Source organism: Carassius carassius, chromosome 21 (assembly GCF_963082965.1).
Source record: "Carassius carassius chromosome 21, fCarCar2.1, whole genome shotgun sequence".
In the NCBI taxonomy this organism is placed as follows: domain Eukaryota; kingdom Metazoa; phylum Chordata; class Actinopteri; order Cypriniformes; family Cyprinidae; genus Carassius; species Carassius carassius.
In genome coordinates, this window is record NC_081775.1 from 10,940,688 (window position 1) to 11,001,635 (window position 60,948).

General features: G+C 38.9%; 2 protein-coding genes across 5 annotated transcripts in view; both read right to left on the reverse strand.

Moving 5' to 3' along the window:
- The window catches only part of LOC132098253 (IQ motif and SEC7 domain-containing protein 1-like), a 73,718-nt gene extending 71,940 nt beyond the window's left edge, over nucleotides 1-1,778 (reverse strand). The window contains exons 1-2 of the mRNA XM_059504427.1: nucleotides 1,407-1,778; nucleotides 117-1,166 (exon numbers count right to left, since the gene is read on the reverse strand). Of these exons, the coding sequence (XP_059360410.1) occupies nucleotides 117-559 (443 nt within the window). The 5' untranslated portion in view covers nucleotides 560-1,166; nucleotides 1,407-1,778. The remainder of the gene's footprint in view (nucleotides 1-116; nucleotides 1,167-1,406) is intronic.
- A 4,350-nt stretch (nucleotides 1,779-6,128) lies between these two features.
- On the reverse strand, nucleotides 6,129-57,141 carry LOC132097522 (membrane-associated guanylate kinase, WW and PDZ domain-containing protein 3). Of its 4 annotated transcripts, none has more exons than XM_059503295.1 (17): nucleotides 56,856-57,141; nucleotides 52,753-52,869; nucleotides 39,632-39,751; nucleotides 37,087-37,260; nucleotides 32,017-32,188; nucleotides 31,195-31,265; nucleotides 26,026-26,193; nucleotides 24,555-25,089; nucleotides 22,496-23,066; nucleotides 22,339-22,402; nucleotides 21,078-21,458; nucleotides 10,122-10,322; nucleotides 9,601-9,668; nucleotides 9,342-9,491; nucleotides 8,542-8,680; nucleotides 7,603-7,706; nucleotides 6,129-6,322 (listed from the first exon to the last, which is right to left on the reverse strand). In XM_059503295.1, the coding sequence occupies exons 1-17, from the start codon at nucleotides 57,133-57,135 to the stop codon at nucleotides 6,257-6,259; spliced, it is 3,381 nt and encodes a 1,126-aa protein (XP_059359278.1). In that variant the 5' UTR covers nucleotides 57,136-57,141; the 3' UTR covers nucleotides 6,129-6,256. The 4 variants fall into 4 exon arrangements, with proteins under 4 accessions (XP_059359278.1, XP_059359277.1, XP_059359281.1 ...); XM_059503294.1 differs by having other exon boundaries at nucleotides 8,530-8,680; XM_059503298.1 differs by having other exon boundaries at nucleotides 6,182-6,322; nucleotides 7,619-7,706.
- Nucleotides 57,142-60,948: the final 3,807 nt, after the last annotated feature.

Below are 60,948 nucleotides of genomic sequence, written 5' to 3' on the forward strand. Positions count from 1 at the left end.
TCTCCAAATACAAAAAAAAATATAGCACAAATACTATATATTGCAAAAAAAGGCCTGAACATCCAGTAACCTGGATCCACCCTGATGAGGTTTAACTAAGGGAATGAGGCACTTACTGTTTCCGTAGAGTGGAGGTGTTGTTGGTCCCAGAGCTGTCATTACGCTCCAGTCGGCCTCTTTCCTCGACAGGGGCTGACCCACATGACAGGCCTCGGGTCAGTCTGGTCTGAGTCCGTCGAGCCGGGCCAGGCACCGTGGAAGAGGGTATATTACTGCTGCTGTTCTGATGGACCCCTCCAGCACTGTGGTTTGGTAGAGATGACGGCTGGCTGGGCTTAGAGCTCTGGCTGTAGTTGTGGTTCTGCGTCGAGTTCTCGGTTCTCGGGTTGCGATCATGCCGCAGGTCCTTGTTCTCCTGGTTGACCCGGTCTAGCTGTGTTTGGAGCTCCTCGATGTGTTTACGCTGCGTCTCTAGAAGTTTGGCCTGGTTCTCGATGATGTTATTGAGCTCCAGAAGATACTCCACAGCCCGACTCGGGCTGTCTGGGTTGGACTCCATGGTTTGGGCCTTACCCCCCCCCCACCCGATAAGTTCAGTGGGGGGGAGATAAAACAAAAGAGCCTGAAGGTAGAAACTTGGTGGAAATGGCTTTTATCCTATATATTGCAACTTGAGTCTCAACAACTGAAAAACACCAGCAAAGAACATTTAAAGCACCAATGTTATATGCATCGACTGCATCTTAATGTTCATCCATGAATCCTTGGTGGTAACCGCAGCTCTCAGTAAAGGAGTTTAAAAGTCAATAATTTGCATCCACCCAGCTGCAGTGATTGTACTTCAACAAGTTAGTGAAGAAAGATGATGTATAAAGAATAAAAGACATTAGCTAATAGCTTTTACTGACAAAAAGATCAACGTGACGACATGAAATCATAAGTGATGTAAATAAATGGCTATATTACAGTCAGAAATAACATCTACAGAGCACTGCTTCCACAAACCCAGTGATTATAGAATCCAGTCATCTTGAGATCTGCTGTGCTACACACAACTCCCACATGCTGAGGTAGCACAGTTAAAAAAATTGGGAACAGCAGCAAAAAGATATAAATCTAATCCCTGAAATCCACTAAGATCTGTATAGCTTGAGATAGACATCATACTGTAAAAATAAGAAACAGCTTTCTTCATTAACAGAAAAGTTACATTTCGTAAAACTGAACAAAAAAATGTCATGTCCAATCTTCCTTTATACAGGCAGCATGATAAATTAAAAGTCTATGAGACATGTGGACGCGCTGAGCGCGCGCTCCTCTTCTTCTACAATATATAGTGTCAGTAATTTATATATTCAAAATAAAATGTACAAATATGGCTCCACATCCACAAAAATCCTACTTACTCTCTTTATCGGCGATTTCTTTTCGTCAACCCATTTTCATGGGTAGCTTTCAGTTAATCTCGAGCTCTCCGATTTCTTCGTACAATTTGCTCGTGTTTTGTTTGTTTTAATCTCGACGTAAGTCGAGTTTGCATAACTACGTCGCTTAAGACCGCATTTGTCTTTTCTCTCATACAACAGACTTTTCCCAGGCGTAAATCTAAGAGCTGGAGCACCTGCTGTAAAGTTGGCGCTCTTCTGTATTTCCCGAAGTAAGCTGCTGCTGCTCGCTGGAGGCGCGCGGAGGGTTTGGAGAGACAGGATCTCGCGCGGCTCAGGCTCGTGAGAGCGGTTTACACCTGACAGATCCGACAGACAGACACTGGCGGTCGGAGAAGCTCGCCACTCAGTCAACCCACGCAAGATCTCTTCAGTACACGAGAGAGAGATTTCAACAAATGAAGCTCGAATCACACAAACATAGGCTACTACATATGCAAATTATTTCAGTAGCCTTACAAAATTACCATGGTTACAACATCTCTGCCAAAACACCAGTTACAACGAGTATTGCCAAATAATTAATATTAGCAAAGTGATTTTACGTTATTTTCAATGGTACAGAATACATTGTTGGAAAAACCTGTTCAAACAGGCAGCTGGTTTTGGATCATAGCAGGTTTGGTTTAAGATCATCAGGCCAGTCATTAGTTGGTTTAGCGAACAGTTTCTCAGAAGACAGTTTGTCCACATGATCTACCAGACCAGCTAAAACAAAGCTACCATTTTAAACTGGATTTTCCAGCAGGAATTTATAAATAATAATAATAATTGTTATGGTGTTCTGGGAAATGTAGAATGTAAAAGATTATAAACCTCTAAAATTGAAAACTTAATATTCGTTGCCTGCAGTTTAAGTACAAAGTGATGCCAACATGCAGCAATTAGTTTGCACTTTTCACAGACCATTTAGAATCTAATCATGAAGCAAATTTAGTTGATAATGAACAGAACTTGTAATAATCATAGCAGTATTGTACAGTAGAGTTTTATTACAGTATTAACTTAAGACATACTGGAATTTCAAAACTCACATTAAAACTATGAGAATCTAATATTTTATTATTTATTCATAATATACATAAAATAATAATCATTTTCAGCATTAATAGTAGCTGTTGTTTTTGGTTCTCAAATACTAAAGTCAAGTTAATACCATTCTGTTATTTCTATAGTCTTGATATGAAGTACTTTTCAATATGCTTTGCTGTCATCTACTGCTCAGGGCAGAAATTACATCCACATGTAGCACTGCACACACACACACACACACACACACACAAATCTCAAGTAAGAAAAAGTACTCCAGGGACCAACTGATCTCAGGTAGATACATTAATCTTTATTATAACTCTTATATAATTTGTTACCTGCATTTGGGTTACAATGGATAATAACAATATAATCATAACAGAAACATATTATATGTATATATATAATTATAATATATTTATATTTCTATTTACAATTAGTACATATGGACATATATATTAGTATGGACATAAAGACAGTGTTAGACTCTAAAATGGACCTTTCAGATTGAACATGTAATAAATATAGAGGCGTTAAACTTCTTAGTGTAAGACTTGTTATGTGGCGTTGGCTAATGAACATTATGATATGTTTAAAGATGTGTGGACCACCGACACCAGACTGACTTCAACAAACTGATCCCAGACCTGCTGGGGCTGCACAGATTACACTGCTGTCCGTATTAACTGCTGTGGGTTAAAATGGCAACATCTTATGCATAGTATAAATGTGCGTTTATTCTGGTAGAGAGCATGACACACAGATTTAACAATTTGGGTGGTGTTTTGGTTTGATGAGAGATTAGGAACTTAATGATCAGCAAAAAATGAATCAAGGAAAATAAGTATTAGGCACAGTTTTTAGGTTAAATGCTAAAATATCATCAGTGTATCTGCAATTAACAAGCTACAGTGAACAAGAGCATAATAGAGTCTACCTCTCTCATGTTTACTAGCAAGCTTTCGTCAGTAAAGATAAAAACCCTGGGTGCATAAAAATAAAGAGGTTATGCAGGCTCGGCACAACGCCACTCAATGCATACTCCAGTTTATATCTTCAGTACAAACATTCAGTCCTTTTTGGTTGACGAGGTCAAACCTGCCAAGAGCAGTACGAGAACCATTTAATTAAGTATTACTTTGTTCTTTCTATAAATCACACTTCATGTTTCATAGTTGAATCTCATTTAAGGTTTTCACAGATATTTCATCAAAAATTTCAAATATACTGTAATTTCGCTTTGCAGAAGAAGAAATAGTTAATATTTGTATCTGTGTTAATCAAACTTTGATAGCTGCAAGAAATGTGTTATGGGTCAATCTATTACATTCCCTTTAAATAGCATACAACCATGTCTGATGGAAAACCTTTAAAAATATGAATCATTTGAAATTTAATTTAATCTTAATTGAGATTTCTGAGGTCACAGAGGCCAAGGTCAGCAGACAGGAGGAGTCTTTTGTTACGAAAGCAGCAGTAAGGGTCACTTTGAGGGTGTAAAGGGGGCGTACAAAAAAAAAATTCTTATAGTTTATATATCTGCTCCCTGAGATGTCAGAGACCTAGAGGGCACAAAATGAATATTTAAATTATGAGCAAATACATAAAAATAAAGCATATTTCTCTGGGGCAACTCTTGGGAGTGTGACAAATATATCTCCTCTTAAGTTTTTAGAAACTGTTCACATTCAAAAGAATGCTAAATAACGCAATCATCATTCAAAAACAGTTTAGCAGAGATCTGGATAATACTTATTTTATAATGTTGCACAAATGATTCAAAGTTAATGTTACAAACATTAAACCTTGGGCTAAACTATCATTCAAAAGTTTGAGGTCGGTAAGATTGAAAAAAATGTTTGTTTGTTTTTTCAGAGAACACTCAAACTCAGTAAAAACAGCAATATCGTGAAATATTATTGCAATTTAAAATAACCTACTTTTATTTGAGTTTATTTTAAAATGTAATTTATTCCTGTGATGCAAAGCTGATTTTTCAGCAGCTTCAGTGTCACATGATCCTTCAGAAATCATTCTGATATGCTGATTTGAAGCTCAACTAACATTTCTTATTATTAATAATGCTAAAAACACTTGTGCTGAGTAATATTTTTGTGGAAACTGTAATACAATTATTTTTTCGGTATGCTTTGATGAATAGAAATATCCAAAATAACAAAGTACTGCCCCCAAACTTTTGAATGTTAATATATAATTTCATGGCTAATGAAATGTACACCATTTAGTCTTTCACTGGTTTACATGGAGCATTGTATAAGATTAAATAGTTCATACAGAAGAACTGAAGAGAAAAATAGCTGTGCTAAAAAGGGTTAAACCTGGACTCAAGCTAACATGACAGATAAATAGAATATTTGGCCCTTCACATGATAGTTTTGTTGCATACAAAGTCAATATACTATACAAACAGTCTGGCACAAAAGTAAAAGATGTTGCGTTGATAACTGCAGACTTTCATTATGGAGGACAAAGTGGAAGAGAAGAAGAGAGAAAGACTTGAGAGAGCAAGCTGGAGTGGGAGTGTTCAAAAACTGATTAAATGTGCAGAAAAAAAAAATATATATAATAATGTCCTCTAAGTGATGTTTCCCTGTGTAAAACTCACCACCATGATCCATTGCTGTGGATGGTTGCAGTGGTGTTTCCAAGCATGTTCTTGGATGGTTCTGCAGTAAACTACTTCACACTTTAAACTCGGCATTGTGTACTATGAATATTGTTGGCACAAATTGTTTGTTCTTTTCTTCATTTTTAGGTCACCTTGGATAAAAGTGCCTGCTAAATGTACATTTATGTAAACCTCTGTGAGTTGGGTTTGAGCCAGGCGCCTGGAAGTGGAGGCCCCTGGGCCCTTCGTGTGGTTTTTAAGGTAAGGTTTTCATTCAGATACATTGAGAGACCCGAGATACTGGCTGCAGAAACGCTACACTCAGACACACTAGCTCCTGATTCGGACTCTGCGTATTCAGGCGGCGCAGATGTGAGGAAAGCAAATGGGGTTTGATCGAATTCAGAGCCTACGACTGGCTGTCCAAATAAGGGTTGAAGTGGGCGGGGCTGAATTTCCGAAGGCAGCACACGGACGCCCAAATAAGGCAGACGATCACGGAAACTCATTTCTGCTACGTTTTCACTTTGTCTCTTTACATTCAATTCGTCCAGAATCCCTCGTTCAGTTTTTTTGTTCAGCTCCCACTCAAGCACTTCTTTATTCACCTCCTTTTCTGTTTCCCATTCCTTGTCGCTCTCCGAAGTAAGTGACAAGACTTTGTCTTTCAGCCTTTCTCTCTCTCTCATCCACTCTTGTTCTGTCTCTCTTTCCCACTCGTCCTCCTCGTTGTCTTCCTCCCACTGCAGTTTAGGCTCAGGAAGTCTCTGGTTATTGATAGTTTGTGTGTTCTTGCTTTCGTCTTTTTGCCTCTTTCTCTCCACCCGTCTTACCCTCTCCTCGCTCTTGCTCCGTCTTGACCTGTCTTCTCTTCTCTCATTGCCTTTTTCCTTCTCTTTCCTGACTCTTTCAACTCTTCCCTCCATGTTTTCATCACTTTGTCCTGTGTTTCTAGACAAGCTCTGTGTCCTTCGTCTCCTCCTTTCGTCTCTCGACCTTCCCCCCCTGCCCTGACTGCCGCCCTCGAGACTGTCAGGGCTCTCGCGGTCTCCTCCGTCACTTCCCTTCTCCTTCTGTTCTCTCTGCTCTCGGTTGGTCTTCCCTGGTTTTTGAACGCTGGATGTGGCACCCTGTTGAGCTCGGCCATGGCTCACTGTAGCCAAACCCGACTGCAGGGCCTGGGGTGAGGAGGAGACGGCTGTGATGTGATCACGGTCTGAGAGTGAAATGTTTGAGACAGATGATGGTGGAGAGAAAAGAGAGAATATTAAAGGGATAGTTCATCCAAAAATGAACAGCCATCATTTGCTCACCCAATCACATTTCAAGTGAAATGTAAAGTAAATTATGCTTTAGAGAGTTTTGAAAACCAAACACAGCCAATATCCCAGAGTATTTCAAGTGTTTCACTCTGGTCTTTTGCCACGCTCTTTAGTGAGGACTTTGAGGTCATTCTGAATGTGTGTGTGTTTCACATTTAAAGCTGTGGCTGACTCATTAAAACTAAAAGCTAAGAAGCTTTGAAATGCAAAAGTGTCTGTTTGATATGCTAATAATGAACCACTTATATATATATGAAATAAAGTATGAAAACTCTACAATAAAAAAAGAAAACATACAAACATACAAAAATGTAATGTTTACAATTACAGTAAAAGGAAATAAAATAATTAGGGCTACCAAAGTTAACATATTTCATATTTTAAGTATGTTTAACACTGTTGATACAGTATTTATATAGTTAAACACTTCCTAAACCCTTGGAATAGTCAGAATCTTAGCAGGACAATTTAATAGTCAAATGACTAATATAATTGATTAATATAATTAAGAACTAACGGATTGTTAATTGTTCCAAATCAGATGATTTACATGATTTACATTTACAATAGTGATATATATATAGAGAGAGAGAGAGAGAGAGAGAGAGAGAGAGTGAGAGAGATTTTTTTTAACAAGGAGCTAAATGCACTGAACACTAATAGACATTTTGAAAGAAATAAGAGATTGCAATCAAAAAGTTAACAAAATTAATCATGTCCCCTTATCATCATTCTGTTCTGTAAGGAATTCTCCTCTCATAACGGAGCAACTGAAGCCTGACGTCCCCTCAAAATGCAAAGCATGTTTGGCATGATTTAATTGTCTGTCAAAATAACATACTGTCTCTTAATTATGTTCATTTGCTTGGTTTATAATCAGATCATTAATTTGATTACATTTTTAAATCAACTGTCAGTCCCATACACAGTATATACACTCACTTTTTCTAAACAAATAATTTAATCAATGACAATTTTGATCTAATAACATCTGGAATTACCAACAAACATTACCAGCTGTTTTTGACCCATTACCTGTCCTGTTCAACTGCATCACAAACAGGTTGACATCACAGTGACTCTTGGTGTATTATCGACATACGACAGTCAAAGACATTTAGACGACAGAGAAATATGAGAGAGATGTAGAGAAACAGTAAAGTGAAGAACTAACAGGAACAGCTACCAACCGCGTATTTTCTGTCCTTCCAATCACATAGAAACACGGTTCGCCCAGCTTGGAGTTGGTCATACAGAGAGAGAGACTGGAGAGCTCCACTAAAGGAGGAGAAGGAGGAGGAAGAGAAAGAGGGAAGGCCGAAAGAATGAAAATAAACCGTTACAAGAGGTGAAGAGGCAAAAAGTTTCCCTCATGGAAGTTAGGAGGAGAGTGAAATGGTTCATAGGAAGTAAAGGCAATGAAAGATCAAAGAAGATGAAAATCAAAAGAAAACAATGAGATGAAAATATGGATGAAGGACAAACCAAACGAGATGACCCAAAATCAAAAACAAATTAGCAGAAGTGAACATAAAATAGTTTGTTAATGAAAGTGGATAAGGAATATAAAAAACATGAAATCAAAGAGAAGAGAAAAAGGAAAAAGCCCAAATAAGAAAGCAGAGAAACAGCTGTTAGTAAGCTTATACTATATCAAGAGAAATACATTTTCATAAGTAGCCAAAGACTGATGACATATTCAATATCTGTACAGCGGCAGTGATAAAACAAACATTATAAACATTAAAAGCTGACTCAATTTGACTGGATAAGCCACATTAGAAGCCATAAATAGATAATCACTTTTAACCAAAACATTCATTCAATTCGTTCACATTCTATATTAAAGGCTACATCTACAAAGATGAAGCAATCAAGAAGCCGCATTACGACGCATGGTTAAACCACTATTGCATAAAACTTTACATGGCTTATTGCCTTGTACATAAAAATATTATGCGATTTGATATCTGATGACCCATAATAGTATTCATCATAGCAAACTGATCCTAAAAGCAATGTGATTATGCCCTCTATTATTAGATTATTATCTCATGTTTTAGATGATGTTTAATAATGTGATGTTCAGCTGATCTCTGACCTGTTGTCTTACCGTAGTCAGGCACGTATCCATTTCCTTTTTTGAACACGAGGTGTATCCTGCTTCCTCCGGTCCTGATCTGCTCCACAGCCTGACTGTGACTCATTCCTGCTGTACTGTCTCCATTGATCTCCACCAACTGATCACTCACCTGCAACATACACAGTTACCACAGAAATCAGCCACAACCGTCTTATTGACCTGATTTTAACAGGGAACAAATCATATTATATCAGTAGCAGCACAACTGTTTTTAACATTGATATCAATAAAAAATGCTTCTTGAGCATCAAATCAGCATAAATACTGTAGAATCATTTCTGAAGGATGATGGGACACTGAAATAATGATGCTGAACATTACTGTTTTACTGTATTTAAGTATGCAGCCTTGGTAGGCATAAAAGACCTCTTTCAAGCATTAAAGAATCTTATAAATCCCAAACTTTTCAACAGTAACTTATGATAATATAGCTTAGAAATCTCAAAATTGTGAAGGTGAGGCTTGAATCACTCACTATTTCTGAAGAGAAAATAAAAATCTGGTAATATATATATATATATATATATATATATATATATATAATGTATATATGTATAATGTGAAGCACTTGAGGTCCCAAAGAAGCAACATTTTGTAGCCTCTAAAACACCTGCTAATATCTATAAGAGGGCGTCCTCTTGACTTCTATTGTTCTTGAGCTAACTATAATCACTACAGACAAGCCCTAACCTAAAAACCCTTTACATTTGTCTAAAAGGGTTATTTCAGGGGGTTTTGTATCGATCTAGATCAAAGCCACCCGTGTACACCTGTATTTTGTGGCTGCGTGAGGCCGGTCCTCCCTCCATCAGTCCCAGCACATAGAGGCCCATGTTATATTCACTCCCTCCTCTCAGACTGAAGCCGAATCCAGTGGGCCCCCTCTCCAGTTCCACGCTGTAGTACCTCGTGGCGTCCTGCTTTGTGTTTTACAGTGGGGAAAAAAGTAAAGAAAAGAGGAAAAGAGTTATTCTTTAACATTATTTTGCCACAAAGCTATAAGCATTATAGGGTGAAGGTATTGCTCACCTTTGGTTTTGACCTGTGAGCTTTTCTGTTCTTATAATCAGTGTCATTTTCTGCTCGCTCTGAGGAATCTGATGAGAGAAACATATTAGGATGCTTTTTCCTATATTATTTATATGGCTCATTTAAAAAAAAAAAAAAAAAAAAAATATATATATATATATATATATATATATTTCTTTAAACAAGTAAAAAGGATCAGCCCATTCTGATGTATCTTTTTTATATTTAGTGCCACTAAACAGCATGTTGGCTGTTACTAAAAATCTTAAAATTGCTTATGTGTACATTAAAAATAGATCTCAACTTTAGTTATCAAAAGAGGAGAATGTTGGCGAAATGATATTGTATTTAACAATGGATTAATCAGACACACAAAACAACAATTTGGAAACACTAGCTTATTTTTTCTATTGCTATTTATTTTATTATAATAGTAAAAGTCATTATATAAACGATGAACCTGCACAAATGCAGGTCTGGAGATTATGTAGTTTAGATAGATAGACGGATAATCTACTTACGAGCACTGGCGCGGGGCACGATGGTCAAGCGGAGTGTGTTTCCAGCTCTCCTCAGTATCTGTGCCAGGTCTCTGTGAGGTAAATTCACCACCGATCTCCCATCCACGGCCTCCAGACGATCTCCAGGCCTGATCTGACCGCTGCGTGCCGCCGGGCTGCCTCTGCGTACCGTCACAAACCTGTGAGGCAGCAGAGACGCTGCTGCAGAACAGAGAGAGATAAATAGCCTTCAATTAACATTGTTGATTGTACAAAACTTGCCACAGCAATACTATGTTGTGATGCATGACTGAGCGGTTGGCAATGTGTTGTTACATGTTGCTAGGGTACTGCTTGGTAGTTTTTATCTGTCAATAATTATATCTCAGATACACTGTCCTTTCACTGAGTACATATGAGACAGATTAAAAGAAAAAAGAAAGCGCAGAAAAACCACATTGAATCCTTTAAAACGAAACAACCCCTAAGCGTACAACGAATACGTTACTTGCACAAAAACACACAGCTAGGAATAAAGATGGATTATCTAAGGCAAAGCAGATAAAGAAACCTCTTTGGAGATTTCTCCCTCTGGAGAGCAACGGGAGAGATGATGGATGGAGGGAGGGTGGAAAGAGTAAAGTGGGAGGGATTCAAATGGGACAGAGAGAAAAATTGCGAGAGTAAGATAGAGGGAAATTATTCATCAGTGTGATGGAAAAAAGTTTATCTCTCTCTCGCTCAATGTCAAACTCTTTCCAGGGTGGCTTTTAAAGGCATGTATCATTAATACATGGCTGAATCAGAGATTCTGTAGCTGCTGCAGATCCTCCCACTGAGTGTCACCGACAGAAACCTGTGACACAGCTCGCAGGCAGAATATCAATGCAGATTTAGCACAGATCCTTACAGTCATTAAAATCACAGTCATCAGTCCATTAAAGGTGCTGATATGATGTCAGGGATTACAGACATCTGAACTGGAGCTGAAATACAGAAACGAGACATTCTTCAGAAAAATGCCATCGTAACTGTTTACTTGAAATGTCTTCATTACGGTTCCCAGAAATCTGATTAGCTTCCAATTCACATAAATAAAAAAATACTATGAATATTTGACCAATCCTGATAACTAGTAACTGTTTTTATGTTTTAAGCTGGTAAAAAGTATTTTGGCTGTTATTTTACTGTTTTCAAAGCTCTAAATCTCCGACATGCTTCAAGTGAAATCTTAAAGAATTTTACATGGTTTGGGTCCATTATGATGTACATTAGAAAATAATGATGATTTCAGATTTCAGCATGAAAAAGAGGAGAACGTTTGGAAAATGATCCTTGATTTTATCTCTTTACCAAACACAAAAAAACTAAACCAACACAAACAAAAAAACAAACAAAATAAAAACCAGACAAAACAGAATACAGAAACATTGACTTATTATTATTTTATTTTATATATATATATACTTCTTTGTAATAGTAATTTTAACAATGAAACCGGACAAATGCATATGGGACAAAAAAAAATAAATAAAAATCAGTCCAACCCAACAACAGCAAAAAGCAGACACAATAAAATCCAAACAACAAATACTTTGTTTGGATTTTATTTTGTTTGCTTTTTTTCTATTTCTACATTTTATAATAGTAATTAACAGTGAAACAACACAAATGCCAGTAGGTCTATGGGGAGTATGTAGCAAAAAGGGACAAACAGACAGTCTTTATCCGTCTTAGCTTTGAGTTTTTCTTTAAGTAGTTGTTTCTTGTCTAGCTCAGGACATATAAATAACCGAACAACCTTCATGAGGTGTCAACCTTAACAGTATCGAATCATCCAATTAAAAATGATTTCCAACCATCCGAGACTAGTACAGTCTGTGTCTGAACAGATGCATCTACATTTGTTACCGTTATAGTTTGCAAAATATGGCCTCCATTAAAACTGAGCCAGCTGTTGAGTTTAAACATTAAGTGGTAAGGAGTAATGTTGTGTGAACACATAGAGCAATAATAATCCAAGAGTCACGTGGAGACACTATAGGGAAGTGACCTTGTGAGTCCAGATTTTTGTCCCTGAAGTCAATCTGCCTGTCTCCATTAGTGTGCGCCATTACTGAGAACAGAAACTTGTCCTGTGCCGACCTACTTAGAAACAAACTCACGAGTCACGCACACTCTGTTGGAGACACGAATGTTCACATGCCCACATACATCTCTCTTTCTTTTCTTGTGGATGAACCTCTGTAAGCAGCGTGTGGAGACACAGAAATCTTCATTGATGTTTAATACTGACTCGATTGAGCTCAAAGGGGAAAATTCATGCTAAACCTTTAGATTTCCCTCCATGCTCCCGGCCTGAGGGGATATCATTCTGCAAACAACTAGCATTAGCGTCTTGGTTTAACATGACATTCAATTACTCGGCTGGGCTGATGCCAGTGTAAGATCTGCCTAGGAGGTGTTATACATTACAGATCCGGCTCTTACTCAAAACATGATTTGACTGAGACCATAATGTTAATAACTATCCAAGTACCATTTGACTTTTAATGTTGCCGGATTAACATAATGGATTTCATGTTAAGTGTCCATGTTCTACACATTATAATGTGTACCTTTAAGACCTATACGTTAATGATATGGGTTATAATAAATAGAATAATTGTGATCATGGTTGCTCATGTTTATTAAGTATTTTGATTTAGAGTTTAAATGTCCAGGCTGGTAAACCCAAAGGCTCAAATCCCATCATGGTCAATATAAGAAGAGAAAAGAGCTTGGACTTCCCATCTCAAATCTGCCCGTGAGTGAAGCACTTACTCCTGTTTCCTCTGGAGGGACTGTTCCTCTAATAAAAATAAGTCACTCTGGATTAGAAGGATGCAGTAGCTCTTTATGTAAAGCCTAAAAGTATAATGCATTCATATGATATAACAGCTTATAAATACAATCAGATGTTTGGATATACAATACTTTTCTAAAGTGCACAAAAACATGGTAAGCAGTAAGCAACCAATTCCATGTGTTGTGTAATTATAGTTATATACTATTTCATCATTTACAATGTGTGAGCCACATTAAACTAAGAACCAGTCTGAAATACTTCTAATTGGTATTGAAACTGGTTTGAGTTAGTTTTTTTTTTTTCATCGACAAATATATGTAAATATATTTCCAAATCAGCTTTTCTGAAGAATCATGTGATACTAAAGACTGGAGTAATGATGCTGAAAATTCAGCTTTGTCATCTCAGAAATAAAAAAAACTTTTTGAAATGTATTAAAATAGAAAAACATTATTTTAAATTGTAAAATAATATTTTACAATATTGCTGTTTTTACTGTATTTTTTTATTTTAAAAATGCAGTCTTGGTTAACACAAGAGAGCTTCTTTTTTTATATAAAAAATACACATTTTACCACCCCAGATTTTGAACAGTATATATATTTTTATATTATTGCTATGATTATGATTATTATTATAATTGAAGTGTGTGTGTGTGTGTCATATATATATATATATATATATATATATATATATATATATATATATATATATATATATATATATATATATATATATATATATATATATATATATATATACATCTAAATTAAAATGTTTTTTTTTTTTGGAAGAGAAGATAAAAATCTGAAGTGGTCTGACCAGTCAGAAGAAAACATGTTTATTGTTGGATGTGACAAACCTAAATGAATAAATAACAAAGAATAAAAGTCCTTTCAATATGAGAAGGTGTGAAGCTGAGAAAAACAGACGAGTTGAGTTACAAAAATGAGCAGAGGACAGTCGTAATCACAGCTGTCACTGAAAATCATTACAGTAGTTTCACACAATGCTGCATCCAGTGTGAGTCATACAGATTCAGCCTCCGGAAACACTTGAGTGCTGAATGAGACAGCTGACGTACTGTATGTGTGTGTGTGTGAGTGTGAGTGTGTATAAAGAGCAGACCACATTTACATTTGTTCTGAACCACTGCTGCTAAGACAATGTACATGAATTATTAACAAACTTTATCCTCTTAAAACTTTTATCTTTCAGCTGTTTAGCCTCCCTTCTTATTGCCCACACTCTTGCCCTTCACTTTCCTTCCTGTCATCTCATGTCACCTATATTTTTCTCTTATTTCTTTAAATTAACTCTCTCTTCAATCCCTCCATTGCGCATACTTTGCTACTCTTTCAGTTGAAACTTGAAAAGTTTTATTGAGTCAGTCATTATATAGGCCATCAGACCCAGAAAACCCAACCTGCATGCAAAGCACAAATCATTCAACTATAACCACACTTGCATTACAGTCAATGTACTTTTTGATCTTACTGCCAATGGTGAGTGAAATGGGAAAATGTACCAACTATACATACTTATTACCAGACAATAAACTATATTTTTTGTATTCCATATTTACTCACCCTCAAGTTGTTCCAAACCTGTATTTTTCTTTCTTCTTTTAAACACACATAAGATATTTTAAAGAATATTGGTAACAAAAAGAAAGCCTACGGAGACATATATAGACTATAGCTCATGTAAGTAATATTTCAAGCCATGTGACTCTTCATCAGAATGCTGGTAACCACTGACCATAGTATTTTATTTCTCCATACTATGGAAGTCAATGGCTACAGAAAACTATTTGGTTACCAACATTCTTCAAAATATCTTCTCTTGTGCTCAGCAGAAGAAAGAAACTCACACATGTTTGAAAGAATATGATGGTGAGAGAACTTTCATTTTGGGTGAACTATCCCTTTAAGAAAGATGATCTGTTGAGATCTGCTTTGATGAAAATTATAACTATATCAAAAAATGTTTTTCACCAAATAAAGCCAAACATAATATATCCTCATAGATTAGGTTTGAAGTATTGTCGGCATATGCTTTCCTCACACTAATGCCGACAAATGAGCCACAATTTAAGACACAGGCACATGCAGTTAGTCTTGATATCCTGGAAAACACTGGAGCACTTTTATACAGGCATGCAAGTTATGGAGTTAAGCTGAACCATGTGAACAGCACAAGATACTTCTTATTCACATAAGAGACCTGACTTTTAGACCATGCATGTTAGGCCATCTTTATGTTCTAACACTCCAAAGCATTGATAAAATTCACTTTTAGCAGATATACATATGTGCACAATTTAGATTGTTCCAAGTAAATGGAGCAAAAATATTGATTAATCTTTCTGCTCAATACAGATTTCTGCCAGTCAAATGTTTGATTTGGCTGTAGGCACGAGGCATGAGGTAATTCACAGCTTTGCTGATATTCCAACCAATTTTCAAAAAATACAAAAAAGTTAACAGTCAGCAACTGTAGAGTTGCCAAGCACGACAAAATAGTGGCATTTCATTCCGGAGTGAACTAGTCTTCTTGAAAAAAAAAGAACAACTGAGGGAATGATTCAATGACTCGTAATACAGCGACTTACTGATTTCCTGAATAAACCAGTGTTTTCAAACAAATCAGTTGAATGAATAAGTGACTCATACACTCATACACACAGTCACTTGTCGCCACCTACTGTCTTACTATATGATCTGCAGAAAGTGTCGCTGTAAAATAACCACTATACAAACTGACAAGTCTATATGAAACACAGACTAGCGGGTGATGCAAACAGGGTGGCCTTTGACACAGATGAAAGATTCTAATATAGTAGCAGTCTTTGTACATCTTCATCTCAATAAAAAAGTGCTCCACAGCTGCTGAAATGCACTGGCTGGCACTGTAACACCATTCACTTCAGAAGACCAGCGCTGCATACTAAAATACAAGAGAGAGACTGAGAGGGACAAGAGAAAGACATAGAGAGTGTGTCTGATGCTCATTAGGAACCCATGTTGCATTGCAGCAGCAATTTTTCCCAGTACCACCAACAGACTGGATCTAACAATATATTTGAAAAAGCTATGGCTGTAAAAATACTGACCGCTGTTAATAACTGACTAACAATGCTGTTGTAGATAACTACAGGTTTATATTGGCATTACTGCCACTTTAGTCAACATAAAATGTTGTTTGCAATTCATATTACCGGCATAATTTGCTGTATTTCAGTGAAATAAGATATTCAATACACATTTAACAACCACTAAAGCACTAAAAATCCAATCACTCATGACATGTTGAACATGTGCATAACTTGTAAGAAACATATGCAAAACATTTCTGATGGAGCCAGCAAACTTGGAACTGTAACCGAATGGGTAAAAAGGCTTTCGAAGAAATACATTACTCATCAAATGCTTATGAGGCAAAACATAATTAAAGATTACAATCCTCAGAATTCAGTTACTGCAATGATTGTCTAAAACATATAACTTTGTCACAACTGAAGAAGAAGTAGGCATAAGAACTGCCATGAATGAGACAAGGATCTCACTTATCTTGCTAGTTAATGAACAGTAGATGGTCTGCAGATGTGCTATTGATTTAGCCACAATGCAGTAGAGCTATACCTGAAGCTGAGAGCAGAAAATGCAGTGGATGATAATATGTGCATGAGTGTGTATTTTGTGGTCTAGTGCTGTCTGTTTCAGTCACACTTTGGGCCTTAGGAACAAATTTCTGACAGCAAAAGCCAACCAAACCAATATTGACAAGCCTATAAAGCAACTATAAAATCATACAAATATATTTCTGTTGTGTAATTAGTTTCTATACATAAGGATCAGATTTTCACAAACAAAAAATACACATAAATTAGTTTTTCTGTTATGGTGGGGGTCTTTCCGATAACTTTACTTGTTTTTATACTGACTGGGCAAATGGTCTTCCTATCCCCTAATAAACTGAGTAAATTATTCCTTAGTATATGAACACATATCTATACCCAAACATATATAAACACACTGCAGATATCATGTCAACAGTTAAAATTAACAGGCCATAGAGCCTATTAAATCAAACAATAATCATATACCATAAAATGCTACATATCTCTGCCTTTAAAAACATCTGCATCACTACATTCTCCTAACAGAAATATGACAGCAAGCTGGATATCAATAAAAAAAAAAAGGATTGAAAAATCAAGAAAAAGAAATACATATTTACGTTTAGAGTCCTTCACACTTTTCAAGGCAGACTGCAGTCTCTCCAGCATGGCTTGATGTGTGTGTATTAGTGTGTGTGTGTGTGTGTGGAGGCAGGGTCCCAATCCCGGATCACACTCCGCTTTAATCGTAACACATGTGAGAGCGATCACGCGGAAGGGTCATAATGAGAAAACGAATGGAGGGCATAAACAAGCAAATAAAATAAAAAAACAGATCGAGTCGTAGTCTTGCCGTACGTGTGAGTCGCTTACTGTAACGGTTTCATTTTCCTTTGGCATCTGGAGTCGCTGAATGAGAGGGAGGGAGAGAGGGGGGTGGACAAGCAGAGAAAAGGAGGGAATAAAGACAGAGCGATGGAGATAAGAGGAGGGGCGATAAGAGAGCAAACGAGATGAACGATTTAATCCATGGACCACTGCAGAGCGGGGGTGTGCCAATCAGCAAAAGACAGCGAGAGAGAGAGAGAGAGAGAGAGAGAGAGAGAGAGAGACCTACATGCACATATGTGTGTAATCTGACTGTGGCACTGCTGATGTATGCTGTTCATGCCAATAAAAAAAGCATTTGAGTGATTGCAATTAATGCTGTATCAGCACAGTGCATACAATGGCTCTGGTGCACCATGAGACTAGTTTATGTAATAATAGGGATATTAAAAAAATTCAAATAAAAAAATTAAATATGTTAGTATTTATCCTTATCCTTACCCTATCCTTATGTCATTTCAAACCTTCATGACTTTTTTTCTTCTGTGGAACACAAAAGGTGAATTCTGCCTGTTCGTAATGTATATGGCTTCACAACACATGAACTTCAGGCTGTCCCAGTCCTCATTCACTTCCATTATATGAAAATGAGTAACTGAGGCTAAACGTGAGAACCTACGTTTGGAAAAACATGAGAGTAAATCATACTGAATTTATATTTTAGGTGAACTGTACGTTTCAGGGATCGACTGGCAGTGACACAACTAGGATAATCACTCTTATTGATTCATTGATCTTGTAACTCATGTTTTGCTTGCTGACATAATTTTCTCTCTTTTTATCAGGCTCCCAGTGTCTCCCTTGACATTTTTAAACCAACATCATTTCTGATATTTATATAGCTCTACAGTCATCATACAGCATGCTTTGATGGTATTTCATGCTCCTCTCCACAGCTGTACACACACACACACACACACACACACACACTGTGTTTCATCACATATCACACTCTCAAGTCTCAAAAAAGACAGATTGAGCCTTTAACATCCAGTCATGTATGTACAATAGGCCACAGCTCAGGCCAAAACAATATAGGCTTTCTATATTAATGGCACTAAAATATAATACAAGATTAATTTCTATTTATTACATATATATATATATATATATATATATATATATATATAATCTCAAATGTTAACTCTCATAGTAACTTAGACTCTGAGGGTCTGTAAAACATCAAGACAGCACACCACTCCCAAAAAAATTATGAAATCAAGTCATACAGAAGCGAAGCATCTGAGATATCGATATGCATGGAAACAGCTGTGACATTGGGGACAGGCACTTTTTTAGATGCTCAAGCTCTTAGTGATGCCATGGCCTCAATAAAAACCAAACGAACACTTGAGCAAAATGAGGTCATTGTGGGCTTAGGTAGAGGAGCGTAGGAGGGGGAAGGAGGGCTGTGTGTATCCGGGCCTGTTGGCAGGCCTCAGTGTTGGCAGGCCTCTGTCTCAACCTAATACAGCTGCCACTGAATAAGCCCAATTATGCATATAACAGTCTACATCCACTTTAAAGTCCCCATGAAATCAAACATGTCATGAGATATCTTTAAGCTAGTGTGCTCCAAAACATTTAGCATTGAAGACTTATAGTCTCTCACTTCAACAATTTTTATGATAGCTTTCTGCACTTCAGCTTCTCATCAGAATTACTGACCAATCAAAAGGAGGATCTGAAGCATCCAACCTCTTACGGGGCGTTCACACCAGACGCGACTTGAGCTGAGTTGGATGCTTGAAAATTTTGAGTTTACTCACTTCATTCGCACGTGGAACTCACTTCACAACAGATGTGAATCCTCGTAATTGGAGGGGCTTCTGCCAGTTGAGTTCATGCAGCATTGTGATTTCAACCACCAATTATTTGGATAATTTTCAAAATATTACTATTATCGTGTCATGAAATGTAGTTTTAAAAGTATTTCAGGTGAGAATGTAGTTGTTTAAAACTCTAATATTCGGTTTATTTATAAAGAACGCCGATTTCGGAGACAGTCAGCTCCACGCGATCAGTAGCGGGAGTCTAGACTTGGCTAGTCATTCTGACATTTGCCGCTGGCTCTGATGTCTCTTTTGTGGTTAAACATAGAATATAATTCCTCCATTGTTGTTTCGAGTTTTGCCTCCTCTTGCTACGTCGTAATCACGTCACTACTAGAGCAAACTCCTGATTGGTTAACGCACCGTGATTTTTTTTTGCCAAAGTGCAGATTTTTCAAAACATGATTAGCACGAATCACACGTTACGCTTGTCCCAAAATGCTCAATTTGCGCCACGTCATTCGTACGAATCGCGCTGCAGGATGTCTATTCGCGTCTTTGCATTGACTTAACATGTAAATCACTCGTGCTTAATGCTTCATTTGTGTCTGGTGTTAAAGCATTACACTATAAAGACACTAAAACCATAGCTTAAAGGGATAGTTCACCCAAATATTTTAATACTGACATAAATGACACCCTCATGTCGTTCCAAACCTGTAAGACCTTTTTTTATCTTCGGGACACAAATTAAGATATTTTGGACGAAATCCGAGAGATCTCTGACCCTCCAATAGACAGCAAGGATCCTTACATGATCGAGGCTCAGAAATGTAGCAAGGACATTGTTAAAATAATCCATGTGACATCAGTTGTTCAACCGTAATTTTAAGAAAATCTAAACATAAACAATGTAACCACGTACATATGTACATATGATCCTTGCTGTCTATGGGAGGGTCAGAAAGCTCTAGTAATCTTACAGGTTTGGAACAACATGAGAGTGAGTAATTCATGAGAGAATTTTCATTTTTGGGTGAACTACCCCTTTAAATCTGTTGTTTGTTTTGTTGCTCCAAAAGGCAGTCAGTCCCATAGACTCCCCATGTTAAAATGCCCAATTTTACATCAGAAAAAAATTTGTTTACAGCCTGGTACAAAAAGTGTTTTTGTTCTATATAGTTAATTTTGCCCTTCATGACAACTGTGAGGGGGGTGAATTTTTTTTATAACTCATCTGTTTAAATTATTTAAAGCCTTAAAGTTCTGTAAAATTAAGGGCGTGGCCACTTAAGTGACAGATGGATTGGTGCTACTGTCAGTGCCGTCAAGCTAGGTGGGTGTGGTTTCAGCAACCATCTCCCGCCTCTTTGCCCATTTTTGATTATCTGGGAGTGAAACGCGATAACGTGCTGCCAAGATGGAGACGGCCCGCTCTGCCCATTTCAAGCTTCAAAAACGGTCTTTGGAAATCTAAGGGTGAAATCACAGACACTACGTCCAAGTTTTCATACAGTCTATGGTTCACACATTTAGTATGTAATATACGGAAAATAGTGATTCAGCGATTCAGACTTTTTAAACATGCTTTCCATTGGGGTGAATGAAATCTGGTTTCATGTCAGTTTTTTTTTTTACCTGTACTGGACAAATATTAAAAATGGACATAGATTTTTATTAATATACAGAGGACACATGAAATTATTCAGAAAGATCAAGGGTTCGTTGCAGGCTGGACTTAAAAACTTATTTAATTCTACCTTACATGTTTAATACAAAACACAGGAAATATGTAGCGTATCTAGCAACAGGTTACTACATGGTGTTGATGCATTCCAAAAACTCACCTTTGACATTCTCCACATCCTGAGAGGCGATAACAAATCCAAAGCCTTCACCTGGCTTCCTCTTCAGCTCCACCTCATAACCCCTCAGTGCAGGGGGCTGTTCTTTCTCCTCTGTTTTTACTCTGGGACTGAGTACCGTCCCTCCTTCCTCTGAACTCATCCAATCGCGTGGCTCTAGCGTGAGAGTGACAGGAACAGAATCCAGGAAGCTGGTGCTCTGGACCAATGAGGAGCGCACCAGTGCTGGAGAGGGCGGAGTTAAAGAGCTGCGCGATAATGGCATGGAGTCAGTAAGAGGGACTTCAGAGTCGGAGGCGGAGCGAGGAGGGGGAGGAGTCAGTCGTCGCACAGAATTAGGAGAATTGGAGAAATGTGTGTGGCCTACAAAGAAAGATCAATATTTGATGAGAAGGGATGAAGACTTAACACAATTTTATATATATATATATATATATATATATATATATATATATATATATATTATACATATACTTATTTTTAGACAGCAGCATTTAAGTTGCATGACAAGACTGAGCAAAACCTTATGGTTAGTGACCCAAGACATATTAGAATTGGCTAATAAATTTGACTGTTTATTGTTATTGGAATTGCAGAATAGGCTGATACATGTAGGCCAATAAATAATAGACAAATGATCATTGGACACTACATCATTATTAAACTAAACAAATAAATACATAAAATCTAAAATAATTAAATGCAATAAAATGAAACAAAATACAAATAAATGTTTACTTTGAGCCTGTAAGTTTACTTTATCTATTGCAGACAAGTATTTTAGGATTTGTTTGTCTTTTTAATATTTTTAAGATTTGGGTTTTCAAGATAATAATTTTTCTTCTAATCCATTGGTTCTCAAAATGCAGGCTCCCTGTAGTGGTTTTTGGTACTTGGTGTTAAAAAAGTTTGAGAACCACTGTTCTAATCAATCTCACAAAATGTTTACTGGTATCCAATATCAGCCCATATATATTCAAAATATAAATAAATTGTTTATAAATAAAAAATTTAGATATCTGTGCATATGATGAGCATGATATGAAGCACGATTTCAGAATATTTCAAAATGATCATATGGTCAATGTAAAATATCTGCTTAATTGATCAAATGAAATATTTATTGTACATTTCACAATCTTATAAATTCCTAGCTTTAAGTTTATTTACAGGTATAATTGGAGAAAATCCCATATATTAAATGTGGACACTGAATTATGTACTGGGTGAACTTGTAACTTACCCCCTCTGAACACCAGCAGAATAACCTCCCCCTTTTTAGTGTGTTCTTGCAAAATCCTTTGGACCTTAAATCAAAGTACAACAAATAAATATACAATAATAAGAAAAGTACACCATAAGAAAAATCTTAAGTTGAATACCATTCTCTTCATCCCTACCTGTGCAAAGCTGAGACTCTGTACATCTGCGCCATTGATCTTCACAATGGCATCTCCAGGCTGCAGTCCAGTACACTGTCTGTGGTCCCAGACTTTCTTCACCAGGGTCTGTCTTCCTCCGTGACCTCCTGCCGTGACACTGAACCCCATATTGCTGCCCCTCTCACATTTAGCCAAAGCGACGGGGACTAATTCTCCACTCCCCGCCATTCCTCCAACTCCACTCCCGATCACAGCACTCCTGGCTCCAGGCGAAGGAATGCTGCTGTTCGGGCTGCCGCTGCTGGCACTGGCTGTGCCATTGAAGGTGAAGTAAGGCCCGTCAGAATGGGTGCTGCTAGGTGGGGTTAGCAGTGAGTGCTGGGGTTTATGGAGATGAGAGTAGCGCCTTCCTCCTCCAGGAGAGAAAGAGATAGGGCCTGGACTTACTTCAGTGTGGGGCAGGGGAAATCGAGATATGGGTGGTGGAGTACTCGAGGAAAGGTCACTCTCTGAAGATTTGAAAGAGTGCAGGCGGAGAGGTGGCGGAGTGGACAGAGAGTTGTTGTTCTGGTTACGGATAAATGAGGCCCTGGGAAGATAAAAAGAGAGAGACCTTGTTGTATCATAATCAGCAATGGGGAGGGACGGAATATAACTTAACATAGAAAATATAAGTAACTGTATTCAGTTACGTTTACAACTTAAACACTGGTTATCAGATAGAATTCAAAAAGATTTTAGATTGAATAGCATAGAAACACTCTTATGATGTGTTCCTACAAGCAGACAGAGGGCGCTGTTAACAATAAGAGTCATTGAGGACTTAGAACATACAGAAGTGTTTTGACCAATGAATCATGAATCCAATAAAACCAAATTATGACAAAATTTGTTTACCATGTTTTTATGATAAATAAAGCCAAAAATCCATGGTTACTTACTATAGTTAAACCATGGCAACCAGAAATTAACCATGGTTTTGCTACACTAACCACAGGTTAACCATGGAATTTATTAAAAAGAAATAGTAAAATTGTGTTGGTAACTACACTTTTATTACCATGGTAACTACACTTTTATTACAGTAAAAATATTGTAATTTTTATAAGGGAAGTTGTTCATGTGGCACTTTTTAAGAAAAATAAAATGCTTTAGCCTTTATTATTGCAAAGACAGCTACAGATAATGTATTTTCTGCCTCATTCCATGAAAAAAAACTCACCCATGATTAGTAAAAAGTATTTTTATACACGTAGCAGGGTTTTGAAGTAAATTTTAAGCAGCAGAAATAGTTTTAACTAGTGTAAATTGTCATGTCAACATTTACCTTTAGGCTAAGCTAAAATGTTAGCACTTGATAGCAGGTTCAAGTGTTCAAGTGTTTGAGGGTCAGTAAAATACTTTCATTAAGAAAGGCTTATTAAATTGATAAAAAGTGACAGTAAACACAACAGATTTCAATAAATGCTGTTCTTCTGGACTTTCTATTCTTCAGTGAACCATAAAAAACGGTATGTAAAGATGTTCACACAAATATGAACAACTGTTTTCTTCACAGTAATAATAAACATTTATTGTGCACCAAATCAGCATATTATAATCATTTCTGAAGGATCATGTGACACTGAAGACTGGAGAAATGATGCTGAAAATGTAGATGCATCACAAGTAAACTAAACTTTAAAATATATTCAAAATAGTAAATAATGATTTAAAATTGCAATAATATTTCGCAATATGACTGTTTTACTGTATTTTTATTAAATAAAAACAGCCTTGGTTAGCAAAAACGTTTTAAAAAATCTTGCTGACCCCAAACTTGAACAGTAGTGTATGATGAAGGGTAATAATCACCCCCAAAAAACTGTGTTTGTAACGAAGAAAGCAAATATTTCCACTTTTAAAACAACACGCGCAGATTTTTCCACCTGTAAGAATAAGTAATCTAATGAAATATGTTACAAATTACATTTTACAGCAAGTATTCTGTGTAAACTGTAGTGAAATAATGTACATTTTTAACATAACTCTCCCAACGCTAATCAAAGCGTGACAATCATATATAAAATGCTCTCACCTATGGGATCCAATCGCAGACACCACCTCGCTGTCGCTCTGGCTGGCCAGTTCTGCACTCTGTAGCCTCCTGATGCTTCTGGCAGAGCGTGGTGGTCTCAGGAACCCACTCCCATACCCATTAGAGTACTGGTATGATGATGGCTGTCTTGAAGGAGAAGCAAATGGAGATGAATTCCCATTAGCATCCAAACTGAACCTTGATGCCCGTTCTCTGAGATTCCATGAGGATTCCCTCTCAAAATCAGACCACATGGGCCCGTTGTGGTTGAGGTGTAGCTGAGCGTATGGGAGAGGAGCCTGGGCCTGGGGTTGGGTGGTGGTTGGTGGAAGTAGATGTAGTGACTGGTCTAGGGATGTTGTTAGTCTAGGATTGGGCATCTTCGGACAGCCATCAGAGTTATAGAGCATAGGGTAGCCTCTTCGGACAACAACGTCCACAGTGTGACCCACCGGAATGGCTTTCAACGTTTCCACCACCTCTTTGTGAGAAAAGCCAAGCACACAGGTATCATTGATGTACACCAGAATGTCCGCTGGAAGAGGCAAGAGATGATTAAGTGTTAAACTGCATTCATTAAATAAATCTTAAATTCAATATACAGCTTATATACACATTACTTTTAAAAGGTTTGGAGTCCATTTTAATGGTTTTGATGGTAATTAAAATTACAATTGAATTTTTTTTATATTAATATTTTATATAATTTATTCCTGATTTCAGTGTCACATGATCCTTCAGAAATAATTCTAATATAATGATTTGGTGCTCAAGAAACTTCAAATTTCTTATTATTATCAATGTGGATTAATCTTTTGTGCAATCTGTGACACATTTTTCAGGTCACTTTGATGAATAGAAAGTTCCAAAGAACTGCATTTATTTAAAATATCAATCTTTTGTAACACTATAAATGTCTTTAATGTGACTTGACAATGATAATTTGAATGCATTTGAATACATAAAAGCATAATTTGTTATGAATGAAACTTACAACTTATATATGTATAGAACTACATCTACTATATATAGTATATAGAAATACTATATATGTATATAGTATTTCTATATACAGTATTAATCCATTATCACATCTAAAAATGTCCTGTGAAACTCAGAGGTGTGTATTCACAAATGAGCAAAAATAATTCATAGATGCATGCAGTTATTAAGTATGCATGTCACAATAAAGTGAGAGCGTGTTCATAATGTCACATTTTTCTTATAATTGTGTGTCAGCACACAGAGGTGGCTGGATTACTCCATGCAGGACGTTAGGATAAGAAGGAGATCGAGACACTCGTTCAACAGAATCACACAATCACAACACTAATCCACGGTGGGACAGAAAGAGCAATGTGTATAAAGACAGAGAGCAGCAGCAGCCTATAGAGAACAAAGACATATCCCCTTATTTGTAAGCACAGTGCTGTACTGCAGTGGGCAGCTGCAGAGAGATGTGGGCTGTTACCTGTGTGAAGGGTGGAAGGTCCTCCGGGAGTGATGCTGTAGATCTGCAGGAACTCTCTACGCCTGCTGCCTCCCACTATGTTGAAGCCGAAACCCCGTGAACCCTTCACCAGACGAGTGTGAACAGAGAAGCCTTTCAGTTCACTCGGCTGGTCTGTAAACTCTGCCACTGCAGAGAAAGATCAAAACAATGGTGACCGGTTTAAACATGACAGGTTATTAGGAAAAATGAACCAACCAAGAGTAAAGAAAAGAAGAAATGACTGACATTATATAGGATGGATGGTAAAAGGTTTCCAGAGAGGATTGAATCTAAATTCTGTCCCGGTAGCTCAACTGCTAGCTCTGCTAATATCATGGGACCAAACCCCAGGGAACACACAAACTGACAAAAATATATACCTTCAATGCACTGTAAGTTGCTTTGTAAGTCTTTAAGTGTCTGCCAAAAGCATGAATGTGAAATGTCTGAAGGAAAAGAGAGGTAGAAGTACAGAGAAAGGTAAGCATATGCATGTATGAGCATAAACGGTTCAAGCGTAACATGTTAAACAGCAGAATCGCATGCAACATTGTAAAAGTTGGTAGGAAGCACAAAAAAGAAAAACTACCATCTAAAGCAAGCATTTTATTTTGAAGCTGTAATGACCATCACGTTCTTAAAACTTAAAATACGTACATGTATACCACCCTTTACAGTTAGCAGTGATGTACTGCATCTTATAAACAATTTAAAGGAGAAATATACAATATTACAGTTTTCAAACATCTATACTCTTTTCTTATTAAAGAGTACTAAATGATACCATTATACAATTTTAAATGATACTAAATTATTATTATTATATTTACCTCTCAATTTAGGTAAGATGAATTATTGCCAGTTTATAATTTAAAAAAAATATATAGTATAAAAGTATATATTTAGTAAAGTATATATTCTATTGATATATTTATATTCTATTGATATATTTATAAAGACATAATACAGTTTACAAAATAAATTTTTGCAGGTTATTTTTGCTGGTCATGACTGTCACGTCCGGTGATACAAGAAACACGGAGAGATCCAAATGCAGGTATGCGGTTTATTTAGGGGCAATCCAAAAAGCATAAACAGTCCAGGCAGGGTCAAAACCAGAATATCCAAACAACATGAAAACAGACAATAACACACGGCAAGGGCAAGACTACGGAAAGCATGAAACATACACAAGGACTCCGTGACACAGACTCAGACAGACCGGGTATAAATACACAAAAGGATGATGGGGAAACAGGAGACAGGTGGGGAACAATCAATTACCTAAACAAGGAGGAAGGTGACCAAATAAGGAGACAGGAAGTGATAAGGTGACAGACACCGTGAGAAAGGAGGACATCTAGTGGAAACCCAGGGACACAACCCAGACACTGTGACAGAACCCCCCCTCTACGGAGCGGCTCCCAGACGCTCCACGACAGACACAAAACAGACCAGGAGGGAGGCGGACAGGTGGAGGCTCAGGGGGAGGGATGGAGGGCCAGAAAAGAAAGACATTGGAAACAGGCACCAGAAAGTAACCACAAAACAGGAAGACCAGGAGGGAGGAGGACTGGAGGAGGTTCAGGGGGAGGGATGGAGGGCCAGACTACAGAGAGGAACAGGGACAGGAGTAAATACAAAAACAACAAACAAAAAACAACATGAAGCCCTCCAGGGCGGGGCAGAAGACCACCACGTCCTTGTGGTCGAGGCCAGAGTCCTCCAGGGCGGGGCAGAAGACCACCACAACCGTGTAGTCAGGGCAAGCGCCCCCCAGGGCGGAGCAGAAGACCACCATGTCCGTGTGGTCAGAGCAGAAGCCCCCCAGGGCGGAGCAGAAGACCACCACATCCTCGTGGTCAGAGCGGACGCCCCCCAGGGCGGAATGGAAGACCACCACGTCCGTGTGGTCAGAACGGAAGCCCCCCCAGGGCGGAGCAGAGGACCACCACGTCCTCGTGGTCAGAACGGAAGCCCCCCCAGGGCGGAGCGGATGACCACCACCCCCCTGTGGTCGATGCCGGAGTCCAACAGGACCGAGCAGCAGCCCACCCAGTGACTTGACTTGACTCTGAACGTCCAACGGTGACCTGCCCTGACTCTGGAAGGTCATCGGTGACCGGCCCTGACTCTGGACGGTCAACAGGAACTAGCCCTGACTCTAGACCGGCATCGGGCACCGCCTCGGCCTCGGGAACGGCATCGGGCACCGCCTCGGCCTCGGGAACGGCATCGGGCACCGCCTCGGCCTCGGGAACGGCATCGGGCACCGCCTCGGCCTCGGGAACGGCATCGGGCACCGCCTCGGCCTCGGGAACGGCATCGGGCACCGCCTCGGCCTCGGGAACGGCATCGGGCACCGCCTCGGCCTCGGGAACGGCATCGGGCACCGCCTCGGCCTCCGGAACGGCATCGGGCACCGCCTCGGCCTCGGGAACGGCATCGGGCACCGTCTCGGCCTCGGGAACGGCATCGGGCACCGCCTCGGCCTCGGGAACGGCATCGGGCACCGCCTCGGCCTCCGGAACGGCATCGGGCACCGCCTCGGCCTCCGGAACCGCATCGGGCACCGCCTCGCCCTCCGGAACCGCATCGGGCACCGCCTCGCCCTCCGGAACCGCATCGCCCTCCGGAACAGCATCGGCCTCGGGCACCGCCTCGGCCTCCGGAACGGCATCGGGCACCGCCTCGGCCTCCGGAACAGCATCGGCATCGGGCACCGCCTCGGCCTCCGGAACAGTATCGGGCACCGCCTCGGCATCAGGCACCGCCTCGGCCTCCGGAACGGCATCGGGCACCGCCTCGGCCTCCGGAACGGCATCGGGCACCGCCTCGGCCTCCGGAACGGCATCGGGCACCGCCTCGGCCTCCGGAACGGCATCGGGCACCGCCTCGGCATCGGGCACCGCCTCGGCATCGGGCACCGCCTCGGCCTCCGGAACAGCATCGGGCACCGCCTCGGCCTCCGGAACAGCATCGGGCACCGCCTCGGCATCGGGCACCGCCTCGGCCTCCGGAACAGCATCGGGCACCGCCTCGGCCTCCGGAACAGCATCGGGCACCGCCTCGGCATCGGGCACCGCCTCGGCCTCCGGAACAGCATCGGGCATCGCCTCGGCATCGGGCACCGCCTCGGCCTCCGGAACAGCATCGGGCACCGCCTCGGCCTCCGGAACAGCATCGGCCACCGCCTCGGCTTCGGGCACCGCCTCGGCCTCCGGAACAGCATCGGGCACCGCCTCGGTCTCCGGAACAGCATTGGGCACCGCCTCAGCATCGGGCACCGCCTCGGCATCGGGCACTGCCTCGGCCTCCGGAACAGCATCGGGCACCGCCTCGGTCTCCGGAACAGCATCGGGCACCGCCTCGGGAACGTCCTCTGGGCCTTGAGGAACGGTAGACGCCTGTCTCCTCCTCCTCCGCCCTCTATGTTGGCGAACCGGTGATACCTTGTCTGGAGACTCAGGCGTTGAGTCGGCCATCTTGTGCTGTGGCGCTGGGCTGGCGGCCATCTTGTGCTGTGGCTCTGGGCTGGCGGCCATCTTGTGCTGTGGCTCTGGGCTGGCGGCCATCTTGTGCTGTGGCTCTGGGCTGGCGGCCATCTTGTGCTGTGGCTCTGGGCTGGTGGCCATTTTGTGCTGTGGTGCTGGCTCAGCAGCCATGACATGAACAGTCTTGGGAATCTCTAGGATCTTAGATAACATCTCGAAGTAATCGAGAAAGGTGTCAGCGGCCATCTTAGGCGTTCGTGTTGAGCTGGCAGCCATCTTGCACTGTGGTGTGAGGCCTTCCATCTGGCCTCGTGGTGCGGGGTTGGTGGCCATGCACCGCAGCGGCGCTGGGTTGGCGGCCATCTTGTGCTGTGGTGCTGGACCAGCGGCCATCATGGGCAGTGTCGCTGGCTTCTTTCTTCTGCCCTGGTGAAACGGCGGCTCTGGTCCCTCCCACGTGAGCCCCGAGTCGAAGGGGGGCCATGGTGGAGAGCGATGCTGAGCTTCCTCTCGCCCACCTCCTCCTCGGCGACCTCCCCTGGTCCCGCGAAACACGACCAGGCGGGTTCCCTCAAACCGATTGCTCCTCTCCCGCTCTGTGGCTGGGGAAGAAGCGTTAATCGACATACCGCTGGATCTCAAGGTGACGGAGTCCTTCTGTCACGTCCGGTGATACAAGAAACACGGAGAGATCCAAATGCAGGTATGCGGTTTATTTAGGGGCAATCCAAAAAGCATAAACAGTCCAGGCAGGGTCAAAACCAGAATATCCAAACAACATGAAAACAGACAATAACACACGGCAAGGGCAAGACTACGGAAAGCATGAAACATACACAAGGACTCCGTGACACAGACTCAGACAGACCGGGTATAAATACACAAAAGGATGATGGGGAAACAGGAGACAGGTGGGGAACAATCAATTACCTAAACAAGGAGGAAGGTGACCAAATAAGGAGACAGGAAGTGATAAGGTGACAGACACCGTGAGAAAGGAGGACATCTAGTGGAAACCCAGGGACACAACCCAGACACTGTGACAATGACTTAAGAATGATATTAAAGAAACATTATTATTTGAAAATGATAATAATGTTATTATCTGCAATATTATTATCTGAAAATGATCTTTTAATCTTTCAGTCTTCATTCTGTATGGTTTCATGGAAAGAACGACCGCAGTTGCACACAACATGTTATGCAAGCGAAAGCAAGCAGATACTTAAGAACATGTCATAACCTCCAAATGCAGATAACACAAAATATCACACAAATATTGCTACCCGATCCATGATCCATGTAACAAACTGAAAAATGAACCAGAACAGGCCTACCTTACAAACATTTGTCATGGCTATTTTAGAAGGGAAAGTGCTTTGCTCATTGATGACATTTCATACCTGTGTGCTTTGATGAAAACTTCAAGGTGTAATTGTTATTTTAAATATCATGCATAAATAGCCCTTCACCTGACAGATATCACTGAAACAGGTATCCTAATGTAGCTGCATAAAATAAAAACAGTGCATATACTAAATATTTAAGGTCATTTACATAAAAAACTACTGCATGACCTAAACCTGAACGGAAACAAGGCAAAAGAGAAACATAAGAATAGAATAGAATAGAATAGAATAGAATAGAATCTTACATTCAGTCATACAGACATCGTCTCTGCTGTAAGCTCTGCGATTGAGCCAAGAGGATGGCTTTAGATGATGGCTGCAGGACAAACACAGAACACAAGATGTCAGTGTTGTCATATTGGAAAGTCATTTAACTCTCAACTGTAAATGACTGTAGGCAAAGAGTTTTACACAAGCACATACTGAAATAATTGTGTTGCTAATACATTTTTATGGAGGGTTTTATTTATTTATGTTACAGTGTTCTATAACTGATTGGTTGCAGGTACTGATGGAAAACCTGACAAATAATAAAATGCAGTTAGCCATACAATTATGAGCAGTTATAGCAAAAGTATCTACTTTTAAATAAGAGATGAAAATATTTCCATATCTCTAAACGTCAAAGATAGCGTGTCCATTTATATGCTACCATACTGTGCCACAAATTCATCTGTCACTTGACTGAAGCCAAATTATATAGATCTCAACAAGTAGAGGTTGATTGACATTCTCTTATCCGCAAAAACTAAGATCAAATCTATGCAAGGTCAGTAAAATAGGGACCAGATTGCATTAAAACAAAGGTATTGAAATTGTGGTATAAATTGGGTGCCACTTGAAAGCAAAAACCTTTTTGGACCCAATTTGACTTTCATTGTATGGATAAAAACAACACAGACATTCTTCAATATATCATTAGCATTTCTGGATGAACTATCCCATGATATCCAATGTAAAATCAGAGTCCTGAAGCTAAATCAGCTATGTTTTCAGTGCTCTAAAACTTGTGGTCTAGGGACTTACACAATATAAATCATTCATATAGACTTCATTCATCTTCTTACTCTTTGTAATCGGCATTCCCTGAGTCGCCGTACATCATCTCCCAGTTTTGCCGTGCTCCTCTACGGGGTCCGAGCCCATTCTCCAGGGCACTGCCGTCTCCTCCGCTCGAATATCGTGATTGGCTAGGGGATGAGGTGGGGGCGGGGGCACTGCTCGCCCCGGCCGAACCACCTAAATGCCAATATAGAAAACACAAGACATGGCTCACCGAAACACAAACACTATTCTGGCTGAAAGCTTCGATTTCATCATTCGTTGAATCATTACTCCAAGTCATTCTCTTTTCTATTCAGCTCTAAATGGGTTCATTTTTCCTATTGGATACATAAAAGCAAGATAAACAGCTAAATGAAACTATCGTTGTTTATTACCATTTTATAGGTTTCTATTTATATAGTTTGCCATTTGCATTTGCATTTTATCACCAGAGTTTGTGTGTGGTTCAGGTAAATCCCACAATTAAAGACAGCAGAACCTGACATTTTTGACCTTGTTGGGACTTGTTTTTTTTTTTTTACAGGTTTTAGGGTAGGGTTAGGATCAGGGGATATAGTATATATGTTTTTCACTGTATAAAAAATCATAATTTTCATGCAAGGTCCCTTTAAAATGTGTTTGTCTGTGATTGGTCATATCTACACTGCAGCTAAATATGGCTGTCATGTAGTATCTGAACTGATCAGCTAGTTTTTAATTCAGTAAAATCAAATAAGTAATTTACGTTTAACAACACTCAGTGGTTCACTGTTTCTCTTTCTATTGATTTATTCAAAAATACTGAACATCACAACTGCAATTCATGCAAAATGGCTTGAATACTCAAAAAGCATGTTTTATCAATTTCTGCTTTTTTAAATGTAATTTGATTGTTTATTTTGAAATGTATTTATTATATTTATAACATTTATATCAGGAGGATATTACTATCCTGATACCACGATCAAAAGAAAAAAAAATGATGAAAAAGAAAACCTTAAGAATTTCTTCTTCTTCTTTTTTTTTTTTAAGTGGTTTGGCAAAAAAAAGTCAGATTTGCCTTAAAAGCATCAGTTAATTTAATATATTTTATGGCATAGCTGAGTTAGATCAGGTTGTGAAATGTTATTCGTTACAAATCCTGAAAAAACTTTAAAGATGTTTATGAATTACTTGATATCATCTTAATGGTTATTAAATAAAATGGTATTAAAACATATTAAATCACATGAAACCAAGAAGACATTTTTTTTTTTTTTTACTAAATTTTAAAGCTAAAATTTCTGGCCACTGCTATTTGTCACTGACACTTCAAAATGCATTAAACTGTAACCATTCATGTTTCTACAGCCACAAGATGCCAAAACATTGCCGTGTTTATCGCCATAGCAGCCATCACAGCTTCAGAGGTGACTTTTGTATTCCGTACACAGCACATAGGAAGTAATGAAATGTGTTAGTCTCTCCCGAAACTTTGCAGAATGTGGTGTTTGTTTGTGTATGCACTTTATTTTACAGTACGTGTACTTACATGTACTTATAGTGTACTTACAGTGTATTTATCTAAGAAAGTTCTGGTAATACAAGGTAACTACATGGGGTAGGGTTAGGTTTAGGGGTAGGTTCAGGGTTAGTACATAGTTATTACATAGTTATTGTAATTACTATAATAAGTACATAGTATGTACATGAGGAACAGGACTGTAAAATAAAGTGCTACCGTATGTTCTCTCACAAAATGAAATCACTTCAGTGTCAGTTGTGAAATGCACTGTAAGCCGGGTCAGCGTCTAAGAGACAGAGCGGTACATATAATCCATAGAGACAGATCGGTATGTAAACCTCCTCTGTTGATTGGCTTCAATGTCATGCTTTGATCGATGCCTCTGTCATCTGTGCCACTGCCCATGGGGTGAAGACACCAGGGCCAGACAAAAGTGCACAGACAAACAAAACCCCAGTGAAGTTCTGAAAGAGTTGACTGGACAGATTTGTCGGCTTCTAGTCTAAACTCTGAAATGTCTTCTGACAATCTCTAAGGATAAATGACTTATAGACTTAGAAATACTTAGAAATTACTTAGAAATTACTTTTTGGGTGATATACTGAAAATAATGTTTTACCCAAAACTAAAATTACAGTTTTCATTAAGCTGGAAAACGAAACCAAAAATAGTTTCGGATTAATGGATAATTATACTCGGTTTAGCATATAAAAAATCACTGGGATTTAATAATCTTTCGTCATGCTTTACAGTACACTTATGTGTTGACTATGATTAACATGTGAAAGCATGTGTAACATACGTGATTAGAATTAAAACTGTAATTTGTTAATATTACATTTAAAGTTAAATGTACTAAATTGCAGCCTCGTCATTACAAATACATGACATACAAGTTTATATTAAAAAACATTTAAGTATATTTAATGGCTGTAAATGCTTGTCAGTACATTTAGCAGCACACTTAAATCATATTTCTAGAATTATGAAATTGCTTATTTGGATATGAAGTCTTAAGTGACAAAAAAACACTTTAAGGTTAAGTTAAATTGCAGTTCATATAAATGTAAAATCTATAATGCATTCATTTTAATTGTAAATAACATGCAAACAAGCGTCTGAAAATGTAACATTTTGCACAAATGTTCTTATATAATAGTATAAGATATTAATATTATTTCCAAATGAAAAGCATGCTAAAGTGTACTTTTTCTCAAGGGTTGTATGCCTCTATAATGAGTAATTCACTGCAACTAAAAATACATCGTCTGTATATGTTGAATGGCTGTTCAATTATCTAAAGAGAAAGCTGTTCTGCTGCCAAACTGAACCTGTCCCTAACTATTCTTTAATATAAAGACATCCTCTTATATCACTTGAAATACCATATGTGCATGTATAGAAAGAAAAGTGGATATGAAAGAACCCCAGCTGGGAGCTGAACATCTGCAACCTGCACTCTGTACTGAGATAATTAGCATATTCCCACTAGAATCATAAGCCCAGCTGTAAACAAACGCACACACCCTTGGCTGGAGTGTCATATATACACACCCTAGAGGCGAATGATACCATGAACTTTGGCATACAGATGCTATTTTAGTAATCATGATGGATATGGCCATTCATTTTTTTGTTTTTAGTCCACATACCATATGTTATGGAATATTTAATATAATTAATGTGCAGAAGAACAACATTATTTTTATGGATAATATTTTGCAATGTGTAATTGTTAAGCAAAACATAAATGTAAGTGTTTTGACGTTTATGCATTTGTTAGATGCTTTTAACCAAAGAGATTTGCATTGCATTTCAAGTGTACATTTATCAGTGCTGGGAATTTAACCCATGACCAAAGCATTGCTGCCGCCATGCTCTACTGTTTGAGCTAACATCACAATGTTAAATTTAACTCTAAATGTAAATGATAAATCATATTGTTAAAGCTATATCTAAACATTTACTCACCACATTCCTAGATTTAATTCATTGCAACCCTAGCACTGCATAGAGACTAACTGTATCACAAAACAATCAGTGCTGAAATGTGGCAATTGTTAAGTGAACTGGACTCAAATATAATGATCGAACAACATATATATATATATGCTGATATCTTAGTGTGATATCATATATATTGACCCCTCTGCTCTCTAATTAATTTAAATATATTAAAAACACTGCATAACAATTGCTGAAATTTTATTTGTTTTTTAAGTTATTAATTAAAATTTGAAATTAAAAATTGTTACAATTACAATTTATTAAATTAAAATTAAAAGTATGTACCCTTTTAAGTAAAAGTAGAAGTAACCAACAGTAAAATCAGTTATCTGGTATGTGTGTCAGGACTAAACGTAAACGGAAATGTAAAATACGAAATAGCGGCCAACTAGATATAACGCAGCATAGTTTTTAAAAAAATCAAGAATTTAAAGCTGTCAAAATAAGACAGATCGGCCAAACAGGAAAGCTCTTCAGCCATTACGATAATCTAAAAAATGCCAAACATCCGCCAATACATCTGTATTGGCAAAATATAATTTACCACTAATGAAATCATGCTAAATGGCTGGTTTTTATTTTTTTATGAATATTTTTACCTTAACATATCGAGGAAAATCAGATTACTTGTGATTCAAACCTATTACAGTGGTTGAGACAGATAGGGGAGTCTGCAAGCTTAAGAGAGCACAATGGTGTTTAAGACACTGGAAAAGTCAAAATGAAAGCTAACCAGACAGACATAATCCTGGCAGTGGTGCCATCTTTATCAAGGTGGGAGCATCGTGCCCTGTGGACTATGTAGGTCAGAACAGCATCCTGTCAAATGTGTGGCTGGTGGCAGACTGCAGTAAAGGCCAGATGGTCTGTGACTGGGATCTGAGCTGTTCAAGGACCAGTCTCTCAAAGTCTGCAGTTACAGCAATTGGTTAATAGTTAGTTAAGAATGCTTGGAAGCTCACTACATTGCAAAAGAACCAGTGCCAATTCTATTTCTCCAGACTTCCGGGAAAACAGAAGCTGAGATTGACTAACACTAACTGACCTTTTATTTGCTCTGCAACCAACATTGATTATAAAACATCTGTCTCCAATACAAATCATATGTAATTTAATTATGTCTATGAAAAAGAAAAATCAAATCAAATTCCAAAAATCTGTGGTTTCATAACAGGATAATTCTGTGTAATGACAAGCCTCTGTGATATAATATATTGTGTTTTGTGCCCACATATTCTCCTCAGATCTAAATGTCAGGGTGGAATAATAATAAAGGACAAGACAACCTGAAATATAACACACGGAGCACAAGTTTACAGGCTTCTCAAGAAGAAAGAGAATATGTTAGAGCTCACATCAGAGTGGGAAAACGATGACTGAAAAGAAAAAGTATTATTTGCCTGGTAACTACTGTGCTGTCAATTTGAGCATGCAAGACAAGAAAAAACAAAGAATAATCACAGCCACTCAGCACAGGCACTTTTAGGCATCTATGTATTAGCTTGATCTGACAAGTTTAAATTAAATTATTTCGAACAGTATCAATGCTGTGCATGCTGTGAATGATGGGTATTCTTCCTACCTGATAGACCGGAGTCCTCCTCGCTGTTGTCTCCCTCCTCGCCTGCTTTCTCCAGGTTGCTGAGGGACTTGCTCCGTGTGCGGAAGTTTCTCAACAGGTTGCGGTGCTCCTGGTAGGTGATGGGAGGACTATCAGGATTAATGTGAACTGGACGAGGGGTTCCGTAGTAGTTCCCTAATCCAGTAAATATAAAAAAGCATGTCATTCAGGGACAATTATTGCTCAGCAGTCATTATATGAAGATATTTTTAAAGGGTTAGTTCACCCAAATAGCAAAATTATGTAATTAATAACTTACCCTCATGTTGTTTCAAACCCGTAAGACCTCCGTTTATCTTTGGAACACAGTTTAAGATATTTTAGATTTAGTCCGAGAGCTCTCAGTCCCTCCATTGAAGCTGTGTGTACGGTATCCTGTCCGATGTAAGCATCGAAAATACATTTTGGGAGTGTCAGCCACATTAAAAAAGTTAACAGCTTAAGTCATTTGTGGATTAATGCGTATTGGAGACGCAAACCGTTTAAAACGATTCAGTTCGATTTGGTGAACTGGTTCAAAAAGATCCGGTTACATCGAATGATTCGTTCGCGAACCGGATATCACAAACTGCTTTGTTTTGAACTCTCTCACAACAGACACGGAAGAGAAGACAATGATGAATAAAGTCGTAGTTTTTGCTATTTTTGGACCAAAATGTATTTTCGATGCTTCAAAAAATTCTAACTGACCCTCTGATGTCACATGGACTAATTTGATGATGTTTTTCTTACCTTTCTGGACATGGACAGTATACCGTACACACAGCTTCAATGGAGGGACTAAGAGCTCTTGGACTAAATCTAAAATATCTTAAACTGTGTTCTAAAGATAAACGGAGGTCTTACATGAACAACATGAGGGTAAGTTATTAATGACATAATTTTGCTATTTGGGTGAACTAACCCTTTAAAGCACTTATTTTAGGGTTAATAATATCCTCAGCAAAACACTGAACCACTCCGACCTCTTTGTCCAGGAAATGTGTCACATTTGATCTCATATGTGTTATTATCTTTTAACATAACATTTTACATAGGATGGGGATTTAAAATAGATACTTTAAGGATGGAAAACTATACAACAGGCGTGACATTATGTCTTCAGACCTTTCAACGGATCTGAACCCTGATCTCCGTCTGTTATTGATTGAGTAACTTGCCTTTGCAGTGGTAAGTAAATCATATCTTGCCGTGTTGGCAAGGTGAGAATGGCGTTTATGGCATTTTGTAAATGCGGCTGCATTTTTTATGCTAATACATTTTACTTGTTTAATCAGGCGAGGTAGGTGATCCTGCCCCTGAGAGCCATAACTCACATGCTAAAGGCACACGTGTCACAGAGCCCACAGTAATGATGCTGAAAGACGAATGAGCTTCCAGTCCCACAGTCAACATTGAATTGCGATACATTTGCACTGAAATGATTATTTTATGAGCTTTTCTGTTTAGTATAAACTGACTTTGTGTGGCTCAAAGTAAAAACCTGATCGCATTTCTCCAATTTACAATATAAAAAAAGATCAGTTACTTAAAGGCTACAGCTGACTAGACAAAATGCGATAAACTAACGCGAAATAATACACTGTAAAAATAAAAATCTGTTGTTTTTACAAAAAAAATCCTGGCAGCTGTGGTTTCTAGAATAATCCTATAAAATAAAAAAACATAAAAAGATAAACATATACAGAATAACCTGTAGCAACCTTTTCCATTGCATTTTAATAATAATCTTATTGTTAAAATTACACTCCTTTTTTACAGTGTACTTACTCATAGTTCAGTTTATTCTGTGTTCGGTTTGATTTTGACTCATGACTGTATTTTAGATATTAGTGCCATATTACAATACATCAGTCAGGTTGAGCTGCTTGATCCTTCGACCATATTAATATATTAAGATATTAAAATACCAATAAAAAGACATATTAACCAACTGAAAATACTGAGCAGAAAAGTTTTAATTCAATTTTTCATTTAAATTCTGCTCATTCTGCTCAAGTACTGTCAGGATTCACTAAAGAAAAATGCAAAACTGAAGCATTTTCACTAGTAGACTTAAAGCCTCATATCATTATATTTTCTTATTATCAGTTATGATTTGGTCTCACTATAACCCTAGAAATTCAGTTTTCTATTAACAACAATAAGTCTATGATGAGCACTGTCAAACTAAAATGTCCAGAAGAGGCTCTTGAAAAGTCAGAAAGGGTTGGTGTGGGAATCAAAATAAATTGATGATTTTGGGGTGAATGATCCCTTTTAACTTTGAGCTGATGGCTAGACAAGTATTGCCAACACAACAGTTGTGTTGATGCATGTTAATGTGTGAAAATGGAGCTCTTAGAACTGCGAATCAATAGATCAACACTGGATGAAAAAAAAGTGCCATAGATGTAATGCACAACCTTAAAAAGCATCTAAAATACATTAAAACGAGGAAACAAAATTCATTTGCACTGCAATTCATATTCATAAATTATTCACGTATGGGATCATGTGGGCTGACCTTTGAACTTCCCGCTCTCCAACAGCGCCCCCGACTCCTCCAGCGAGAAGAACTCTTCAACAGAGACAAAGTTATAGTCAACTCCCGTGATCTCGCCGTCTCGGGGCTGTCTAGTCGTACCTGAGGGTGGCATCAAAAAGCAAGGGATGCATTAAATACAGCAAGCCCGAATAACTTACAGAACTATTGACAGATCACTGACCCGCACTGCAGCCTTCAGCTCAATGTGTGTGTGTGTGCGCTCTCAGATTAAGATGGCATCTTATCCCCTCTCCATCCAGCCTTGACTGACAAGTTAACAGGGCTATGAACAGCCCAGACCAATTACAGCGATCCAGCCTCGAAAATCTGACACAGCCCTCCCTCTTTCCGCAGGCTTTGAACGGCTCCACACTGACACAACATCAATCACAAATTCTTTATCGCTCCTCTACCACACACACACAGATCCTACCTCCTTTCTGCCTCAATATCTCTAATTAAGAGTGATAAGCGAAATCCCCCAGTACATCACAACATGAACATTATTCCCAGTGCTTGGCTCGGAGGTCCTGCACTCTGCAGTGTGCTTGTTTATGTGTATTGATATATTCACCCGCAGCTCACACAGCCAGGGGCCTGCTGGAATGATTAGACTGAATTACTTACCGCCACACCCACCACACGTCAATCACAGCGAGACGAGAGGACACTCGGAGCGAGGAGAGCGAAATGCATCGTCTGTCTAATTTAAGGCTGGCCTCAAGGGTGTGTGTGGGAGCATATGTGTGTGTGCAAAATTAAGCAATGCCTAATGCACACGCAGTGAGAGGATTCTGGGCCAGGATACTGCTGTGAACACTGGAAAGGTCTATACATATCACGAGTTGTGCAGTTGCAAACTGTGTGTTGTGGTGTATGCGCAACTGTGTGTTCGTTTAATAATTAGTAATATACACGATGACTTTATTGACGTAATCGTAGATCATTGTGGAGACAAGCACACTGTTGTGTGTTTTGCAGTGGCAGGCTGCTGGTGGTTTGGACTGTATTGAGCGGGTTTCTTCCATGCCAGTGGACACGTAACAAGATGGATAGATGGATAATAGATGTGAGAAAGAACAACCAAACAGAGTTCAGTATACAAACATATGCCAGAAAGAAGAGCAAATGCAATTCAGTATGCCAATGTTAAGAGGACAAATTCTTTAATAAACATTGTCAGTGTCTTCATGGTAAACTTATACATTTGATTTAAATTTCCACAAGATATGGAAGTTATTTTTTTGCTATTAAACAGTTTTGTGTGTGTATGCATTTTAGGAAGCCCTGTTTCAATAAATAAATATATATATATATATATAAAATAAAATAAAATAAAATTGTGGCCTTATTTCTCCCAGTACTGCTGTTAGCACAATTGTATTTGCACTTTACCATAACTTTGACTTAATATCTCAAAAAGTATAATTCAAGTGTTCTTACAAATTTACAAATACTAACCATTATCATTATTATTTCCCCTAACTGTGATATATCTAACAAATTCAAGTATTCTACCCAAATGGACATTTATATATCACAATTTTATCTCGTATATATTTAGATCCTATACATAGCCTTTATATATAAACAGTAACTTTTGCTGTACATCTCTTTATATCTCACCAATGAAATTATTTTTCTCAACTGGACCTTAATATCTCAAAATTGTGCCTTTTTAATCGCTCAATGATTTCTTTGTGTCTCTAAATGTGGAACTATTTTTAACAATTGTGCCTATGTATCCCAAATGTGTGGCTATTTTTAATAATTTTGTCTTTATATCTAAACGATTAATTGTGACTTCATATGTCATAACTTTGTTTATCATAACGTAAAGCTGACATCTCATAATCTGCATCTTTATTTCTAGCTTGCAAGAAAATATTACACTTATTTCAAAATTTCTCCCAATTGTCTTTATATTTTACTTTGAGGCAGAAATGTGAATGTAAACACTGAAAGAAAAACTCTAAATACTTACAAAAAAGTGCAAATTTACATGAAAAAAACTGAAGGGTACTGAAAAGAAGCTATATATACTGTATATACATTAAATTTGTATATATAAATATAAAGTAGTAATGGAATGGAAATATAGTTATTATAATAATAATAATAAATTTTATTTGTAACGCACTTTACATCAATTTAATGACCTCAAAGTGCTACAATGCACATAAAACCACAAACTATATACTATAAACTTTAAAATTAGCGTAAAAAGAAAACAAAGACATAAAAATAGCACTTTTAGCCATAGGCTTTTCTAAAAAGATGGGTTTTAAGTCCTTTTTTAAAAGAGTCAACAGTTTGTGGGGCCCTTAGATGGATAGGGAGAGCATTCCACAGACTGGGTGAAGCTGAACAGAAGGCGTGATCGCCCATAGTTCGAAGCCTTGTCCTCGGAGGCTGGAGGAGGTAGGCCTGTCCAGAGCGGAGATGGCATGAGGAGGAAAGGGGGGTGATGAGTTGTTTAAGATATAAGGGGGCAGTTCCATGGAGGCACTGGTGGGTCAGAAGGGAAACTTTGAATTCAATCCTGTACTGGACAGGAAGCCAATGGAGGGATTTTAGGATGGGTGTGATGTGGTGGTACTTCCGCACCCCCATCAGGATCCTCGCAGCACAGTTCTGAATGTATTGCAACTGCTGGATGTTCTTACTTGGGATCCCGATGAGGAGTGCGTTGCAGTAGTCCAGCCTGGAGGATACAAAGGCGTGGACAAGTTTTTCTGCATCAGGGAGAGTGAGTATGGGACGAAGTTTTGCAATATTCCTGAGGTGAAAGAATGAGGTTTTGCATAGCTGTTTAATGTAGGCCTCATAGGTCAAGTGAGGATCCATTCTAACACCAAGGTTTGTGACTGAGGATGAAAGATGGATGTCATGGCCGGAGAAGGTGATGCTGGTGATGGTGGATGACCGGGTCTGATGTGGAGTGCCAACAAGAATGGCTTCCGTTTTTGAGCTATTGAGTTGCAGAAAGTTAGCCGTCATCCACGCCTTTATCTCCTCCAGGCAGGTGGAAATTGTGGAGAGGGCTGCAGAGGGGCTTGGATTTGTTTTAATGTAGAGTTGAGTGTCATCAGCGTAGCAATGGAAAGATATTCCATGCCGGCTGATGACATAACCAAGGGGGAGCATGTACAGTGTGAAGAGGGTGGGGCCAAGGACTGATCCTTGAGGGACACCACAAGTGACAGAGTGTGTGTCCGATTTAGCACCACCCAGGGTAACATACTCTGTTCTGTCCGTGAGATATGATGTAAACCAAGCCAAGGTAGTATCAGAGAGTCCAATAGAGGAGTGGAGGCGGTGTAGAAGGATATGGTGATCCACGGTGTCAAATGCTGCAGTGAGGTCGAGAAGGATGAGAAGTGATGGAGATCCAGCATCAGCCGTCATCAGTAGGTCATTAGTGACTCTGACCAAGGCAGTTTCTGTACTGTGGCCAGAGCGAAAACCAGACTGGAACTTCTCATAAAGACTGTTAGTTATGAGATGGTTGTGGAGTTGGTCGGAAACTACCTTTTCCAACACCTTTGACAGGAAAGGGAGGTTGGAGATGGGGCGGTAGTTAGCAGAAACTTCTGGATCAAGGCTGGGCTTTTTGAGTAGTGGCTTGATGACTGCTTTTTTCAGAGACGTGGGGACATGGCCGGACCGAAGAGACTGATTGATGATATTGGTGATCATGGGACTTATTGCAGAAGAGTGACTTTTTATCAGGGCTGAGGGAAATGGATCCAGGTCACAAGTGGATGGCTTCATCTTCCTTAGCAGGACTTCAATTTCATGCTGAGTGATATCCTTGAAACAGCAGAGGAGCTGGGTAGTCCCAGATTGAGGGTCAGTGGATATTACTGGGGGGGTAGAAAAACTGGGGTGAAGAGGGGGGGGGGGGAGGCGGGGAAGCAGATACAGTGGGGGGCTGGAGAGAATGGAGCGTATCTTTCCTACTTTTGTTTTAAAGAATCGGATGAAGCTGTTGCACCGCTCCTGCATATTATCGAAGTATAGGGGAGTCTGGGGTTTGAGGAGATGATTTACAGTTGAGAAAAGTTGCTTGGAGTTTCCAGGGCTATTGCAGATAATGTGGGAGTAGAACCGGGACCGTGTGTCACTGAGGGACTTGCTGTAGGCCTTCTGATGTTCCCGGTAGGCTAGCTTGTGAACAGCGAGTCCTGAGTCCTTGAAACGCTGTTCGAGGACACGCCCTGTTCTCTTTTGTAGCCGCAGCTCCTTGGTGTACCAGGGGGCTGAGCATGTGAAGGTGACGGTTCTGGACTTGACTGGGGCATGGCGGTCCAGAAGTGAGCTGAGTGATGAATTGCAGAGATCCACAGAATTAGTGACTGAAAGGGGGTTTACAGCAAAGAGATGGCAGAGGTCAGTAGTCAGGGTGACTGGGTTGATATTTTTAAGGTTCCTAAAACTGATTTTTCTGCTGGGCTTACTGATGGGGAACAGAGTGGGTAACTCCAATGTGATGGCCTTATGGTCTGACACGCCCAGATCGTGCACCGAGAGATTGGTGATGGAGGTAGAGTTGGTGATCAACAAATCAAGAGTGTGGCCTCTGGAGTGTGTTGGGACATTGACATGTTGGGTGAAATTAAGACTGTCAAGAAGATTATTAAATTCAGCTACAGAGTAGGAAGAAGAGTCGTTTACATGAATATTTAAATCACCAAGTATGATGATATTCCCTGGGGTTGTGTAAAGTGTGGTGAGAAGATCATACATCTCGGAAATTAAAGCTGGATTCGGTTTTGGAGGCCGGTAAATCAGAAGCATTGTAGTGGAAAGTGGCGGTTTACATTTGAATGCAAGGCATTCAAAAGAGGAATGGACAGGCAGGGAAAGGGAGGACAACTCAAAATCTACCCGGTGCACAACGGCAAGGCCACCACCTCGGCCAGTGGTGCGGGCCTTGCTGAGGTAGGTGTAGCCAGAGGGACAGGCTTTATTGAGACTAGAATAAACATCTGGTTGTTGCCAGGTTTCAACTAGGCACATGAAGTGTATCTGCTCGTTGATTATATGGTCATGAATAAAAGATTCCTTGTTGTTAAGGGATTGTGCATTTAAAAATTCAATTTTTACAGGGGACGCTGGATTTGTGATAGCAGAATGTCTCTGTAGGGGCCGGAGTAGGCTGTGATCCACTCCGCGTTTTCTGTCCTGCTTGGAATGAAATAGCCTCTTGGTGGCAGCGCTCTGATGACGTGTCCAGATCGACGGAATGCACTGCTCAGGCTGCTGATGGTAAACAAAGCATCTGCGTGTACTCCGATGGACATAACGGGAGCGATGCAAAACTCGGAGTTTATTTACAATGGAGATGTTAAGTCCAGGAGTGAATGCAGGGTTGAGTCCACGGAATTGTGAAGAGGAATAACTGAATGCCATGCCAAACAAGGACGAATGCAACGCAGCCTCACAAACCGCTGGCCGACAAGGCAGCCTGTCTGCCGATAGCCCGCTTATGCGAGCCAGCGCTGTGCACAAGTCCCACAGATGGAAAACAGTCAAACACAGGAGGACAGCCCAGATCATGGAGCAGCCGTCAGGCATAAGAACTGTTTGCTACTATTACAAATATGCTAAAATATTCTTCTATAGATCTTCCACTCTTTTACAAGTCTACAAATATCACCAAATTCCCAAAGGCTGGACAGGATTTCAGTGATACTTCCTCACAGACACCAGACAAGCTCAGTGTGAATAATTCTCTCAGAGCTCCAGCTAAGTGATTGAAGCACACATCAGAGACATCGAGAACACATTACGGCTCTCTCCCTCCATGAATTAATAATGAGCTCGTTAATTGTTTGTCAGGGTTTCTGACCCATTGTGTCACGATGGTGACCTTCTATAAATAACCTCACAGTGACCTCAGCATACCCAAGGTCCTTCATGACAGATGGAGAGACCTACAGCTAGACAAGAGCAAGAGTGACACTTCAGTTCACACTCAGCAGAAGTCTTCCTTCTACATTAGTACAGGGCTATCCAGCCGGGCATACTGATACAGCTTATTTCCACTGTGGTGGAGAACCACAAACTATCCTCAAGGCACACACACAAAGCAAACTAATGACAAACACATGATGCCAAAAGGGACAATGATGCAACTTCAATCAATCCTTCATGCATCATGATATATAAAAGAGTTTTAAAAGTAATTTATAGTTTTCAAAATGCAATCAAACCAGCTGATTTGGAAAGTTCATTGAACGTCATACAAAAGCAGAGAAATCTGTGCAGCATGCAATCTATTCTCTAAACAGAACCCCCCTCTGTACTTACCCATTATAAAAGCCATTTAATTTGATTCTATTGCATGAATAATTGATAGACGGCCGACCGTTTCTTAATTCCTTTAAGCGGTTTAATCCTTTGTGTCCTGCGCTCCTCTTTAGCGGTGGACCATGTGAACTCTCTCTCAGCCCGCTGGCCCAGTCGATGACTGTTGTTCAGTGCCTTTGGTTTAACTGAACAGCAGCTATATTTGTTTTATTCTAATGTGCCCTCGCGTGGAATCAATACAAAATGACTTCTGAACATACATCCTAAAAACAATATCATCTGTTGTGGTGGGAATCGAATGGACATACAGTGAGAATGAATTTACTCCACTAAAACTTGATATTAAAACCTGCTTGTATGCATACTGCTGACCTCTTTATAAACTTGAAATGAGGAATGGGATAAGCAGCATTACACAATCCAATCAAGCCAGAAAATACAATCAAAAAGTGAATTAAATTCAAAATAAAATAAAATATAAATATGAAATTAAGATGCTTCCTTGCGGATTTCAGAAGTCTGCTATATAGACTGTATTTTGAATGCATTACTGCAACATATTTGCACACTGTCCTCCTGCCTACAGCTATATGATACAGACCTTATATAATAATGCTCTGATACAGTCATACACTGTCTAATACAGTCATTATACTGCAGTCATTTGACTAGACACACACTTGTGCTCTTAGTATGTTGCCTTGCTCTATAAAACTGCTGTCATGTTTAAAGGGTTAGTTCACCGAAAAAATTATGTCATTAATAACTCACCCTCATGTCGTTCCAAACCAGTGAGACCTCCGTTTATCTTCGGGACACAGTTTAAGATATTTTAGATTTAGTCCGAGAGCTCTCAGTCCCTCCATTGAAGCTGTGTGTACGGTCTACTGTCCATGTCCAGAAAGGTAAGAAAAACATCTTCAAAGTAGTCCATGTGACATCAGAGGGTCAGTTAGAATTTTTTGAAGCATCGAAAATACATTTTGGTCCAAAAATAGCAAAAACGACGACTTTATTCAGCATTGTCTTCTCTTCCGTGTCTGTTGTGAGAGAGTTAAAAACAAAGCAGTTTAGTGATATCCGGTTCGCGAACGAATCATTCGATGTAACCGGATCTTTTTGAACCAGTTCACCAAATCGAACTGAATCATTTTAAATGGTTCATGTCTCCAATACGCATTAATCCACAAATGACTTAAGCTGTTAACTTTTTTTATGTGGCTGACACTCCCTCTGAGTTTAAACAGACCAATATCCCGGAGTAATTCATTTACTCAAACCGTTTCTGTCAGACGTGTCCGATTTGTGAACCGAGGAGCTGATGATACTGCGCATGTGTGATTCAACGTGAAGCAGACTGACACACAGAGCGTCTGAACCGAACTGATTCTTTTGGTGATTGATTCTGAACTGATTCAGTGCTAATGTTATGAGCGCGGGTAAACCGAAGGCTTGAATCAAGGGCAATCATCGCAAATGACGCCATTACGTCGAGCGCAAAAGAACCGGTGAACCATTTTCTTCAACCGGTTTATTGAATCGAACTGTCCGAAAGAACTACTGGTGATCCGAAAATCGATGCAACCGGTTCTTGACTCGAGAACGAGTCAATTTTTTATTCGTTATCTGGCTCGGCTCGGTGTTCATCTTCAGTTCTCTCTTCACAGCAGTTCAGTCAGTGTACTGTTTGAGTAAATGAATTACTCCGGGATATTGGTTTGTTTGAACTCAGAGGGAAGGTCAGCCACGTTAAAGTTAACAGTTTAAGTAATTTGTGGATTAATGCGTATTGGAGACACGAACCGTTTAAAATGATTCAGTTCAATTTGGTGAACTGGTTCAAGAAGATCCGGTTACATCGAATGATTCGTTCGCGAACCGGATATCACTAACTGTTGTGTTTTGAACTCTCTCACAACAGACATGGAAGAGAAGTCATAGTTTTAGCTATTTTTGGACCAAAATGTATTTTCGATGCTTCAAAAAATTCTAACTGAACCTCTGATGTCACATGGACTACTTTGAAGATGTTTTTCTTACCTTTCTGTACATGGACAGTAGACCGTACACACAGTTTCAGTGGAGGGACTGAGAGCTCTGGGACTAAATCTAAAATATCTTAAACTTTGTCCCGAAGATGAATGGAGGTCTTACTGGTTTGGAACGACATGAGGGTGAGTTATTAATGACATAATTTTCATTTTTCGGTGAACTAACCCTTTAAAGTTGTTAAGCAGCAAATTTTCATGCACCAAAATCCAGTCATTTCAATGGCAATCCATGCAATTGGGAAATTCATATGGGTATGAAACACTTCCACCATCAGATTTCACAACAGGTTCAAGTTAGTCACACACATTTGTCACACTGATCAAAAGAAAGAGCTGTGTGATAATGAACAATGGCCCTTTTGCCCGTGATATTTTCCTAAAATGCTAATACACTTTTTGGCAACATCCAAACGGCAATTGAACCTCACAATTTTAATACTTTTTTGGTACTGAATGAATTATATTTAGGCAGCAGCTATTCAAAAGAAGCTATATGCTACTTACAATGACTGTAAATAGTGCTGGATACCATGTGCACCATATGTAAAGAGATACAAATAGCATCATATTCACACTAAGTGCAAATACTGACAGATGATATTTATGCAATGTGTCAAAAATCATATGCTGTTTGCACTAAGGCTAAATTAGCTGAGCAATGGAGGACAGATTTAGTGAAAAAAGCCTTTGGTTGGCAATTTGATACACATAAGATGTATTGAATATAAGATGAAACAAACAAAAAATATAATGTTAAATAATCAACATAAGGATTTAACATTTTTCATTTTTGTCAGCAGATACAAGGTCAGGCTTTGATTCTGGCTATTTGCATTGATTTATTTATTTCATTTTTGACCTTAGATCATGGTGTGATGGTTTATGCATTCACGTCTCCCCAATTACTATCAACATTACTGCTGCATATATTGGACAGGTAAAGTATGACTACCAAGCTGGAGGCATCCAGACTGTTTACTCTGCTATTCTCCATCTCTGTCAGATGAAACTAGAGCTCTCAGCCAGAGGCCTTCGCAGGCCTTCCTGTCCACTCTGCTTATAGCCAACCTAAAGCCCCTTCAGGGTCAGGCTGGGTGATATACACAGCTATGCTACACTAGGAATAATTCACCCAAAAATGCAAATTTGGTTATCATTTACTCATTTACTCATGTCATTCCAAACCTGTTTGACTTTCTTTCTTGGGTGAAAATATTTTTCCATACAACAAAAGTGCATGGGTGGGGACAAGCCATCACTTACTTCCATTCAATGGAAAACAGCAGCTTGGACATTCTGCTAGATAACAAGGATAATACAAAAGCATTTGGCTTGTGTGTCTGAATGAAGCATCTAAGTTACTCAGATGTCAGTTAAGCTGATAGAGCTGGTCTCACAGTATAATAAACATATAAAAAAGCCAAAAACGGTAACAAAGAGAGTGAAAAGATATGAAAAGAAACTGCTGACAAAATGAAAATGTTCCTATAAATTTACACACCACCTGCCAGGCAGCACTGCATTACAATAGCTCTGCTACTAACAGTACACCTCTATGATAGTCATTATACCTAAATATATTCACTACATCACTGTGAATGAAATCTGTATTATCAAATAGCCTGCACTGAAGTGAGAAAAATCTTAATTTTTTTAATGATTTATAGGCTGTGTGAAATCTGTTTCATAGGATGTGGAGAAACTTGCTATTATTTTTGTGTTACTAGTGCAGAGATAATACTTTACCTTAAAAGCATGCGAATGAATGGAGTGAATTTTCATTTCACCAAAGAATGAAATGATCATTTGTAGCTGGTTGATTCACTTTTTATTTGATACTTGGTGTCAATAGGACTTCCAATGAGAGAGTGATAAAAGTATTGCTATGTGTTACTTCTCAAGAAAAAAAAGTAACATAATAACTGTCCTCATTTCTAAATCGCTTTGGATAAAAGTGTCTGCTAAATTACTAAATGTAAATAATAAAAATGCATACAATAGGATTAACACAACAATATAACATTCATTTTAAAGTAATGTTATCCAACACTCATGATTACAAAGCACTGTAAGCCAGTTATGTGTAGCCTATAGATATTCATAAATGTATGAGTAATTGTGTGATGCAACAAAAATTAACACTCAGTGTAAAAGACATAAGTATGAGGAAACAGACCACTTTGAAAAATTCACAAAAAAATAAAATAATCAGAAATAGGAAGCAGTGGCAAGACAGCTGCTCACTGGGCGGTCTTGTTTAAGGGACTTTGATAACAAGTTCTCTGCATGCTGTAACAGACGTCATGGTCACTTTCCTCTGAACAAATCTGTGTCCTTTATAGCTTTGACTGCCATTTAATGATTATTCATAATCTGAACTCAGTTCACTATCATAATAGAATCAGCTTTTTCAAATGCAATCTGTCAGTCTGGCAAATTATGCTGTGAAATCAGTCTTAATGTCTTAATCAGACACAGTATCTTAAATACACCATCAAAGAGGGGTAAAGAAACAATCTCCAATTATAATATTGGCCAAATATCGCATGATATTGCAACATAAAATATTATCTGCAAGTTCAAACACAATTTCTAAAACTATTATCACACATCAGTAGCTGAAACATCTGCAAACATTCCAGTCTGCTGTTCTCCAGGACTTACTGTAGCATGTTTAGGTGAGGACAAAGTACCTAGCTTTAGGGGCCTTCCTCCTTCAACAGACTGAGATGAGGAGGAGAACAGTGTGTTTTGTGCGTTCAATGTTCCGTGCAAGTATTTGAATAATGAATAATGAATTGAGGTTGTCCATGTGAGAGCAGCACGTGTGGATCCTAAAGTGTGTTGCTGTATCACAAATGAAGCTTATGTGAGTTTTGGAAGAGCCAAAGACAAGCTCAAAGGCATGCCTGTAGTTACTGTTTGTGTGTTCTTGTGTGTGCATCTCGCTCAGCAAGCAGAATGGCACACGGCGGGCAGCGTCAAGCTCGACATGACCTACTTCACCATAAATCAGAGATTACCCCACTCAAGTCTACGCAACATTTCAAACACACTCCCACACATGCTCAAACGCATATGCAGAGCCAGACGCCATCATGTCCTCTGGGTGAACTATGAAAACTGACTGAAAACTTCTCAAACAACGTCTGAGGAACGGTGGAAGAGAAAAACAGAGCGTCAACCTCACCAGGAAGTTCCTGAAGTGGCCACAAAAGTTTCCCAATGAATTCAAAGTCCCCTCAAGGCTATTCTGTTCACTCAGCAGTCATCTCGGTAACACTCCAGACAACTACTTTCTATGTAAAAACTGTAGAAATCGCTGAAAATTCTGCCTAAATAGTAGATTTCAACTCAGCAATAAAATCTGAAAAGATTGATTTATAGCTTCCTAAGCTCAAATCACACTATAAACCTTTAATTTTGAGAGTCATCATGCATTTAAAGAAAGCATATTTGATCAAAAATAGTGACTGGCTCTTTTGACTGAAAGGCATGACTTATACACCTATGATTTCCCCCTCTTTATATGTCTCTGGTAATAATTCCGCTGTAAAACTAGCAGAACTTCATCTACTTAATAAAAGCTTATGATTTTGATGGAGGTTAATCCAAATCTGTGTCTTATCGCTGCACAAAGATTAAAATGGGAAAGAAATTACTCAAAATATAATTAGGATTTTAAAGCTCAGGATAAAGGGCAGAGAAAATTGAAGCAACAGGGAGTTGAGCGGAACAGAGGATGTGAAAGAGAGACGACTGATAGAAAAGAGCGTGAAAAGCAAAGTGAAAAGCATGGAAATGTTAAGAGGGTTATCTCACACAAAGCGTCAAAGATGTGCATTCAAAACACTACTGCTCATATTAAAGGATTGTATAATGTATAAAAACTGATTTTTGGGGGGAAAATAACAGCTTGCTGGGTTTGAAGATGAGGATGCCATGTAAATGACGAAAAAAAAAATGTTTATTTGTAATTATCTTCACCTTTGCCTTCCCTATCTCTCTTTCGTTCTCTCACATCCTGCCTTTCTTGTCGCATGAAACCTGTTGGAGCTGTCAACACCTGCTTTCCATTAAATGGATCACACCCCAATTAACACTTCATCAGAAAAACTGCAGTACCTTGAGCTTGATCAGTCTGCGTGCAAGATGCAAGTGCTGTTGTATGAAATACAAACAAACACTTCATTTTCTAGTGGTCTATTGAGTTGTTTAAACTTGTGTGTGTATGTGTGTTTAACCACAGAAAAGAATAAATACAAATGAATCAATGCAATAAGATTAAATGAAGCAAATGTAGACTTTTGCTTTGGTTTTCCATTCTCAGATTTGTCTCAGACTCTCAACATAAAATACTATAAAACAATTTTTCAAATCCTTCTAAAGCCATATTATCCCCATTAATCTTACCTTAAATCTTACTTAAATTCTTACCATATAAACATTTTCTAAATAGTTATATATGAATCGTTAAAATAGTATTTCGTTTTTATTTGTCTTAGTGGATTCAAAAGATTGCTCTGCTTGTTTAAGCATTCAGACACAGCAACAGATCATCCAGTGATGTGAGTTGGGGGCGGGGCTACTGTTTGTCTGACCAATGACAGAAGAGTGTTTGAGTGTCACTTTCTGCAATGCTAGTAAAACTGAATTAAAGCTAAACATGAATTAGATCTCTCTTTTTAAGCTTTGAAAGGGCAACTTCTAAACAGTATTTTTCGGGGTACTCACAGGGCACAGCTCTCAAGTAGAGGTTTTCTCGGATCACCTGCTGGAGTTGACTGTCCATTGAACCTGGTGTGAAACATTTGCTCAGGTATAACCTTAGATCCTTGCATAGAGTTGAGCCTGGAAAAAGGGCAGAAAAAGAATTAGAAAGCGAAAGTTTGACAAGTGAACAAAAAGAGACATTCTGACTTAGCACATACAGTAAGAATATCCCATACATTAACATTTACAAATGAGACAATGTGCTTACCCAACTCAAAATCTGCAATTCAAAAAAACTGAAGAGCTTGCAAAAATAAACACACACAGAGATACATTCTGCCCAGTCCCAGGAGGCAGTATTGATTAACCTTTGTAGATATTAGAGGTGTTTCTAATCAATCAAATGAAGCCAGGGTTGTTCTGCCTTCTGGCTAGAACTGCAAAGAAATGCTATCGAAGACTACAATGAATTCACACGTTTATGGTCAGTATAATGGCGTATTGCGCTAGGTAGAAACACATTCGGGTTATAATGAAGTGTGTGCCTTACAGAGACATTCTCCCACACACATACACAGCCTTGGATTAAAGTGAAAAATGTCACACACACAGTCTTGTCATGGCTGCCCAGTGCTCCACTCAACATGGCTGATCTCTTTATTTCATCTGCTGTGGTTTATGGTCTCTGATGACAGGCCACTTGGCTGTTATAGATGAACAGAGTGCCTCTCAAACCCATCAAAATGACAGACCCACCCCCACCCCACCTCTCTTAGCAATAAAACACAGCTCACAGTTCTCATAAAGGAACATAAGCCCTGAAACCACATGAGCGCACACACACGCAGCATATAGGTATGACGGCTATGTTATTACAGGAGGACGCTACTGCTGGCCTGCTGCTCTCTCTGAACTCCGTCTACTTCATTCAGCCAAATTAGTGTGGACTGCATTCAGTCAGGGATCTGTACAAATTACATCAACACGTAACTAGACCTGCATCGTTTGTGCTATGAACATGAATGGTACCTCAAATCATGTAGCTTGTTACTTTTCTAAACGATAAGAAGATTTCTGACTGCTGGAACATACAAAAAGCAAAAAATACAACCATCACATAGCAATGCACCAAACACTATTCAGAACACCTTAGTAACCACATAGCAATGATCTGGCAACAACCCACAACACACTAACAACCCCTAACTGCATAAAAAAACATTATAGGGATAGCTCACCCAAAATTGAAAATTGTGTCATTAATTACTCACTCCTATGTCGTTCCAAACCCGTAAGACCTTCGCTCGCTAAGATTTCATAAAAAAAATTAAAAAAAATGAAAATAAATAATAATAAATATATATATATATATATATATATATATATATATATATATATATATATATATATATATATAAACACCTCAGCAACAATGACCTGGCAACCTCCTAGAACAACCTTGAAAAACCAAAACAAACCATATCCTAGCAACCACACAGCAACACATTAATCATCTTATCTAAAACACCATAGAAGCCATCAAGAATACAGTGGAAACCACATAGCAACTTATCAAAAACACTAGAAAGCTTAAAGCAACCAACAAAAATACTGTTCACCTGTAAAAACACATTAAATGCCACTCAGAACAGCTCAGCAGCCATATTGCATTTATCTGGCAACGAGGGATGCATTTCCCAAAAGCATCGTTAGCTAACTACTGTAGGTTCGTAAATTCCATTGAACTCTACTGTTAACACAAGAACTTGCAACCACACAGTTGCTTTTGGGGGAACGCATCCCAGAACACATCACACATCATGGTGCCAAATCTTGCACAGGCAAGCATCACTCAAAATTTCTTCTTCAAATATAACATTAAGTTTATTAATTTATCATCCAGTATAGCAATCCAATAAATTGCAGAAGTGCAAAATAAACATGAAATACTGGAAATGAAACAGGACTAAATGAAGCAAATCCTCAGGCGTTCACTATGATCAATTCCCCTGTTTGAAAGACAGAGCTGCTTTTAAAAAGACTTGGATGTATTTCAGCAGGGACAGTACATATTGATCTTTTTTTAAAATAGAAGTGCCAGAATTAGCACAAAGCTCTTCTTTTCTGTGGCCACTGCATTTATATAGGATACACAGGCAGATCAAAGGACGATATTAATAACAGAACAGTATGCATAAGTCTGTGTTTCTAGGTCTATGAGATATTCTCATCACCTAATGCAACATACAACAGTGAATTATAACATTACTGAAGAAGCTCAATTTAATACTCTGCAGTTAATAGTTGGAGGTGTTAGAGGTGTGAGAACAGCAGAGACAGAGAGAGAGAGAGAGAGAGAGAGAGAGAGGAGAGGGGGATGCAGAGGACTCAGGTTGCTCATCAATCTAATAGAGGACGGAGGAGGTCATGGTCAGGTGTGACAAACTGGTTGACAAAAAAAACATCATGCCATGACACCTTGTGATAAATATCAGCGCCCCCTACAGGTGACATACAACCCATGCGACATCAATACCGCAATCTTGTAACCAGGAACCAATCTCTTTATATGAACAGTTAACAAAGAGGGATTTTGTTCTGCTTCAGGAAACTTTTTTTTTTTTTGCTGTGGGAGATTGTCATACAGTTATGACATTAAGAACCCTTGATATAGTTATATCCTTAGGAGGACTAACATTGACACTGACAATGTGTCAATTTGCACTACTGTTCATCATAATGGGGTCGGTATGATTTTTGAATGTTTTTTAAAGGTCCCGTTCTTCGTGATCCCATGTTTTAAACTTTAGTTAGTGTGTAATGTTGTTGTTATAGTATAAATAATATCTGTACAATTCTAAAGCTCAAAGTTCAATGCCAAGCGAGATATTTTATTTAACAGAATTCGCCTACAAAAAACGACCCGTTTGGACTACATCCCTCTAGTTCCTGCAGTAATGACGTCACTAAAACAGTTTTTTGACTAACCTCCACCCACATGAATACACAAAAAGGGGCGTGGTCTTGTTGTGCTCCGAAGGAGAAGAGGGACTGCGTTTGTCGCCATGTCGTCGAAACTCTGTTATTTTCATCTCGGAGTCCAATCACCTTTGTTTGTGCTTCCCAGGGACGCTGTACTTGGAGATTAATGGTTACAATTTATGTTTAACTCGGTTCCCAAAAATTATAATCCACATGTAAAACGATGTGCAGCACATTTTGCTGAGGACAGCTTCCTCAATCTCAATCAGTTTAAGGCCGGATTCGCACAAAGATTATTCCTGAAAGATGGAGCAGTTCCCTCTTTGTCTGGAGAAGGCGTTGTTTATGGACCACAACCGGTAAGTGTATTTTATTATTTAAGTTGGTGCGTTTAACAGTTTCTGTAATTTATTACACAAAGGGCAACGCTGTTTAGCTTTGTTAACTAGATGGTAGGGCTGTGCAAAAAAATCGAATGTGATTTTCATGCGCATCTCGTCAGTAAAAATGCTCCTGTGATTATAAGTACATCCCCAGCACGTGCATACTTTTACTGTCTATGGTTCAGATCAGGATTGCCAAGGAGGGCAGCGTGCGCTAAGCTGGTGTCGAATCACAACACAGGAACCGCTGGCCCAATCACAACTCGTTACGTATTTCTGAAGGAGGGACTTCATAGAACAAGGACGAAATCAGCCCGTTTTTATGACTTAAAAATACTATGTTTTTTTTTACACGCGAAACATGAACACATGTTATATTGCACACTGTAAACACAATCAAAGCTTCAAAAAAGCACGAAAAACGGGACCTTTAAATAAATCTCTTGTTTAATAAATCTCTCACCAAGGCTGCTTTTATTTGATCTTGTGTGGTTATTATTTACTAAAACTGATAATATTAAAATGTATTTAAAATGTATTTAAATGTCTAAGTTGATGTACAAAAATTAGTAGTCACTTTTGATCTAGATAATAACAAGGATCACTAACGGCGATGAAACACCATATATATATATAACATATAATTATAATATATATATATATATATATATATATATATATATATATATATATTATATATAGAGAGAACAAAAATCATGTTCAGCCCAGACCTTTCAGACTGTATGGTTCCAACATTACCTGGAGACACTGTCTTGATGCGGATTGGATGGGGGCAGGAGTTTAAGAGCCCACGCACATCTCCTAAAGTCAGGCCCAAAACAGGAGTTCCACCAATTTCTAAGATGACATCGCCAACTGTGATCCCTCCCCCTGGTGCCGCGGTGACGAATGGGAACTCTCCATAATCAGCCCCGCCTCCGATGGCAATTCCCAAATCTCCAGAGCTGCCCACGAGCGGTACGAAGGTCTCTTGCACTTTAGAGCGCCAGTGCAGCTTCTTTACTGCAACCTTAGACATGGCCAACGAACTGACAGAGAAACACAGAGAGAGGGGGATATAGACACAGATTAAATTCATGTCAGTAGGGACTAAACAGAAAATCTAATGCAAAAGATTCAGTGTATTGGTATATGTTCAGTGCTTGTACATGTAGGTTTTAAAAGACTAGTAATTACTGAATATTCATTTTTGCATGAAATATTTCCTTCTTAAATCTGGCTGAGATGGAGGAGATGGATCAGAGAGGGCAGGAGGTCAATGGGTGCCTAAACAACAAGAGTGTGCCCTCATTTCTATGTGTGCTGTAAGGAGCCTCCAGACAAATCAACAGATGCCATCTCAGTGGGAGGCACAATGAACACAAACCTGCTTCATCGAAACAGGTGGAGGAGCTCTTCAAGGCAAACATGCCACTTGAAGCAACCCCTCAACTAAAAATGTTTCACTGCAGACAAGACATGCTTTAAAATGAATTATTAGATGCTATCATATGGGTTACCAAATAATCAAACTGTTTATTCTTTAGAAATGTTATTCTTCTCGCAATTCAAAGCTTACATCTCTAAATGCATTTATTTAGTTTATATCTCATGATTCTGAAATTTTTTTCCCTCTTTGAATTCTCAGTGTACATCTCACCATTCAGTATTTTTTCACCAAGAAATAAAACATTTGGTAATCTAATCTAACGATTAAGCTTTTTCTTATCAGATTTGCAATTTTATATTTGTGTGTTAACATCTAACAAATGACTTTTTTCTGAGTTATATCTCAGAATTGTGAGAGAAAAGTCAGAAATTTGTCAGATAAAAAGTGACAACATACTACTTTTATTTTTTAGACAGTGAAACAAGCTTTCAGACATAAAAGCATCTGCTAAATGAATAAACATTAACACAAATGTAAATTTAGGACAAAATATTTAGGTTAAGCATGAATTCCAAGAAAACTGACTTCATACATTTATTAAAATAACCTTTTAATAAAACACCAGTTGACTAAAAGTCTTTGCAAAAAATGCTTAGAAAAGTTACATTACTTCTGAGAATAGCCCTAGCAGCATTTGTGCAGAGATGCCTCTTTATTTGATATCGTTTTATCTAATGCAATAAAATGAATACATTTTTCCTTGTGGCTTAAGTGCCTAAATACTATTTTGGGCCACTTCACTGTGTTTTTTTCAACAGAATCCTCCAAAACGGTCCTACTGGGAGCTGGGCTCTAGGCTGCATATACAAAATTACTATTGCATAACGTAAACACAGAGATTACTGAAATGATGGTTTACAGCTGTATTATTATAATGATATTTCTGTTCTTCCTGTAAACTCTTCATGCAATGTTGCATTTTTTAAACTTCTCGTGCAATAATTAAATTAAAATGAATTACCACGTGCAAAATGAAAAGTTAAACTAGCTATGTGGTTGTTTGGAAATAGTAACATATGATTTTAAAGACATGTAGCAGGGAAATACCTTGCTATTCCTTGAAGCAAATAGTTCAATTTAGCAATTTTTTTTTTTTTTACAAATATATGTACACTGTGTTAATGAAATATTTTATTAAAACATGGATAGTATGTTTTATTTTTTCATGTTTAATTCATTGTCATTTGTCTTTTTTTTTGTAATTGTCCAATTTACTAGCCATTTCAGACTGAAAATGTTTCTGTATTAAGGTTTTTTTTTCATGTGCAATAGGCTCCTTCTCACATTATAAGGATGAGAACAATCCATTTATATACTAAATATAGGCCAAAAAACAAATTAACTTCAAATGTTTCAAAGGAAAAAATTTTAATCATTAAGCAGAGGAATAAAATCTTTTTCATCAAATTCTAACTTGGAAACATTTGCCGTATCAAATTCAAAGGAGTTTCAGCTTTCTTTAGTAAGATTCAAGTGGGCAGATCTGATGTAAGGGTGACAGACCATGATTTTAAGAGACTACGATTTTTTAATCTCACAGCTTGAACATGCAGAGATGCCCCACTAAGTGACAGTTGGCCGGGCTCGCGTGAGGGGCAGGTGCAGTCTGAGCGAGAGCGCCTTGAGACATGACAGTATTGGAGCAGCGCTGTCATTCCCTCGCTGGCCCCGTCCAATCTCTTACTCGGGAGCGACTTTAAAGCAGCAGTGATGTGTAGGTGTCCGGCGAGAAACAGATAGGGGAAAGAGAGAGATAATCAGAGAGCGAGATCAGGACAGGACAGATGGCGAGGGAGCATGAGGGGCAGACAGAATGAAGGAATGAACGTAAGAGGAATGTGAGGAGTCGGGTCACAGAGGAAAACGCCGAGGTAGGTTAGTTAGAGGACTGATGCCAGATAGAGCAGGAGATAGTTGGAGACAAGAGAGGATAAGGATTAGATAAGATGGGGGAAAATATGTCTCTGACAGCCAAAGGGGATAAAGCAGATCAAGCGGTCAATATGAAAAAAGAGCAAGACTGCTGCCTTACAAATATTAGCCATGGAAACCCTTGACCAGCCAAAACTACTGGAGTAAATGTTACTCTTTATGTAGTCTCAGCCTCAGACGTCACACCCACGGACCGCTGGCTAAACGTATGGGACACAAATTTGCAAACACCTCAGGAGTGTCGAAGTCGTTATAGAATTGGTTGAATTCTACAGGATTTCAGCAAAACATGTGTGTCGCATTCTTTAACGTTACGCCTGAAAACAAAAATGCTGTGGCATCCAAACCCCCTCACGAAAGAAGAAAGCCTCCGTGTTTAAAACTGTGATGACGAGCAGGATCAACTAAACACTGGAGTTTCAAAAGTATGTAAATAGAATCTTTAACATACGTCTGAGAGTTTTCCACACACGTCTGTTATTGTGGAGTCATTTCCACGCCCCAAATGTGACGCTGAATGAAACGAACTGTGATTGGGTGTTTGAAATGGCGGTCATATGGCCTCATGGATAGCCATTTGGCTTGGCCAAAGAATGCTGCTATGGACATAATTTTTTTTTATTCAGTTATGAAAAGGTAGATAGGTCTTATTTGTATTGGAAAAGTAAGACGAATCAACCCCTGGCAACTGCTAGTTGGTCAAACTAGTTCTTAAGACACAGTCTTAAAATGGTGGCTAAGTTTATGCAACTGGCCCCAGAAGGCCCTAGCAACCAACTAACAATGCCCTAGCAACTATGCACCTTGGGGTGGGTGATGTACTGGTAGACACGATTAACCAGTAGATGTTTTTTTTAGGTTAGTATTGTTTTTTTTGTGATTGACTGGTGATAAAAATTATGAAAATTCTATGATATCAAACATTTGATATCATAAAGACCTTATTTTAAGCAAAAATAACTATATTTTGATATATATCGTTACCCTGAAAAAATTACTCATATCGTGATATAAGATTTTTGTCATATTGCTCAACCCTACAAGCACCTACACAAGAATACTCTAGCAAAAACATGGCAACCACTTAACCACACAGAACACCCTAGAAACCATCTCATATCCACCCATAGTTTTAGATTCTGACCAAACTTGGTATGTGTTATTACAATCATGACCTGAGGGCAAATGAGTAGTTTCAGCACAGTGCCACCTACTGGTCAGAAGATACATAAAAATGGACATTTCTGCTTATAACTTCTAACCAGTTTGTCCAAAAATAAGATTTAGTCTCGTTAGACAATATATTGGCATACCAAATTAAACTGTTCTGATAGCTCAGCCTAACTGGTGTTCATCTGGTTTAGCTGGTCAGCAAGTTGGTCCCCTTCAGCTAGAAAATGCCCAACCCTTCATTAAAGCAGTGCTATTACAGTTTTTCTCAGTCGCTTTGGTACATTTCTCAGATCAGAA

Coding starts and splice junctions, on each gene's coding strand:
- LOC132097522 (XM_059503294.1), bottom strand. CDS start 57,135: ATGTCTAAGGTTGCAGTAAAGAAGCTGCACTGGCGCTCTAAAGTGCAA. Junction 25,090..26,025: donor ACCTTCCACCCTTCACACAG/GTAACAGCCCAC, acceptor TGCCTCTTCCAG/CGGACATTCTGGTGTACATC. Junction 23,067..24,554: donor TCTGCGATTGGATCCCATAG/GTGAGAGCATTT, acceptor TTATCTTCCCAG/GGCCTCATTTATCCGTAACC.